Genomic DNA, 72,089 nt, shown 5'->3' with positions numbered 1-72,089 from the left:
AAAGGGGGATCTTTCCACCAATGAAGAGGAAATTAGAGAAATAATAAGGAGTTACTTTGCCCAACTTTATGCCAATAAATTTGATAACTTAAGTGAAATGGATGACTTCCTCCAAAAATATAGGCTCCCTAGATTAACAGAGGAGGAGATAAATTGCTTAAATAGTCCCATTTCAGAAAAAGAAATAGAACAAGCTATTAATCAACTCCCCAGGAAAAAATCCCCAGGGCCAGATGGATTCACATGTGAATTCTACCAAACATTTAAAGAACAATTAGCCCCAATGTTATATAAATTATTTGAAAAAATAGGGGATGAAGGAGTCCTACCAAACTCCTTTTATGACACAGACATGGTACTGATACCTAAACCTGGTAGATCGAAAACTGAGAAAGAAAATTATAGACCAATCTCCTTAATGAATATTGATGCTAAAATCTTAAATAAGATATTAGCAAAAAGACTTCAGAAAATCATCTCCAAGATAATACACTATGATCAAGTAGGATTTATTCCAGGAATGCAGGGCTGGTTTCATATTAGGAAAACTATTAATATAATTGACCATATTAATAATCAAATTAATAAGAACCATATGATCATCTCAATAGATGCAGAAAAAGCATTTGACAAAATCCAACATCCATTCCTACTAAAAACTCTTGAGAGTATAGGAATAAATGGACTATTCCTTAGAATAATCAAGAGCATATATTTAAGACCTTCAGTAAGCATAATATGCAATAGAAATAAACTGCAACCTTTCCCAGTAAGATCAGGAGTGAAACAAGGTTGCCCACTATCACCATTACTATTCAATATAGTACTAGAAACGCTAGCCTCGGCAATAAGAGCCGAGAAAGAGATTCAAGGAATTAGAGTAGGAAATGAGGAAATTAAACTATCACTTTTTGCAGATGACATGATGGTATACTTAGAGAACCCCAAAGACTCTGCTAAAAAGCTACTAGAAATAATTCAAAATTTCAGCAAAGTGGCAGGATACAAAATAAATCCACATAAATCCTTGGCATTTTTATATATCACTAACAAAATGCAACAGCAAGAGATACAAAGAGAAATTCCATTCCAAACAAATGTTGAGAGTATAAAATATTTGGGAATCCATCTACCAAAGAAAAGTCAGGAATTATATGAGAAAAATTACAAAACACTTGCCACAAAAATAAAATCAAATTTAAATAATTGGAAAGACATTCAGTGCTCTTGGATAGGCCGAGCGAATATAATAAAGATGACAATACTCCCCAAACTAATCTATTTATTTAGTGCTATACCAATCAGACTCCCAAGAAACTATTTCAATGACCTAGAAAAAATAACAACAAAATTCATATGGAAGAATAAAAGGTCGAGAATTGCAAGGGAACTAATGAAAAAAAACTCAGAGGAAGGTGGTCTAAGTGTACCTGATCTAAAGCTATATTATATAGCAGCAGTCACCAAAACCATTTGGTATTGGCTAAGAAATAGACCGGTAGATCAGTGGAACAGATTAGATACAAAGGACAAAAAAGGGTACATCTATAGCAATCTAATCTTTGACAAACCCAAAGATTCCAACATTAGGGATAAAAATTCATTATTCGGAAAAAACTGTTGGGAAAACTGGAAATTAGTATGGCAGAAATTAGATATGGATCCACACTTAACACCATATACCAAGATAAGATCAAAATGGATCCATGATTTAGGCATAAAGAGGGAGATAATAAATAGATTAGAGGAACAGAGGATAATCTACCTCTCAGACTTGTGGAGGAGGAAGGCATTTATGACCAGAGGAGAACTAGAGATCATTATTGATCACAAAATTGAAGATTTTGATTACATCAAACTAAAAAGTTTCTGTACAAATAATACTAATGCAAACAAGATTAGAAGGGAAGTAACAAATTGGGAAAATATTTTTAAAAACAAAGGTTCTGACAAAGGTCTCATTTCCAAAATATATAGAGAACTGACCCTAATTTATAAGAAACCGAACCATTCTCCAATTGATAAATGGTCAAAGGATATGAACAGACAATTCTCAGAGGAAGAAATTGAAACTATATCCACTCACATGAAAGAGTGTTCCAAATCACTACTGATCAGAGAAATGCAAATTAAGACCACTCTGAGATACCACTACACACCTGTCAGATTGGCTAAGATGACAGGAACAAATAATGACAAATGTTGGAGGTGATGTGGGGAAATTGGGACACTAATACATTGCTGGTGGAGTTGTGAAAGAATCCAGCCATTCTGGAGAGCAATTTGGAATTATGCCCCAAAAGTTATCAAACTGTGCATACCCTTTGACCCAGCAGCGCTACTACTGGGATTATATCCCAAAGAAATACTAAAGAGCGGAAAGAGACATATATGTGCCAAAATGTTTGTGGCAGCTCTTTTTGTTGTAGCTAGAAACTGGAAGATGAATGGATGTCCATCAGTTGGAGAATGGTTGGGTAAATTGTGGTATATGAAGGTTATGGAATATTATTGCTCGGTAAGAAATGACCAGCAGGAGGAATATAGAGAGGCCTGGAGAGACTTAAATCAACTGATGCTGAGTGAAATGAGCAGAACCAGAAGATCACTGTACACTTCAACAACAATACTGTATGAGGATGTATTCTGATGGAAGTGGAAATCTTCAACATAAAGAAGATCCAACTCACTTCCAGTTGATCAATGATGGACAGAGGTAGCTACACCCAGAGAAGAAACACTGGGAGGGGAATGAAAATTGTTAGCACTAATATCTGTCTGCCCAGGTTGCATGTACCTTCGGATTCTAATGTTTATTGTGCAACAAGAAAATGATATTCGCACACATGTATTGTACCTAGACTATATTGTAACACATGTAAAATGTATGGTATTGCCTGTCGTCGGGGGGAGGGAATAGAGGGAGGGGGGTTAATTTGGAAAAATGAATACAAGGGATAATATTATAAAATATATATATATATATATAAAATAAAAAAAAATTAAAAAAAAATTTTTGATAGAATTCACATGTAAATTCATCTGGCCCTGGGGATTTTTTCTTAGGGAGTTGATTAATAGTTTGTTCTGTTTCTTTTTTTTTTGAAATGGGACTATTTAATCAATTTACTTCCTCCTCTGTTAATCTGGGAAGCCTATATTTTTGGAGGTAGTCTTCCATTTCACTTAGGTTATCAAATTTATTGGCATAAAGTTGGGCAAAATAACTCCTTATTATTGCTCTAATTTCCTCTTCATTGGTGGAAAGTTCCCCCTTTTTATTTTTAAAACTAACAATTTGGTTTTCCTCTTTCGTTTTTCTCATCAGATTTACTAAAGGTTTATCTATTTATTGGTTTTTTCATAGAACCAACTCTTAGTTTTATTTATTAATTATGCCATTATAGTTTTGCTGTCTATGTCTTCTTGCAACTCTCTTAACTTTTCTTTTAGGAAGTTAGATGCTATACCACTTGGTGCATATATGTTTAGTATTGATATGGCTTCATTGTCTATGCTACCCTTTAGCAGGATATAGTTTCCTTCCTTATCTCTTTTAATTAGATCAATTTTTTGCTTTTGCTTGATCTGAGATAAGGATGGCTACCCTTGGTTTTATGACTTCACCTGAAGCATAATAGATTCTGCTTCAACCTTTTACCTTTACTGTGGTATGTATCTCCCTGTTTTAAATGTGTTTCCTGTAAACAACATATTGTAGGGTTCTGACTTTTGATCCCGTCTGCTATCTGTCTCTACTTACTGGGAGAGTTCATCCCACTCACATTTACAGTTAAAATTACTAATTTTATATTTCCTGTCATCATAATATCCTTGGATTATGCTTTTTTTCCTCCTTGCTCTCCCTGAACCCCTTCCCAAGTACTAAACTTATGGGCCCCACACGCTCTCCCTCTTTAATATCCCTCCCTACTTCCTTTAGATCCCTTCCCCTTTTTTGTACCTTTCCATTATTACTCTTTTCCTTTCCCCTTTTCTCTCCCACTTTTTAATGAGGTGAGAGAGAATTCTCTGTAAAACAAATATGTCAATCATTTTCTCTTTGAGCCAACTCTGATGAGAGTAAGATTCACATAATGTTCCTCCCCCTCTCTAATTTCTCTCACATGTGATAGGTTTTCTTTGCCTCTTAATAGGATGTAGTTTCCCTCTTTTTATCTCCCCTTTTTTCTTTCCTTTTTCTGATACTATCCACTTTCCATTTCTGTTTCCCTTTTTTATGTTATATCAGTAAAATGAAAGTATGCATGTGGACTTTATGTATATCCACAACAGAAATATAGTTCTCATGAGTTCCTTTTGCCATTTTCTGCTTCTCTTGATTGGAGATCAAACTTTTTGTTTAGATCTGTTTTTTTTTTCCTTAGAAACAAATGAAATTCATCTGTTTCATTAAATGTCCATTTTCTTCCATGGAAGAAAATGCTGAGCTTAGCTGGGTAGTTTATTCTTGGTTGTGTTCCAAGTTCTTTTGCCTTTTGGAATATCAGATTCCAGGCCCTTTGATCCTTTAGTATGGATGCAGCCAGATCTTGAGTGACTTTTATTGTGGCACCTTGATATTTAAATTGTTTTTTCCTGGCTGCTTGTAATATTTTTTCCTTAGTCTGATAGTTCTGAAATTTGTCCACTATATTCCATGTAGTATTTTTTTATGGTCTTTTTCAGTAAGTGTTAGATGAATTCTTTCAATGCCTATTTTCCCTTATGGTTCTGTTACCTCTGGGCAGTTTTCTTTGATGATTTCCTGTAAAATAGTATCTAGGCTCTATTTTTCATCATAATTTTCGGGAAGTCCAATAATCCTCAAACTATCTCTCCTAGATCTATTTTCCAGGTCTGTAGTTTTTCCAAGTAGATATGTAATATTTCTTTCCATTTTTTCATTTTTTTTGGTTTTGCTTGACTGATTTTTGATGTCTTAGGGAATCATTCATTTCTATTTGTTCAGTTCTGATTTTTAATGATTTATTTTCTTCATTTGCTTTTTTTTACTTCTTTTTGTATATGTCCAATTGAGTTTTTAAAGGAGTTATTTTGCTCTATGGTATTTTTTTCCATTTCACTAATTTTTTTTTAGTGAGTTATTTTCTTTTTCTAATTCACAAATTTTACTTTCCTGGGAGTTTTTTTACCTTTTCCAATTCACCTTTCAGGAAGTTGTTACTCTCTTGCATAGCTTCTCTTTCCTTTCCCCAATTTTCTTCTAGCTCTCTTTTAAGATTTTTAATAGTCTCTTCTAGGAGAGCCTTTTGTGTTGGGGATCAATGATTGTCTGGTGACTGTCTGATATTAGTCTCCTCAGGGTTGAAAACCAGCTCTCTTTCTGTATAGAAGCTATCAATCATCATTTTAATTTTTTACTCATTTTTTAAAGCTTGTAGGGTCTGCCTTCAGGGCCAGGGGGTTCCACTGAAGAACAGGGATAGGTGTATGGACGGACTGGAACTGTCCCTGCCTGGGGGAGCACAGTCGGGCTGGGGAAATTGCACTATCCCAGGTGAGCCCCTCACTATACAAATGAGAGGCTGCCCTGGGTTGTGCCCCTGCTGTGTGTGACTGCCCCCCACCACGAGCCCCTCGTTGCCGAATGCTAAGAAGAGCTGTGTTATGGTCTGAGCTAGGTCACTTCAGGTCCTGGGTGGGTGCAGCCAGAGCCTCTAGGGCTTTGGCATCCCTCAGTGTACCCACTCCCCCAGGCTCTAACTTCTCTGCTGGATCACAAATACCAGCGTTTGTGGGGGGGGGGCAGTGATACCTTTGCTCCTTTAATACTAGCCCCAAGGCGGTCACTAATCCTCACAGTGGGGATCCTAGCAGGGCACTTACACAGCCCAGCCAGTGATACCCAAGTCTAGTCACTTCCCAGTGGAGCTCTTCCCAGAGCCTTGCAACAACTCAGCCGTTCCTTGCAGCCCATTGAGAGGGCAAATACTGCCCATAAACCCATCCTCACTCTGCAGAGGAAGCTGGTAATCTCCTTGCCTGAGGACAGACCCTGAAGGATTTTTAAAAAAAAATGAGCAAAAAAATGAAGAAAATGATTGAAAGCTTCTATGCAGAAAAAGAGCTGGTTTCCAAACCTGAGGAGGCTAATAGCAGACAGCCTCCAGACAATTCCCCAAATAACGCTCTCCTAGAAGAAACTATTAAAAATCTGAAGAAAGAATCAGAAGAAAAACGGAGAAAGGAAAGAGAAGCTATGCTAGAGAATAACAATGTCCTGAAATGTGAATTAGAAAAGGTAAACAACTTCCTGAAATGTGAATTGGAAAAGGTAAAGAATTCACAGGAAGTTCAGGGAAACAGAATTAAGGAGTTGGAAAAGGTAAATAAATCACAGTAGGATCTGTGAATTGGAAAAGATAAAAAATTCCCAAGAAAGTAAGATTTTTGAATTGGAAAAAGAAAATAACTCACTAAAAAATAAATTTAGTGAAATGGAAAAAAACTCCATGGAGCAAAACAACTCATTTAAAAACTCAATTGGACACATACAAAAAGAAGTTAAAGGGGGCTGAAGCCAAGATGGCGGAGAAGATACACACGAATTTGTAAGCTCCCTTCTTCCCTCATTACCAATTAGTTAAATCAGCCTCAAAAATAACACTGGACTGATAAAAACCACAAGGATTGGAAGCACAACGTACCAGCTGAAAAAAATCTGGAGTTTCAACAGAAAAGGTAAGTTCCAAGGGGAGGAAGAAAAAGGCCAGCACAGATGGTTAAGGTGCTAGCACACTGTGCCGATCAGGCTGGGGAGAACTCTGGGATCAGAGAAGCCACTGAGATAGAGAAATCTAGCACAGACTGTTAGCTCTTCTCTGCTTATAAAACAGCAGTTCAGAAGAGAAATCAAGCCACTTTAAAATATAAAGCCAGATACTAGAACCACCCCAATCCATAAGGGACGTAACAGATCTCGGCACGGCTGTGCAGCCACTTTCTGCTGTCCAGGCTTCACCTTGGGGTAGTTAAGAGCCTGAACAGTGAGGACGGCCTGAGGCAACATCTAATCCACATAGTGTCGGGCTTGGCCTGAGGCTGTGGAACTTTGTGGCAGAAATCCCAGAGAAGCAGAATCTTTGAAATAGGGACCTAGGTTTCTGGGCAGACATTTCCAGTTTGAGCACAGGGGCTTTTCACATAATCTACTGATATCCACACCCACAGGACACATTGGCTGGGCTTTGTGTCGCCTTTATTGTTCAGTCTTAAACCTCAGGGAAGTCTCTAGGACACACAGCGGGGTCCCTCACTGGGCAATGCTCACACCGCAGTCGTACTAATTACCTCTGAGGCACTTCCAGGGAGGGGGAGGGGAACTCTCTCCTAGAGCTATCTCTTAGCTCAGACACAGGAGCCACTGCATCCATCTGGTCTGGGAGGAAGCTGGCAAAGAAATAAATAAATAAACTTCTTACCCCAAGGGCAGACCCCAAAAAGTAAAAAGTTGAAGAGAACCATTAATTCCTTCTACACAGAGAAAGAGCGGGTATTCAACCCCGAGGAAGTTAATAGCAGAGTCAGCATATAACAGCCTAAAGGGGAACGCTATCTGCCTCCCATCACATAACTCTCTCCTAGAAGAAACTATTAAAAAGTTAAGAGAGTTTGAAGAAAAATGGGAAAAGGAAAGAGAAGCTATGATAGAGAATAACAATGTTCTGAAATTTGAGTTGGAAAAAATAAAGAATTCACAGGCCATGCAGGGAAACAAAATTTGTGAATTAGAAAAGGTTAAAAAATCACAGGAAAGTAGGATTTCTGAATTGGAAAAGAAAAAATTCTCAAGAAAGTAGGATTTCTGAATTGGAAAAGATAAAAAAGTCTCAAGAAAGTAGGATTTCTGAATTGGAAAAAGAAAATAACTCTCTAAAAAAATTAGGGAAATGGAAAAAAATTCAATAAAGCAAAATAATTCATTTAAAAACTCAATTGGGCATGTACAAAAAGAACTAAAAAAATGTGAAGGAAGAAAATAACTCATTAAAAATCAGGATGGAACAAATAGAAATGAAGGATTCATTGAGAACCCAAGAATCAGTCAAACAAAACAAAACAAAACAAACAAACAAACAAACAAAAAAAGCTGGAGAATAATGTCAAATACTTACTGGGAAAATCTATAGACCTGGAAAATAGATTTAGGAGAGATAATCTGAGGATCATTGGACTTCCCAAAAACTATGACCAAAAAAAGAGCCTAGATTCTATTTTACAGGAAATCATCAAAGAGAACTGTCCAGAGATAATAGAAACAGAAGGGAAAATAGGCATTGAAAGAATTCATCGAACACCTTCTGAAAAAAGCCCTAAAAAAAGAACTCCACAGAATATTGTGGCAAAGCTGAAGAACTACCAAACAAAGGAAAAAATATTGCAAGCAGCTGGAAAAAAGCAAGTCAAATATCAAGGTGCCACAATAAGGGTCACTCAAGATCTGGCTGCCTCCACATTAAAAAATCGAAAGGGCCTGGAACCTGAAAGGCAAAAGATCAAGGATTACAACCAATAATAAACTAAAAAGCTAAGTTTATTATAATAAACTAAAAAGCTAAGTTTAGCATTTTCTTCCATGGAAGAAGATGGTCATTTAATGAAACAGAGGAATTCCATTTGTTTCTAAGAAAAAAACCAGACTTAAACAAAAAATTTGATATACATACACAAGATTGAAGAGAAACAGAAAAAGGTAAAAAGAACTCTTGAGAACTGTATCTCTGTTGTGGATATATAGAAAGTCCGCATGGATAATTTGATTTTACTGATATAAAAAAAGGGGGACTAGTAAAGGGAAGGGAGTAGTATCAAAAAAAGGGGAAGGAGTGATAAAAAGAGGGAAACTACATCCCAGGAAGAGGCATAGAAAAATATACCACATCTGAGGGAATTTAGAGAGGGGGTGAAACATTGTGTGAATCTTACTCTCATCAGAGTAGGCTCAAAGAGTAAATAATTGACATATTTGTTTTTCAGAGAATTCTCTCTCACCTCATTAAAAGGGGGGGAGAGGAAAAGGAAAAAGGAAAAGGGGAATAAGGGAAGGGTACAAGAAAAGGGAAAGGCTTTGGAAAGAGGGGGGAGGGATACTAAAAAGGAAGGGCAGCACATCACAAGTGGGGTCTATAAATTAAATATTAGAAAAGGGGTTCAGGGGGGTCAAGGGAAAAAAGCATAATCTGGGGATAATATGATGGCAGGAAATACAGAATTAGTAATTTTAACTGTAAATGTGAATGGGATGAACTTCCCATCAGATGGAGACGGATAGCAGACTGGATCAAAAGTCAGAACCCTACAATATGTTGTATATAGGAAACACACTTAAAGCAGGGAGATACATACAGAGTAAAGGTAAAAGGTTGGAGCAGAATCTATTATGCTTCAGGTAAAGCTGAAAAAGCAGGGGTAGCCATCCTTATCTCAGATCAAGCAAAAGCAGAAGTTGATCTAATTAAAAGAGATAAGGAAGGAAACTATATCCTTCTAAAAGGTAGCATAAACAATGAAGTTATATATCAATACTAAACATATATGCACCAAGTGGTATAGCATATAACTTTCTAAAGGAAAAGTTAAGAGAGTTGCAAGAGAAATAGACAGTAAAACTATAATAGTGGGAGATCTCAACCTTGCACTCTGAGATTTAGACAAATCAAACCACAAAACAAATAAGAAAGAAATTTAAAAAGTAAATAGAACATTAGAAAAACTAGGTATGATAGACCTTTGGAGAAAACTGAATGGTGATAGAAAGGAATATACTTTCTTCTCAGCAGTTCATGGAACCTATAAAAAAAACTGACCATATATTAAGACATAAAGATCTCAAAATTAAATGCAGGAAGGTACAAATAATAAATGCCTTCTTCTCAGATCACAATGCAATACAATAAAAAGTTAGGGTAAATAGACCAAAAAGTAATTGGAAACTGAATAATCTCATTTTAAAGAATGACTGGGTGAAACAGCAAATTATAGATACAATTAATAATTTCACCCAAGATAATGACAATGATGAGACATCATATCAAAATCTTTGGGATGCAGCTAAAGCAGTAATAAGGGGAAATTTTATATCTTTAGAGGCTTATTTGAACAAAATAGAGAAAGAAAAGATTAATGAATTTGGCCTGAAACTTAAAAAGCTAGAAAAAGCCCAAATTAAAAACCCCCAACTAAAAACCAAACTTGAAATACTAAAATTAAAAGGAGAAATCAATAATATTGAAAGTAAAAAAAAAACTATTGAATTAATAAATAAAACCAAGAGTTGGTTTTATGAAAAAGCCAATAAAATAGATAAACCTTTGGTAAATCTGATCAGAAAAAGGAAAGAGGAAAATCAAATTGTTAGTCTTACAAATGAAAAGCGGGATATTTGCACCAATGAAGAGGAAATTAGAGAAATAATAAGGAATTACTTTGCCCAACTTTATGCCAATAAATTTGATAGTTTAAGTGAAATGGATGACTTCCTCCAAAAAATATAGGCTTCCTAGATTAACAGAGGAGGAGATAAATTGCTTAAATAGTCCCATTTCAGAAAAAGAAATAGAACAAGCTATTAATCAACTCCCCAGGAAAAAATCCCCAGGACCAGATGGATTTATATGTGAATTCTACCAAACATTTAAAGAACAATTAGCCCCAATGTTATATAAACTATTTGAAAAAATAGGGAATGAAGGAGTCGTACCAAACTCCTTTTATGACACAGACATGGTACTGATACCTAAACCAGGTAGATCAAAAATGGAGAAAGAAAACAATAGATCAATTTCCTTAATGAATATTGATGCTAAAATCTTAAATAAGATATTAACAAAAAGAATTCAGAAAATCATCCCCAGTATAATACACTATGATCAAGTAGGATTTATACCAGGAAGGCAGGGCTGGTTTAATATTAGGAAAACTATTAGTATAATTGACCATATTAATAATCAAATTAATAAAAACCATATGATCATCTCAATAGGTGCAGAAAAAGCATTTGATAAAATCCAACATCCATTCCTACTAAAAATGCTTGAGAGTATAGGAATAAATGGACTATTCCTTAGAATAATCAGGAGCATATATTTAAGCCCATCAGTAAGCATAATATGCAGTGGAGATAAACTGTAACCATTCCCAGTAAGATCAGGAGTGAAACAAGGTTGCCAACTATCACCATTACTATTCAATATAGTACTAGAAACGCTAGCCTCGGCAATAAGAGCCGAGAAAGAGATTCAAGGATTTAGAGTAGGAAATGAGGTAATTAATCTATCACTCTTTGCAGATGACATGATGGTATACATGGAGAACCCCAAAGACTCTGCTAAAAAACTATTAGAATAATTCAGAATTTTAGCAAAGTGGCAGGATACAAAATAAATCCACATAAGTCCTCAGCATTTTTATATATCACCAACAAAATGCAACAGCAAGAGATACAAAGAGAAATCCCAATCCAAACAAATGTTGAGAGTATAAAATATTTGGGAATCCATCTACCAAAGAAAAGTCAGGAATTATATGAGCAAAATTATGAAACACTTGGGGAGTATGAAAATACTCCTTAAACTATTCTATTTATTTAGTGCTATACCAATCAGACTCCCAAGAAACTATTTTAATGACCTAGAAAAAATAACAACAAAATTCATGTGGAAGAATAAAAGGTCGAGAATTGCAAGGGAACTAATGAAAAAAAAGTCAGATGAGGGTGGTCTAGGTGTACCTGATCTAAAGCTATATTATATATATATAGCAGCAGTCACCAAAATCATTTGGTATTGGCTAAGAAATAGACCGTCAATCAGTGGAACGCATTAGGTACAAAGGACAAAAAAGTACATCTATAGCAATCTAGTCTTTGACAAACCCAAAGATACCAACATGAGAGACAAAAATTCATTATTCGGAAAAAACTGTTGGGAAAACTGGAAATTAGTATGGCAGAAATTAGATATGGATCCACACTTAACACCATATACCAAGATAAGATCAAAATGGGTCCATGATTTAGGCATAAAGAATGAGATCATAAATAGATTAGAGGAACAGAGAATAGTCTACTTCTCAGACCTGTGGAGGAGGAAGGAATTTATGACCAGAGGAGAACTAGAGATCTTTATTGATCACAAAATAGAAGACTTTGATTACAGTAAACTAAAATTTTCTGTACAAACAATACTAATGCAAATAAGATTAGAAGGAAAGTAACAAATTGGGAAAATATTTTTACAGTTAAAGGTTTTGATAAAGGCCTCATTTCCAAAATATATAGAGAACTGACCCTAACTTATAAGAAATCAAGCCATTCTCCAATTGATAAATGGTCAAAGGATATGAACAGACAATTTTCAAATGATGAAATTGAACCTATTTCCACTCATATGAAAGAGTGTTCCAAATCACTATTGATCAGAGAAATACAAATTAAGACAACTTTGAGATACCACTACACACCTGTCAGATTAGCTAAGATGACAGGAACAAAGAATGATGAATGTTGGAGGGGATGTGGGAAAACTGGGACACTAAAACATTGTTGGTGGAGTTGTGAAAGAATCCAAACATTCTGGAGAGCAATTTGGAACTATGCCAAAAAAATTGTCAAACTGTGCATACCCTTTGATCCAGCATTGCTGCTATTGGGCTTATATCCCAAAGAAATACTGAGGAGGGGAAAGGGACCTGTATGTGCCAAAATGTCTGTGGCAGTTCTTTTCGTAGTGGCTAGAAACTGGAAGGTGAATGGATATCCATCAATTGGAGAATGGTTGGATAAATTATGGTATATGAAGGTTTTGTAATATTATTGTTCTGTAACAAAGACCAACAGGAGGAATACAGAGAGATTTGGAAAGACTTACATCAACTGATGCTGAGTGAAATGAATAGAACCAGAAGATCGCTGTATAATTCAATGCTTTATGAAGATGTATTCTGATGGAAGTGGATATCTTCAACATAAAGATCCAATCACTTCCAGTTGATCAATGATTGACAGAAATAACTACACCCAGAGAAGGAACACTGGGAAGTGAATGTAAATTGTTTGCACTACTGTCTATCTACCCAAGTTACTTATACCTTCAGAATCTAATACTTAAAGCGCAACAAGAAAATTGGATTTACACACATATATTGTATCTAGGTTATAATGTAACACATGTAAAATGTATGGGATTGCCTTTCATCTAGGGGAGAGAGTAGAGGGAGGGAGGAGATAATTTGGAAAAATGAATACAAGGAATAATGTTATAAAAAAAATTTACTCTCGCATATATACTGTCAAAAAATTTATAATTATAAAATTAAAAAAAGAAGTTAAAATAGCTAATGAAGTAAATAACTCATTAAAAATCAGAACTGAACAAATAGAAATGAAGGATTCACTGAGACACCAAGAATCAGTCAAGCAAAGCCAAAAAAATGAAAATCTGCAGAAAAATGTCAGCTATCTACTTGACAAAATGACAGACCTGGGAAATAGATGTAGGAGAGACAATCTGACAATTTGGACTTCCAGAAAAGTATGATGAAAAAAAGATCCTAGATACTATTTTACAGGAAATCATCAAAGAGAACTGCCCAGAGATAATAGAATCAGAAGGTAAAATAGACATTGAAAGAATTCATCAAACACCTTCTGAATAAGACCCTAAAAAAAAAAAACTCCATGGAACATTGTGGCCAAATTTCAGAACTATCAGACTAAGGAAAAAAATATTACAAGCAGCCAGGAAAAAATAATTCAAATACCAAGGTGCCACAATAAGGGCCACTCAAGGTCTGGCTGCCTCTACATTAAAGGATCGAATGGCCTGGAATCTGATATTCCGAAAAGCAAAAGAAGTTGGAATGCAGCCAAGAATAAACTACCCAGATAAGCTGAGCATTTCCTTCCATGGAAGAAGATGGACATTTAATGAAACAGATGAATTCCATATGTTTCTAAGTAAAAAACCAGATCTAAAGAAAAAGTTTGATCTCCAATCGTAGGACTCAAGAGAAGCAGAAAAAAGTAAAAGGGACTCTTGAGAACTGTATGTCTATTGTGGATATACATTAAGACTACATGTATAATTTGATTTTAAGGATATAACAAAAAAAAAGGGAAGCAGAAATGGAATGGGGATAATGTAAGAAAAAGGGGAAAAGGGAGAGAAAAAGAGGGAAATCGCATTCCACAAAGAGGCAAAAAAAAAAAAAACAAAAACAACCTATCATATCTGAGGGAAGTTAGAGAGGGGGAGAAACATGGTGTGAAGTTTACTCCCATCAGAACTGGGTCAAAGAGAAAATAATTAACATATTAGTTTTACAGAAAATTCTTTCTCACCTCATTAAAAAGAGGGAAAGGAAAAGGGAAAAAGAAAAAAGCAATAAGGAATGGGAATAAGAAAGGGAAAGGGATTTAAAGGGAAGAGGGAGGGATATTAAAGAGGGAGGGCTGTGTGACACAAGTGGGGCTCATAAGTTTAATACTGGGAAGGGGTTCGAAGGGGGTAAGGGAAAATAACATAATCAAGGGGGATATTATGATGGCAAGAAATAAAGAATTAGTAATTTTAACTGTAAATGTGAATGGGATGAACTCTCCCATTAAGCAGAGACAGATAGCAGACTGGATCAAAAGTCAGAAGCCTACAATATGTTGTTAAAGGAAACACATTTAAAGCAGGGAGATACTTACAGAGTAAAGGTAAAAGGCTGGAGCAAAATCTATTATGCTTCAAGTGAAGTTAAAAAAGCAGGGGTAGCCATCCTTATCTCAGATCAAGCAATAGCAAAAATTGACCTAATCAAAAGAGATAAGGAAGTTAACTATATCTTGCTAAAGGGTAGCATAGACAATGAAGCCATATCAATACTAAAAATATATTCACCAAGTGATACAGCATCTAATTTCCTAAAGGAGAAGTAAAAGTTGCAAGAAGAAATAGACAGCAAAACTATAATGGTGGGACATCTCAACCTTGCACTCTCAGAAATAGATAAATCAAACCACAAAACAAATAAGAAAGAAATTAAAGAGGTAAATCAAATATTAGGAAAATTAGGTATGATAGCTCTTTGGAGAAAACTGAATGGTGACAAAAGGGAGTATACTTTCCTCTCAGCAGTTCATGGAACCTATACAAAAATTGACCATTTATTAGGACATAAAAATCTCAAAATTAAATGTAGGAAAGCAGAAATAGTGAACGCTTTCTTTTCAGATCACAATGCAATAAAAACTACATTCACCAAAATGTTAGGGGCAAATAAATCAAAAAGTAATTGGAAACTAAATAATCTCATCTTAAAGAATGATTGGGTGTAACAGCAAATTATAGATACAATTAATAATTTTACTCAAGATAATAACAATGATGAGACATCATACCAAAATTTATGGAATGCAGCTAAAGCCATAATAAGGGGAAATTTTATATCTTTGGACACTTACTTGAAAAAAATAGAGAAAGAGAAGATCAATGAATTAATTGGGCTTGCAACTTAAAAAGCCAGAAAAAGACCAAATTAAAACCCCCCAATCAAATACTAAACTTTAAATTCTAAAATTAAAAGGAGAAATTAATAATATTGAAATTAAAACTACTATTGAACTAATAAACAAAACTAAGAGTTGGTTTTATGAAAAAACCAATAAAATAGATAAACCTTTGGTAAATCTGATTAGAAAAAGGAGAAAGCATCAACTGATGTTGAGTGAAACGAACAGAACTAGGGGATCATTATACACTTCAACAATGATACTGTATGAGGATGTATTCTGATGGAAGTGGATATCTTCAACATAGAGAAGAGCTAATCCAATTCCAATTGATCAATGATGGACAGAATCAGCTACAATCCAGAAAAGGAACACTGGGAAATGAGTGTAAACTGTGAGCATTGTTTGTTTTGTTTGTTTGTTTTGCTTTGTTTTGTTTCTCTTCCCAGATTATTTTTACCTTATGAATACAATCCTTCCTTTGCAACAACAACAACAACAAAATTCAGTTCTGCACATATATATATATATATGTATATATATATATATATATATTGTACCTAGGATATACTATAAGATATTTAATATGTATGGGAATGCCTGCCATCTAGGGGAGGGGTTGGAGGGAAGGAGGGGAAAAACTTGGAACAGAAGGGAGTACAAGGGATAATGTTGTAAAAAAAAAATTGCCTATGCATATGTACTGTCAAAGAAAATGTTATAATTATAAAAATTAATAAAAAAATTAAAAAAAAAGGAATTCATGGGAAAAAAAAGGAGAAAGGAAAATCAAATTGTTAGTCTTAAAAATGAAAAGGGAGAACTGTCCACCAATGAGGAGGAAATTAGAGAAATAATAAGGAGTTACTTTGCCCAAATTTATGCTAATAAATTTGATAACCTAAGTGAAATGTATGACTACCTGCAAAAATATAGGTTTTCCAGATTAACAGACGAGGAAGTAAATTGCTTAAGTAGTCCCACATCAGAAAAAGAAATAGAACAAGCTATTAATCAACTCCCTAAGAAAAAATCTCCAGGACCAGATCGATTTACAAGTGAATTCTACCAAACATTCAAAGAACAATTAGCTCCAATGTTATATAAACTATTTGAAAAAATAGGGAATGAAGGAGTCCTACCAAACTCCTTTTATGACACAGACACTGGGTACTGATACTCAAACCAGGTAGGTTGAAAACAGAGAAAGAAAACTATAGACCAATCTCCCTAATGAATATTGATGCTAAAATCTTAAATAAGATATTAACAAAAAGAATTCAGAAAATCATGCCCAGGATAATACATCATGATCAAGTAGGATTTATACCAGGAATGCAGGGCTGGTTCAATATTAGGAAAACTATCAGTATAATTGGCCATAATAATAACCAAATTAACAAAAATTAGATGATCATCTCAATAGATGCAGAAAAAGCATTTGATAAAATACAACATCCATTCTTACTAAAAGCACTTGAAAGTATAGGAATAAATGGACTTTTCCTTAAGATAATCAGTAGCATCTATTTAAAACCATCAATAAGCATCATATGTAATGGAGAAAGATTGCATCCATTCCCATTAAGATCGGGGGTGAAACAAGGTTGTCCACTATCACCATTACTATTCAATATTGTATTAGAAATGCTAGCTTTGGCAATAGGAGTGGAGAAAGAGATTAAAGGAATTAGAGTAGGTAATGAGGAAACCAAATTATCATTCTTTGCGGATGATATGATGGTATACATAGAGAACCCTAAAGATTCAACTAAAAAGCTATTAGAAATAATCCACACCTTTAGCAAAGTTTCAGGATACAAAATAAATCCACATAAATCATCAGCATTCTTATATTATATTATATTAATTAATATAATATTATATTATATTAATTTAATTAATATAATATTAATAATAATATTTTATTATTATATCATTGTATAATATATAATTATATTAATAATAATATTAATATAATATAATATTAATTAATTATTAATTAATTAATATTATATTATATTAATAAAGTCCAACAGTTAGAATTATAGAGAGAAATTCCATTAAAAGTAACTACTGATAGTATAAAATATTTAGGAATCTATCTGCCAAGGAAAAATCAGAAACTATATGAGCAAAACCACAAAACACTTTCCACACAAATTAAGTCCAATTTAACCAATTGGAAAAATATTAAATGCTCTTGGATAGGGTGAGCAAATATAATAAAGATGGCAATACTACCTAAACTAATCTATTTATTTAGTGCTATACCAATCAGAATCCCAAAAAGCTATTTTAATGACCTAGAAAAAATAACAATAAAGTTCATATGTGTAACGTGCTCTCCTGGCAGTTACAATTACTAGTCTGTCCTAGACCCACCAGAGTACCTTTGACCACTGTCCTTTGCAGTGTGAACTCTACCCGGCTCGCCTCCTCTGAGGCCTTCAAAGGTCTCTGGTCACAATCTCTTGAATCTATAGCTTAATAACCGGTAGCGTGCTCAAGAACAGCCATGTGTAATCTTTTTTTTTTTTTTTTTAATTTTATAATTATAACATTTTTTTGACAGTATATATGCATGGGTAATTTTTTACAACATTATCCCTTGCACTTACTTCTATTCAGATTTTTTCCCTTCCTCCCCCAACCCCATCCCCCAGATGGCAAGCAGTCTTATATATGTTAAATATATTACAGTATATTCTAGATACAATATATGTGTGTAGAACTGAATTTTTTGTTGCACAGGAAGAATTGGATTCAGAAGGTAAAAATAACAGTTTACATTCATTTCCCAGTGTTCCTTTTCTGGATGTAGCTGGTTCTGTCCATCATTAATCAATTGGAATTGGATTAGCTCTTCTCTATGTTGAAGAAATCCACTTCCATCAGCATACATCCTCGTACAGTATCATTGTTGAAGTGTATAATGATCTTATCGTTCTGCTCGTTTCACTCAGCGTCAGTTGATGTAAGTCTCTCCAAGCCTCTCTGTATTTCTCCTGTTGGTCATTTCTTATAGAACAATAATATTCCATAACATTCATATACCATAGTTTACCCAACCATTCTCCAATTGATGGACATCCATTCATCTTCCAGCTTCTAGCCACTATGAAAAGGGCTGCCACAAACATTTTGGCACATACAGGTCCCTTTCCCTTCTTTAGTAGTTCCTTGGGGTATAAGCCCAGTAGTAGTATGGCTGGATCAAAGGGTATGCATATTTTGATAACTTTTTGGGCATAATTCCAGATTGCTTTCCAGAATGGTTGGATTCTTTCACAACTCCACCAACAATGCATCAGTGTCCCAGTGTTCCTACAGCTCCTCCAACATTCATCGTTATTTGTTCCTGTCATCTTAGCCAATCTGACAGGTGTGTAATGATACCTCAGAGTTGTCTTAATTTGCATTTCTCTGATCAATAGTGATTTGGAACACTCTTTCATATGAGTGGAAATAGTTTTAATTTCATCATCTGAAAATTGTCTGTTCATATCCTTTGACCATTTATCAATTGGAGAATGGCTTGATTTCTCATAAATTAAAGTCAATTCTCTGCATATTTTGGAGATGAGGCCTTTATCAGAACCTTTAACTGTAAAAATGTTTTCCCAATTTGTTACTTCCCTTCTAATCTTGTTTGCATTAGTTTTGTTTGTGCAGAAACTTTTTAATTTGGTGTAATCAAAATGTTCTATTTTGTGATCAATAATGGTCTCTAGTTCTCCCTTGGACACAAACTCCTTCCTCCTCCACAAGTCTGAGAGGTAAACCATCCCATGTTCCTCCAATTTATTTATGATTTCGTTCTTTATGCCTAAATCTTGGACCCATTTTGATCTAATCTTAGTATGTGGTGTTAAATGTGGGTCCATGCCTAGTTTCTGCCATACTAATTTCCAGTTTTCCCAGCAGTTTTTGTCAAATAATGAATTCTTATCCCAAAATTTGGGATCTTTGGGTTTGTCAAAGATTAGATTGCTATTTTATTCACTATCTTGCCCTGTGAACCTAACCTATGCCACTGATCAACTAGTCTATTTCTTAGCCAATACCAAATGGTTTTGGTGACTGTTGCTTTATAATATAGCTTTAAATCAGGTACACTTAGACCACCTTCCTCTGACTTGTTTTTCATTAGTTCCCTTGCAATTCTCAACCATTTATTCTTCCATATGAATTTTGTTGTTATTTTTTCTAGGTCATTACAATAGTTTCTTGGGAGTCTGATTGGTATAGCACTAAACAAATAGATTAGTTTGGGGAGTATTGTCATCTTTATTATATTCGCTCGGCCTATCCAAGAACACTGACTGTCTTTCCAATTATTTAAATCTGACTTTATTTTTGTGGCAAGTGTTTTGTAATTAAGCTCATATAATTCCTGACTCTCCTTTGGTAGACATATTCCCAAATGTTGGGATTACTAGGTGAGAACTCGGGTTGTCTGGATAGTGACAAGGTGAGAATTCAGGTTGGACAATTACAAGGTGAGAACTCAGGTTGACTTGATGGAAGGAGCAGGCTCATTGGCTGAGGTGGTTCTTCCCAGAAGCCCTTGCATTATCCCACGCCCATTCTCTGGGAGAATAAAAGAGAGGACTCCCAGAGATAGAAGAAAAGACTCTGCATTGCATCAGGCTTGACGGGGCTCCCTGCAGGAAGGGAAGTCACTTCTCTGGACAAGAGTTAACAGCAACTGCCTGGAGACAACGGTTCGTTACAGGAAGAAGAATCTGTCGGAGAGATTTGAGTAGAAGACACAGCAGATCTCTTCCCAGAGAGTGATCCGGCAGCTTCTAGAGACGACAGCTCGCTACAATTGGCGCCCAACGTGGGGCAAGGACTTTTGCTTATCCTGACAAGAGGAGCTAGACCAGACCTTTGCAATTTGGCGCCCGAACAGGGACAGACACAGTCCTGATTCCAGTGGAAAAGCTTCCGATCTAGATCTCAGTCTCTCTGACCCAAAACTGTGAGTAACGAGGAAACTTTGTTAAAGATTAAGTGAGCATGCTAATAGATAAAGAAGGAACTTAACTTGTTAAGGGCTAAACCAGGAATCTCTTATAGCTGAAATGGGGCAGATGTTACCTATATTCAATCCCTGGACCTCAGCCGACTCAACCCCAGCCCCAGAAGCAACCTCAGCTCCACCCCCAATCAGGAGTGGTACTATAGAGAGTATAATCAAGATAATTGAGGAGCAGAGTTTACTTGTAACCTGGGTACAGATTGCTAAACTATTGGCTGCATTGACGCACATCCCCTTGGTTCTTAGAGGAAGAAAAGATAGATGTAGATAAATGGAAGCTAGTGGGATATGAAATGAAAGAATTTCAAGCAAAAAATGGGCCTCGTTCAATTTCTGCAGAAGTATTTTATATCTACAACATAGTTCAATTAGCCTTAAACTATCAAGCAAGTTGTAGGAGAAGGAAAAGTTCTAAAAATGAACAGAGGAGGAAGTGTGAGGAAAAAAGGAAAGATCAAGATCTTTCCCTAGAGCAAGAGGATTTAAATGAGGAATTATGGTATGATTCTCTTGAAGAAGCTTCAACCCTGCCTAGAGAGCAGATTATTGACAGGCCCACATCAACCCCACCTTCAGAGATGGAGGAAGAAAGAGGGGAAGAGGCAGAAACACAAACAGAATTGCCTGTGAAGAAGCCTAAGCCTATGACAAGATTAGAAAAAGCATTGGTTAAAGCTAAGAGAGAAGGACAGGATATAAGTGATTTTATACATGCATATCCTGTGATTGAAGAGATTGACTCTGTAGGTAAAAAAAAGGAGAAGATATGCACCTTTAGATTTGAATAAAATTAAGGATTTGAAAAAAGGTTGTACCCTTTATGGGGCTACATCAGCTTATGTCAAAATGTTACTAGATGGTTTGTCTTATGAAGTCCTAACCCCGAATGATTGGAAATCCATAGCAAGGACATGTCTGGAACCTGGAGAAAATTTATTATGGCTTGCGGAATTTCATTAATTATGTAAAATTCAAGTCAGATGCAATTTGGAAATAGGAGTTAATACACAATTCACTTTTGAGCACTTAGCTGGTGAAGGTCAGTATGGAGAGAATTCGGAACAGATTAATTATACCATGACAATATATGAACAAATTTCTAAGGCTGCAATAAAAGCTTGGGGTGTCCTTCCTGGACAGAAAGATCGAGGAGAGGCTTTCACTAAAATACAGCAAGGTCCCAATGAACCTTTTGCAGATTTTGTGGGACGTTTGCAAACTGCTGTCAAAAGAACTATTGGAGAAAATTCAGCTACAGAAATAATGACCAGACATCTGGCTAAGGAAAATGCCAATGAGATTTGCAAAAGAATTATATGGGGATTAGACAAAGATGCTCCTTTAGAGGAGATCATAAGACGCTGTGCTACAGTGGGAACAAATGCTTTTTACACCCGGACAATGATGAATGTGGAAAGACAGGGTCCCTCCTGGCAAGGGCCTTCTAGAGAAACTCGGCGATGTTTTCAATGTGGAAAAATTGGGCATCTAAGAGCTCAGTGTAGATATGGAGATACAGTGAGAAGACAGGGTGAGAGAAGACCTAAAACTCCATGTCCAAAATGTCACAAGGGCCTCCACTGGGCCTCCGAATGTAGATTGACCCAGGGAAATAACAGGTGGGGCCCAGCTTCAGCCCCCCAAGTGGGGCATGATGGCAGCCGAGGTTACATCCAGAGAATTTTAAGACATGATCAATCAGCCAAAAGGCAATCAGATGGAAGAAAGGGATTGAAATTAGGAAAAATAGAGTTGTGTGCAGTAGAGACTACCGAGATACTCCCTGGAGAAGTGAAATCTGTTCCTGTTGAGCCTATGGATCCTTTGCCTCCAGGCACAGTAGGCTTGACCATTTCACCTTCTGAGAGTGCCTACAATACAGTGTCCATCCATACACTGATGTGGGAGACTGGAGAATGTGTATCTAATATCACAGTCACTAACACAGGCAGACAACGTGTGATTTATCAACCAGGAGAAGTAGTAGCATCAGGCTTATTGTTATGGACCCCTAATAAGCAACCTAGTGATAGTCGCCTAGATTTTGACTCCAATGAACAAAATCCAGGAATATATTGGACAGCAGCTGTGACAGCTGACCGACCTATGCTTACTATTTATATAAACGGAATACCATTTGAAGGATTGGTAGACACAGGTGCAGATCGTACAGTTATTAGAGGTGCCAATTGGCCCGGTCACTGGCCAAAGATTAAAGCAGACACCTATATGTCTGGGGTGGGAGGATCAATAGCAGCAGAAGTTAGTGCTAGGCCTTTGAGATGGGAATTTGAAGGAGAAACAGGAGCTTTTACTCCTTTTGTGGTTGAAAAAATCCCCATCAATCTGTGGGGAAGAGACATTTTACAGCAGATAGGATTACAAATAAGCACTTCGGCTTTTTAGGCAGGGCTGCTGTTGAAGGCCTACCTGCACTTTCACCAGTTCCTATTCAGTGGAAGACTGATTCACCAGTGTGGGTAGAACAGTGGCCCTTAAGAAGTGATAAAATTCAGGCCTTATTAGATATAGTGCAAGAACAACTTGACCAAGGACACTTGCGGCCTTCTCTAAGTCCTTGGAATTCCCCAGTATTTGTGGTGAAAAAGAAATCTGGAAAATGGAGGATGTTAATTGATCTAAGAAGAGTAAATGAACAGATGGAAACTATGGGAACTCTTCAGCCTGGACTTCCATCTCCTACTCAGTTGCCAAGAGAATGGCCTCTATAGGTTATAGACATTAAGGATTGTTTCTATTCTATTCCTCTAGATAAGGAGGATATGAAAAGATTTGCTTTTTCAGTGCCTAGTGTTAATTTGGCCGAGCCTTATAAAAGATATGAATGGACAGTTTTGCCACAGGGAATGAAAAACAGCCCTATTATGTGCCAAATGTATGTTGCAGCTGCTCTTGCTCCAGTAAGAAAAGCCTTTCCAAAAGTAATATTGTTACATTATATGGATGATATTTTGGGATGTGCACCTGAGGAACAAATGTTAGAGGCATGTCTACAAAGGACCATGGAAACATTAAAGTACTACAAACTGCATATAGCTACAGAAAAAATTCAAAGACATGCTCCTTTTCAATATTTAGGATATGAAGTATATCCTAAGACACTCACAGTACAAAAGCTTTCTTTAAGAACAGAGAAGTTGAACACCTTAAATGACTTTCAAAAATTAATAGGAGATATCCAATGGATGCGTCCAGTGTTAGGCTTAACTACCAATCAACTACAACCTCTATATGACATTTTAAGGGGAGACAGTGCTTTAAATTCACCACGCCAGCTTACAAAAGAAGCACAAAAGGCTTTGAGAGAAGTTGAACTGGCTTTATCCAATGTGGTTGAAAGAGTCACTCAAAAACCCTTGGAAATATCAGTTTTTGCTACAAAAGAGGCACCCACAGCAGTCCTTCATCAAGGAGACAGAGTGATTGAGTGGGTGAACCTCCCAGCACAACCAGAACAAAGCCTTACACCTTACCCAGTGCTTGTGGCTAGGATTTTATTAAAGGCTATTAAGAGAGTAACACAATTATCTGGAATAAGTCCTGAAAAAATATACACATTCTATACCAACGCACAAATTAATGTATGCTGTGAGACCATCCCAGAATGGCAAATTTTATTGGCCACCGCTCCAAATTTTGCACATGGATCTCCATTAAAGATTACCCGGCTACTACATAATTGGCGATGGATTTTTGAAGAAAAGGTTTCTAAAGTTCCTCTTAAAGGACCAACAATCTTTACAAATGCCTCCAAAGAAAATATTTGTGCCATATACTCTCATGATTTAACCATAAAGAGAGTAATCAGGACTCCTTTTCAATCCACTCAACAGAATGAATTATTTGCTATCATGCTAACTCTTACTTATTACCCAGGAGACGTAAATATAATTACTGATTCAGCCTATTCAGTAGGTGTAGTACAAAGAATTGCCACAGCCCAAATAAAATTTGCAGCCTCCAATATTTATCAGCTCTTTAAGGAACTTCAAGAGCAAGTGAGAAAACATCCAGGCAAGATTTATATCTTGCATGTCCACTCACATAGTGGACTTCCAGGTCCCATTTTTGATGGAAATTCAAAGGCAGATAGCCTTCTAACTATGTTAGCCAGTAGTCCTTTATTTCAGGAAGCACAAGAATCTCATTCTAAATATCATCAGGCTGCTCGAGCTTTACGTTTACAATTTGGAATCACAAGAGAGGAAGCTAGGAGCATAGTAAAAAGCTGTACAGCTTGTCTTCCTTTCCATGCTCCTACATTCCCTCCAGGGAAGAATCCTCGTGGTTTGAGACCCAATGAAATCTGGCAAATGGATGTGACCCATTATAAATCTTTTGGTCATCTATCTTTTATTCATGTCGTGGTAGACACCTTTTCAGGATTCACATTTGCAATGCCAGCAGCAAAAGAGACAGCCCGAGTGGTCACTGAATTCCTTATACAAGCTTTTGCAATTATGGGTGTGCCACAAGCAATAAAAACAGACAATGGACCTGCATATACGTCCAAACATTTTACACACTTTTGTGCACAGTATAAGATTTTACATACCACAGGCATACCCTTTAATCCTCAAGGGCAGGCAATAGTAGAGAGAAGAAACAGAGATATTAAGACACTCCTCCAAAAACAAAAGAAAGGGGGAGCCACAGGTAGCCCTAGGGAACTTCTAAATTTAGTTCTCTATACCATTAATTTTCTAATTTTTGACAAAGATGCACTGGCTCCGGCAGACAGGTTTTATAACCCACCAGAAGGGCAGTGTCCAGTGCGAGCATCTCCACTGTTCTTAGATAATTGCCAGGTGATGTGGAGAGATCCAGAAAGTGGTGAATGGAAGGGACCAGATAGATTAACTGCCTGGGGGAGAGGGTTTGCTTGTATTTCTTCAGCAGGAAAAGGAATCAGATGGGTGCCAACGAGTCATATTCGCCTTGTTCATATTCGCCTTGCCCATCAGAGAGAGACAGAAAAAGAGAAAGACCTCAAAATAAAGGAGAAGATCTAAGAAACATCTGACACTGAAAGAGCATGGATAATAAGAAGACTGTTAAAGAACTTTAAAAACCAGCAGGAATCATTGGACTTCCTCACACAAGATGAGACTAATGGACAATGGACTTATGGACATTTATAAATTTTCAATTTATGATTATTTGATTATGTTATTTGTCATATACTTCTAGCATGTATTATGTTACTATGTTACTATGTGCTTATGTAATTTATGTAATTATGTGTAATACTTCCCATATTGATGGATTTATGTTTCAAGATCATGACTGTCCTATTTTCTAAATCAAAAGAAAGGGGGAGATGTTGGGATTACTAGGTGAGAACTCGGGTTGTCTGGATAGTGACAAGGTGAGAATTCAGGTTGGACAATTACAAGGTGAGAACTCAGGTTGACTTGATGGAAGGAGCAGGCTCATTGGCTGAGGTGGTTCTTCCCAGAAGCCCTTGCATTATCCCACGCCCATTCTCTGGGAGAATAAAAGAGAGGACTCCCAGAGAAGACTCTGCATTGCATCAGGCTTGACGGGGCTCCCTGCAGGAAGGGAAGTCACTTCTCTGGACAAGAGTTAACAGCAACTGCCTGGAGACAACGGTTCGTTACAGGAAGAAGAATCTGTCAGAGAGATTTGAGTAGAAGACACAGCAGATCTCTTCCCAGAGAGTGATCCGGCAGCTTCTAGAGACGACAGCTCGCTACAATTGGCGTCCACACGTGGGGCAAGGACTTTTGCTTATCCTGACAAGAGGAGCTAGACCAGGCCTTCGCAATTTGGCGCCCGAACAGGGACAGACACGGTCCTGATTCCAGTGGAAAAGCCTCCCATCCAGATCTCGGTCTCTCTGACCCAGAACCGTGAGTAACGAGGAAACTTTGTTAAAGATTAAGTGAGTGTGCTAATAGATAAATAAGGAAGTTAACTTGTTAAGGGCTAAACCAGGAATCTCTTATAGTGAAATGGGGCAAACACCTTCTGTTCAAGGAAAATGTTTGGAGAGCATTATCAAGGTTATGAAAAGCCAAGGATTGATTAAAATTTTGGAGGAGATTACTGAACTTTTAAGAACTGTGAAGGTCATATATCCTTGTTTTTCTCTGGAAAAAAATTGGATCCAGATGAGTGGAAATTAGTAGGAGAGCAATTAGGTGAACACTACAATTGCCTTTGTGACATTTTACCCTTTGGTTCCAGACCAAACTCAGTTTCCAAAGATACAATTCATACCTACAATTTAATCCAAATGGCTTTAAAAATGTTATTCTAAAGGAAGAGATGAAGGAGCAAAATGGGGAGGTGTCAACTAAACTAGGTGAAAAGGATGAATCAGATAACAATGAAGTTAAGTACAATTCTGAGCAACAGCAACAGGAGCACCTCCCATCTCCTCCCTCAATTAACCTTTCATGGGTGGAGCAAGAAGGAGGAGAGGAAGAGGCAGAAACACAAACAGAATTGCCTGTGAAGCAGCCTAAGCCTATGACAAGATTAGAAAAAGCATTGGTTAAAGCTAAGAGAGAAGGACAGGATATAAGTGATTTTATACATGCATATCCTGTGATTGAAGAGATTGACTCTGTAGGTAAAAAAAGGAGAAGATATGCACCTTTAGATTTGAATAAAATTAAGGATTTGAAAAAAGGTTGTACCCTTTATGGGGCTACATCAGCTTATGTCAAAATGTTACTAGATGGTTTGTCTTAGGAAGTCCTAACCCCAAATGATTGGAAATCCATAGCAAGGACATGTCTGGAACCTGGAGAAAATTTATTATGGCTTGCGGAATTTCATGAATTATGTAAAATTCAAGTCAGATGCAATTTGGAAATAGGAGTCAACACACAATTCACTTTTGAGCACTTAGCTGGTGAAGGTCAGTATGGAGAGAATTCGGAACAGATTAATTATACCATGACAATATATGAGCAAATTGCTAAGGCTGCAATAAAAGCTTGGGGTTTCCTCCCTGGGCAGAAAGATCGGGGAGAGGCTTTCACTAAAATACAGCAAGGTCCCAATGAACCTTTTGCAGATTTTGTGGGACGTTTGCAAACTGCTGTCAAAAGAACTATTGGAGAAAATGCAACTACAGAAATAATGACCAGACATCTGGCTAAAGAAAATGCCAATGAGATTTGCAAAAGAATTATATGGGGATTAGACAAAGATGCTCCTTTAGAGGAGATCATAAGACGTTGTGCTACAGTGGGAACAAATGCTTTTTACACCCGGACAATGATGAATGTGGAAAGACAGGGTCCCTCCTGGCAAGGGACTTCTAGAGAAACTCGGCGATGTTTTCAATGTGGAAAAATTGGACATCTAAGAGCTCAGTGTAGGTATGGAGATACAGTGAGAAGACAGGGTGAAAGAAGACCTAAAACCCCATGTCCAAAATGCAACAGAGGACTCCATTGGGCGTCAGAGTGTAGAATAATTCAGGGAAATGGGATGAGGGGCCCAGGTCCAGGGCCCCAGGCAAAAAAGACTTGGGGCATGATGGCAGCTGATGTTACACCCAAAGAACCTTTAGAAGGTTAAGACTCTGATGTGATCAACCAGCAGAAAAGCAATCACATGGCAGAAAGGGATTACCTGATAAGTCAACCAAAAGGCAATCAGATTGCAAAAATGGATTACACTTGGGGAGAATACAGGCCTTTTAAACCAACAGGGCTGTGTCCAGTGCAAACAACTCCAATGTAATTGCCAGATGATGTGAAGAGATTTAGAAAGTGGTAAATAGAAGGAAATTAGATAGGTTGGCTGCCTGGGAGAGAGGGTTTGCTTGTATTTCTTCAGCAGGAGAAGGAATCAGATGGGTGCCAATGAGTCATATTCGCCTTGTCCATCAGAGAGAGACAGAAAAAGAGAAAGACCTCAAAATAAAGGAGAAGATCTAAGAAACATCTTACACCGAAAGAGCATGGCTAATAAAAAGACTGTTAAAGAACTTTAAAACCAGCAGGAATCATTGGACTTCCTCACACAAGATGAGACTAATGGACAATGGATTTATGGACATTTATAAATTTTCAATTTATGATTATGTTATATACTTCTAGCATGTGTTATGTTACTATGTTACTATGTGCTTATGTAATTTATGTAATTATCTGTAATACTTCCCATATTGATGGATTTATGTTTCAAGGTCATTTATGTAATTATCTGTAATACTTCCCATATTGATGGATTTATGTTTCAAGGTCATGACTGTCCTATGTTCTAAATCAAAAGAAAGGGGGAGATGTTAGGATTGCTAAGTGAGAACTCAGGTTTTCTGGACAATTACAAGGTGAGAACTCAGGTTGACTTGATAGAAGGAGCAAGCTCATTGGCTGAAGTGGTTCTTCCCAGAAGCCCTTGCATTATCCCACGCCCATTCTCTGGGAGGATAAAAAGCAACAGTGGGCCTGGAAAGTGAGTCTGCCTGGAGAAGGATAAGAGCTGGAGGAGATTCAAGAAGAAGACTCTGCATTGCATCAGGCTTGACGGGGCTCCCTGCAGGAAGGGAAGTCACTTCTCTGGACAAGAGTTAACAGCAACTGCCTGGAGACAACGGTTCGTTACAGGAAGAAGAATCTGTCGGAGAGATTTGAGTAGAAGACACAGCAGATCTCTTCCCAGAGAGTGATCCGGCAGCTTCTAGAGACGACAGCATGCTACACTTCAGCAACAATACTATATGAAGATCAATTCTAATGGACATGGCCATCTTCAACAATAAAATGAACCAAATCAGTTCCAATAGAGCAGTAATGAATTGAACTAGCTACACCCATCAAAATAACTCTGGGAGATGACTATGAACCACTACATAGAATTCCCAATCCCCCTCTTTTTGTCTGCCTGCAATTTTGATTTCCTTCACAGGCTAGTTGTACACTATTTCAAAGTAAGATTCTTTTTGTGCAGCAAAATAACTGTTTGAACATGTATACATATATAGTATTTAACTTATACTTTAACATATTTAACATGCATTGGTCAACCTGCCATCTGGGGAAATGGGTGGGAGGAAGGACTAGAAAAGTTGGAACAAAAGGTTTTGCAATTGTCAATGCTGAAAAATTACCCATGTATATATCTTGTAAATAAAAAGTTACAATAAAAAAGAGAAAAAATACTATATTGTGATCCACACTTAGCTCAATAGTTCTCTCTCTGGGTGCAGCTAAATCTCTTCATCACAAATCCATTGGAACTTGCCTAAATCACCACCGCTGTTCAAAAGACCCATATCTGTTAGAACTGATCATTGTTCTTGCTGTTGCCTTTATAAATGTAACTTTCGGGATTTCTCCAATAATCCCTTCCCAAACTTGATGTCACTTGGGTTGAATTTTTATAGCAGAAAGTAAATTGGAAAATAGAAATTATTTACTGTTTGAGAGAAATCAGATATGAAAATCAACTTTTTCATTTGAATAAATCTTTTTAAATCTTGAAATTGTCTTTTCTTTTAAAAAAAAATCTGTGTTAGTAGAGAACTGCAAATAACTCCTATTTATACTTGTGTTATGCAGAACCTGGAGGCAATAAAGAAGCCCTAGGCCTTGATGAAAATCAATGAAAGCTGTGTGGAGAATGGATTAGTGTGGGGGGACATTGGAGGAATGGGAACCATTAGCAGGCTATTGCAATAGTGCAAAGAGCCCCTGCTCTTTAATTCAGTGCCTGAATTAAGGTAGTTGCTGTGTGAATTGAGAGAAGAGAGCTGACACAAGAGATGTTGGAGAAAGCAGACATGGAAACATTTGACAATCAATTAAACAAATAGGACAAAGGAAAGAGGGAAATTAAGAATCATGCTGAGATTATGATCTTGAGAGACAAAAAAATTGGTTGTGCTCTTGGTAGAAATAGGAAAATTCAGGGGGATGGAGAGTTTTGAGTCAAAGAAAGTGGTTTCTCTTTTGAATATATTAAGCTTAAGATGCCTATGAGAAATACTCAGTTTGAAATATTAATCAGTTATTTATTTAGGATTGGAGTAAAGGGAATTAACTGAGTATGTGATTGGCATAGATATGATTTTTTAAACTATGATAACTATTAACAGCACCAAAAGATTGTAAAGGGAGAAAAAATAGAGAAACCAAAATATGTTTCTGGGATATAACAATAAGCATGGGCAAATAAGGATGATAACCCAGCAAAGGAGCCTGAGAAGGAGATGTCAGCACGTAAGAGAATAAAGAAGGGGAGCATTATGAAAATCAGACTGTGAATGACATCCAGGAGGAGATGGATGTCAAGAGTGTCAAGTGCAGAAGAGTATGCACTTGTATGTTTAGTATGAGAATGGAAAGAACATCACAATGGACATAACACCAAACCTTTCCATTTGTCTTCACACTTTCCATATGTTCTCACATTTTCCAAAACTTCCCCTCTTCCAGTAGCATCCTCCTGTATCTCCACTCCCTTTTCTTGCCTGAACTCTTGGGAAGGTCATTTACAATAAATGCCTCAGCTTTCTTTTCTCTCTTTCTTATTATATCACTTTCTACAGTCTGGTTTATGAAACTGATCCATTAAAATTGATCAGCTCTGTCTTAATTGTTAAACTTAATGGTCTTTTCTCAATTCTCATTATTCTTGAGCTCTCTTTGACATTGTCCTTTACTATTTTCTTCATAATTTCTTTCCTATATCCCCTCCAACATTCATCATTATTTGTTCCTGTCATCTTAGCCAATCTGACAGGTGTGTAATGGTATCTCAGAGTTATCTTAATTTGCATTTCTCTCATCAATAGTGATTTGGAACACTCTTTCCTATGAGTGGAAATAGTTTCAATTTCATCATCTGAAAATTGTCTGTTCATATCCTTTGACCATTTATCAATTACAGAATGGCTTGATTTCTTATAAATTAGAGTCAATTCTCTATATATTTTGGAAATGAGGTCTTTATCAGAACCTTTCACTGTAAAAATGTTTTCCCAGTTTATTGTTTGCCTTCTAATCTTATCTGCATTAATTTTGTTTGTACAAAAACTTTTCAATTTGATATAATCAAAGTTTTCTACTTTGTGATCAATAATAATTTCTAGTTCTTCTTTGGACATAAATTCATTCCTCTTCTACAGGTCTGAGAGGTAAACTATCCTATGTTCCTATAATTTATTTATAATCTCATTCTTTATGCCTAGGTCATGAACCCATTTTGACCTGACCTTAGTGTACGGTGTTAAGTGTGGGGCAATGTCTAGTTTCTGCCATATTAATTTCCAATTTTCCCAACAATGTTTTTCAAACATTGAGTTCTTATCCCAAAAGCTGGGGTCCTTGGGTTTGTCAAACACTAGATTATTAAAATTATTGATTATTTTGTCCTTTGGACAACTAGTCTATTTCTTAGCCAATATCAAATGGTTTTGGTAACTGCTGCTTTGTAATATAATTTTAGATCTGGCTCAGCTAGGCCACCTTTATTTGATTTTTTTTCCCTTGAAATTCTTGACCTTTTGTTTTTCCATATGAACTTTGTTGTTATTTTTTTCTAGGTTATTAAAATAGTTTTTTGGGAGTCTGATTGGTATAGCACTAAATAAATAGATTACTTTAGGTAGTATTATCATCTTTATTATATTTGCTCACCCTATCCAAGAGCATTTAATATTTTTTCCAATTGGTTAGATAAGACATTATTTGTGGAAATATGTGGAAAGTGTTTTCTAGTTTTGCTCATACAGTTTCTGATTTTCCCTTGACAGATAGATTCCTAAATATTTTATAATATCAGTAGTTACTTTGAATGGAATTTCTCTCTGTAATTCTAACTGTTGGACTTTATTAGTGACATTTAAGAACGCTGATGATTTATGTGGGTCTATTTTATATCCTGCAAATTTGCTAAAGGTGTGGACTATTTCTAATAGCTTTCTAGTAGAATCTTTGGGGTTCTCTAAGTATACCATCATATCATCTGCAAAGAGTGATAGTTTGGTTTCCTCATTACCTACTCAAATTCCTTTAATCTCTTTCTTGGCTCTTATTGCCGAGGCTAAAGTTTCTAGTACAATATTGAATAGTAATGGTGACAGGGGGCAACCTTGTTTCACTCCTGATCTTAATGGGAATGGTTGCAGTTTATCCCCAATACATATGATGTTTACTGATGGTTTTAAATAGATGCTGCTGATTATTTTAAGGAAAAGTCCATTTATTCCTATACTCTCCAGTGTTTTTAATAGGAATGGATGTTGTGTTTTATCAAATGCTTTTTCTGCATCTATTGAGATGATCATCTAATTTTTGTTAATTTGGTTATTAATATGGCCAATTATACTGATAGTTTTCTTAATATTGAATCAGCCCTGCATTCCTGGTATAAATCCTACTTGATCATGATGTATTATCCTGGGGATGATTTTCTGAAGTCTTTTTGCTAATATCTTATTTAAGATTTTAGCATTAATATTCATTAGGGAGACTGGTCTATAATTTTCTTTCTCCATTTTCAACCTACCTGGTTTGGGTATCAGTACTATGTCTGTGTCACAAAAGGAATTTCGTAGGAGTCCTTCATTCCCTATTTTTTCAAGTATTTAATATAGCACTGGGGCTAATTGTTCTTTGAATGTTTGGTAGAATTCACTTGTAAATTGACCTGGTCCTGGGGATTTTTTCCTGGGGAGTTGATTAATAGCTTCTTCTATTTCTTTTTCTGAAATGGGACTATTTAAGCAATTTACTTCTTCCTCTGTTAATCTAGGAAGCCTATATTTTTGCAGGTAGTCATACAATTCACTCAGGTTATCAAATTTATTAGCACAAAGTTGGGCAAAGTAACTCATTATTTTTGCTCTAATTTCCTCTTCATTGGTGGAAAGTTCCCCCTTTTCATTTTTAAGACTAATTATTTGATTTTCCTCTCTCCTTTTTCTAATCAGATTTACCAAAGGTTTATCTATTTTATTGTTTTTTTCATAAAACCAACTCTTAGTTTTATTTATTAGTTCAATAGGATTTTTTACTTTCAATATTATTAATTTCTCTTTTTAATTTTAGAATTTCAAGTTTAATATTTGATTGGGGAAGTTTAATTTCGTCTCTTTCTAGCTTTTTAAGTTGTAAACCCAATTCATTGATCTTCTCTTTATTTTCTTCAAGTAAGCCTCTAAATATATAAAATTTCCCTTTATTACCACTTTAGCTACATCCCACAAATTTTGGTATATGATGTCTCATCATTCTCATTATCTTTAGTGAAATTATTAATTGTTTCTATAATTTTCTGTTTCACCCAATCATTCTTTAAGATGAGATTATTTAGTTTCCAATTATGTTTTGATCTATTTACCCCTAACTTTTTGGTGAATGCAGTTTTTATTGCATCGTGATCTGAAAAGAAAGCCTTTACTATTTCTGCCTTCTTGCATTTAATTTTGAGATCTTTATGTCTTAGTATATGGTCAATTTTTGTATAGGTTCCAGAAACTGTTGAGAAGAAAGTATACTACTTTCTGTCACCATTCAGTTTTCTCCAAAGATCTATCATATCTAATTTTTCTAATGTTCTATTCACCTCTTTAATTTCTTTCTTATTTGTTTTGTGGTTTGATTTATCTAATTCTGAGAGTGCAAGGTTGAGATCTCCTACTATTATAGTTTTGTTGTCTATTTCTTCTTGTAACTCTCTTCCTTCTCCTTTACGAAGTTATATGCTATACCACTTGGTGCATATATATTTAGTATTGATATTGCTTCATTGTCTATGCTACCATTTAGCAAGATATAGTTTCCTTCCTTATCTCTTTTGATTAGATCAATTTTTGCTTTTGCTTGATCTGAGATAAGGATGGCTACCCCTGCTTTTTTAACTTCACTTGAAGCATAATAGATTCTGCTCCAGATTTTTACCTTTACTCTGTAAGTATCTCCCTGCTTTAAATGTGTTCCCTTTAACAACATATTGTAGGGTTCTGACTTTTGATCCAGTCTGCTATCTGTCTCTGCTTAATGGGAGAGTTCATCCCATTCACATTTACAGTTAAAATTACTAATTCTTTATTTCTTGCCATCATAATATCCTCCCTGATTATGTTTTTTCCCTTACCCCCTTCGAACCCCTTCCCCAGTATTAAAGTTATGAGCCCCATTGCGTCACACAACCCTCCCTCTTTAGTATCCCTCCCTCCTTCCTTGAAATTTCTTTCCCTTTCTTGTATCCTTCTCTTATTACTCTTTTCCTTTTCCCTTTTCCTCTCTGCCTTTTTAATGAGGTGAGAGAGAATTTTCTGTAAAACCAATATGTCAATTAATTTTCTCTTTGAGCCAATTCTGATGAGAGTAAGATTCACACAATGTTCCTCCCCCTCTCTAACTTCCCTCAGATGTGATAGGTTTTCTTTGCCTCTTCGTGGGATGTAGTTTCCCTCTTTTTCCCTTTTCCTTTTTTCTGACACTATCTCATTTTTCATTTCTACTTCTCTTTTTTTTTTGTTATATCAGTAAAATGAAATTATACATGTAGACTTTATGTATATCCACAACAGAAATACAGTTCTCAAGAGTTCTTTTTACCTCTTTCTGCTTCTCTTGAGTCCTATGACTTTTTGTTTAGATCTGGTTTTTTCCTTAGTAACAAATGGAATTCATTTGTTTCATTAAACCTCCATCTTCTTCTATGGAAGAAAATGCTGAACTTACCTGGGTAGTTTCTTCTTGCCTTCATTCCAAGTTCTTTTGCCTTTTGGAATATCAGATTGCATGCCCTTTGATCCTTTAATGTGAGGCAGCAAGATCTTGAGTGACTCTTATTGTGGCTCCTTGGTATTTGAATTGTTTTTTTCCTGGCTGATTGTAAAATTTTTTACTTAGTCTGATACTTCTGAAATTTGGCCCCAATATTCTTTGGAGTTTTTATTTTAGGGTCTTTTTCAGAAGGTGTTAGATGAATTCATTCAATGCCTATTTTACCTTCTGCTTCTATTACCTCTGGGCAGTTCTCTTTGATGATTTCCTGTAAAATAGTATCTAGACTCTTTTTTTCATCATAATTTTCGGGAAGTCCAATAATCTTCAAATTATCTCTCCTAGATCTATTTTCCAGGTCTGTGGTTTTGCCAAGTAGATATTTAACATTTTTCTCCAGATTTTTTTTTTTTTTTTTTGGTTTTGCTTGACTGAATCTTGGTGTCTCAATGAATTATCCATTTCTATTTGTTCAGTTCTGGTTTTTAATCTATTATTTTCTTCATTAGCTTTTTTTTTAACTTCTTTTTTTATATGTCCAATTGAGTTTTTAAATGAGTTGTATGGAATTTTTGTATGGAATTTTTTTCCATTTCACCAAATTTGTTTTTTAGTGAGTTATTTTCTCTTTCCAATTCACAAATCCTACTTTCTTGGGAATTCTTTATCTTTTCCAATTCACAGATCCTACTTTCCTGTAATTTCTTCATCTTTTCCAATTCCCCAATTCTGTTTCCCTGTACTTCCTGTGAATTCTTTACCTTTTCCAATTCACATTTCAGGATTTTGTTACTCTCTTGTATAGCTTCTCTTTCTTTTCCCCATTTTTCTTCTAACTCTCTTTTGAGATTTTTAATAGTGTCTTCTCGGAGAGTGTTATTTGGGGTATTGTCTGGAGTCTGTTTACTATTAGTCTCCTCGGGGTTTAGAACCCTGCTCTCTTTCTGTATAGAAGCTATCAATTGTTTTCTTCATTTCAGGGTCTGCCTTCAGGGCAAGGAGGTTACCAGCTTCCTCTATAGAGCAAGAATGGGTATATGGACAGAAATTGTCCTCTCAATGGGTTGCAAAGAATGGCTGAGTTGTGGGAGGTCTCTGGGAAAAGCTCCACAGGAAAGTGAGTAGGCTTGGGTAACAAGGGCTGGGCTGTGTAAGTGCCCTGCCAGGAGCCCCACTGTGAGCATTAGTGACTGCCTTGGGGCTAGAGGTTAAGCAGCAAAAGTATCACTGCCCCCTCACAAAGGCCCACTTTGAGTATTAGCAGTTGCCCTATCCCTCACCACACTGGAAGTATCTCTTCCTGGGGAGCGCAGTGGAGCTGGGGAGATTCCACTTTCCCAGGCCGAGCCCCTGACTGTGCAGATGAGAGGCTGCCCTGGGCTGTGCTCCTGCAGTGCAGGTTTGTGAGTGACCCCCAACAAAATCCCCTAGCTGTAGAATGCTGCAAAGAGCTGTATTATGGTCTGCACTGAATCACTTCCGATTGTGGGTGGGCGCAGTCAGATCCTCTCAGTCTCTGGCGTCCCTCAGTGTACCATCTACCCTAGGCTCTGATTTCTCTGCTGGTCCACTATTCTGCGACCAAAGCAAAGCAGTCAGGCCATGGCAGAGAGCTCTATGTAAACCTAACCGCAGAGGCCGTCCTACTCCCTATTCTATCCCTGCCCTGTGCTGGTCTGCTCCCACCACTCAGGTCAAACTTTTTCTGGCGATATTCCAGATTATCTTTGGCTGGTAAGTTGTTGTACTTCCAATCTTTGTGAACCTTACCAGTCTGGCACTATTGTTGAGGCTGATTTTAAAAATTGGTAATGAGGGTATGAGAGGAGCTCAGAATGTTGCGTGTGCCTTCTCTGCCATCTTGGTTCTGCCCCCCAACAGATGCTATTTTTAAAAGAAATACTCATGAAGGAAGTTAATAATACCCAGAAGTCAAGATGGAAATTTTAGCTTGTATTTGGAGTGGACCCTGATAGCACCTAGTCCAGTTTTAATTGTTCTTTCTGGGTATATTTTGAGTGATTTGCCTACTAGAAAATTTGTGTTTATTCATTAGAAACATTCTTGGTGGTGCAAAGGAACTTTAATCATATCTATAAAAATAAAATATGATATTGAATGAAAAAAATGATTTTTGGAGGGTAAATCATTTTTCAATGAACCCAGATTTTCAGGACTTTGTCTCAACCAAACCAAACTCAATAGAAAATTTCACATATAAGACCCAACTTTCCAAAAAGTTTATATAGTATTGGACTTGTTACAAAAATTCACTTTATAAATTGATTTTCCCGTAAGATTTTTTTCCCTAAAAGAGTTCAATTATGACTTGTTCAAATTATTTTTCTAAAATAGAGTAGTTTATGGATTTTATTTCTTCTTCTTTTAATCTGAGCAGTTTATTATATATTTTAAGTATTCATCCATTACTCTAACAGTCATTTATGGGCAAATTTAGGGGAATATTTTCAGCCTTGTTCAAATGAACACTCAATTTACAGAGGCAGTAACAATCTTCCAGATTTTTGACTTTTGTATACATTCATAAAAAAGGAACTGGGGGAAAGAAGCTTCAATTGGTTCTACAATAAACTTCATTTTGCCACCTCTGAGTTTCTCAATTTAGAGAAAATCAAAAACTATTGCAAGCTTCATATGTGGTATCTAAATAGACATTTCATATTACATTACAAATGTTATAAGCTTGTGTGAAATTTAGTCTTTTCACTGTTGATAAATATATTATATTAAGATTTTGAGTAATTCTATGGAGTGTTTTAAATAAAGCATCTGTGGGATTATTGTTAAAAAAAATCACCAACCATTGTGATAGTAGCATAAGCACATAAGTCAGAAATTTTTTCTTCAGATCAATTGAAAGGAACTTGAAGATCAGGGCACAAGTCATCTTTCATTTAATCCAATTCTTCAATCTTAGCTGTATTTTCTCCTTTTGCAGTCATGCTTCTATTTAAGACAACCTTCCATTGGTGTATAGCCAGAAGATTTTCACCCACATCTGGCAGTAAACTGTCTTAGTAACCATTTTTGTGATTATGTTGGCAATCCTGCCGCTGGCCCAAAGTTCAAGGACAGTTCAGCTTTTGAACAGGTCACCTACTCTTGACAAAGATGTAGTTAGCTAAAAAGAAAACTTCTTGCCATACCTGTTTGCCAACATCTTCTGTAGAGATAGCTGTTTTTCATTGGACTTTTCTGTTCCCTAGGTTAGAATGTTAGGATGCATCTCATTTCCTGAGATTTCCTTTTGATTTTTTCTCAGAGAAAACCTGTTGCTCTTTTTTTAACCACTTCTATGTCACCATCATTAATGAACAACTTTATTCTCATACAAGGGTCAGTTTCAATTTTATTCATGTTCAGAAAATCTGCAACATTATTATTCCATAGGATTCCTGAATATATCTGTCATCAAGTTCAGTATTTTCTATTTGAAGTCTTTTTGTCTTTTATGCTTATATATCCATCCAAGAATTTTTGTTCCACAGAAGTCTGAAATATGACAGAAAAACAGGTTGGCCAATAGCATTTAGGCCCACAAAGAGGTACCTTTTGTTTGGGGTATTTAGATGCATACCGGAAAGCACAGTTCTATTTTTAAATTTAATTTGTTCTATATGTTGCTGTTAATTTATTTGAGATGATCTGAGGTCTACCTAAATCTTTACCTCCAGACCTCCCTAATAGTCTGTGTTCCCAAGAGAATGTGTCATTCCTTATGTCTCAACTGCAGAGGGCTTACTTTGCTGCTGGGGTGTGATCGAGTCTAAGTGAATCTCCCAACTCTCATTTCCACCAGTCAGGGGAAACCTAAGCCATCTGTTCCCCTGTCTCCATATTAGATATGTACAGCAATGGATGTCATAAGATATATAAAAAGTTATTTTCAAAGGGATATTGTTGTTTATAATATATTGAAAGCCACAGAGGAAAATCTCCAACATGAGAGGTAGATCTTAGGATTTAAGGTAAATAAATGCAATAAAGGTAAATTGAGGCGATATTCTGAACAAGATCAGTTTATTAACACTAATGTGTATAACTGTTAATAAAATAGTTTAGACTACCCTCCTCATTAAGGCCAGTGACCCCAGTAAGAAAGGGGAAAGAGGTGGTCTGGATAGTTGGGAAACATTAGAATTGACTACATTGAGAAAAATTGGGATAATTTTCAGTTAAAGAATATCATTTGTTTTATAAGGCTTATTTGCCTCTTGGCAAATCTTGGTTAAAAAACCAAAAGTATCAGGTTAGTTGTCCACTTTGGGGAGGGGGTGTCAAATTTCTCCTAATTGTATAAGGACAAGTATGGACAGATGACTTATATTTTAAGGACATGACACCAGGTTAAGCTATTTAGGGCTTACAGAGCAAATGTCCCAGGGGCTAACTACCTGAGTGATAATAATATTACCTTTCAACCACATTTTTAAATTAGCTTGGAGGAAAAACTGAAACTGGCAAGGTGAGTTCAGGCAGACACTAACTTAATTATAAAAATCAATTTAATTATAAAATCTATATTGTAGAAATCAGGTGATAGTAATTTTTATCTTTTCACAAATTTATGAGAGGAAAGAGATAAGAACTGTGTAGAACAATGTAGAAGAGATATAAATAAAACATGTGCACTGCCAGAAAGAATACTCATAGTGAGTATTCACAGATTTAACGAAGAATTCTGCACAGAAAATATATACTAAACTGGAGAAAAAAGGAATATGAAAAAGTGAGACCAATTAAATGGACATTACAATAATATAATTACAAATGTTATTTTGTAATATTTGTTACATTGTTCACCAATGTAAAAATGATATGACTGGAGATGTTCACAGTGGGAATAGAAAGGGAGTAAATATTGTAGAGGGAAAAATGGCTGGATTTAGTGACTAGATTTGAGGCAAAATGTGCTTCTAAAATAATAATTCACTTTTTTTTTTAATCCTGAAGGATTAGATGAACAACAGGTGTTATTTTCAAAGGAAATATTCATGAAAAGAAGCTAATGGTCACCAGAAGTCAACATGTAAATTTCATATTGTATTTGGTACAATATTGTAATGTTTTAATTGGTCCAACTGGGTATGCTTTGGTTGATTTGATGATTGCCTACAATGCCTGCTAGAAAATTTTGTCTTTATTCATTAGGGGCTTTGTTAATAGTCTAGAGGGACTTTAAATAGTGTTTCCACAAACAGATTTAGAAATGTATAGAAATAAATATCATTTCCCAATTAGGGCTGAAAATTCATGGAGAAAGTATCATTGCTTCGTGGCATTTTAATTCCTGCATCTTCACCATTTCCCTTTGTAAAGATGACCTTTATTCTAAGGCTTTGAAATATCTTAAGGAACATTGGTAAGAATATAATCATTTTTAAAATAATTCCTTGTTATTTATATAGGAGCTATTTACATATCTGCAAATTATTGTACCCAATTATATCAACATAACAATTAAACATCTTGATAAAAACTGGGAAAGCTTTGTCAGCCATCCAGATGTTTTGCCTGCATGATTCCCAAATCTAAATTGAAAGATGATCCAGACAATAGATGTGAATTCTTGCTTTTCAGCCTTTACAAACAACACATTCTCTTAGGTTAAAGTGTCATAGTAGAAAGTGAAATGGCAAATATTGATTATTCGGTAATTTGAGATATAATAGACATCTGCAGCAGTTCCTTCATTAAAATCACTTTGAAGATTTTAAAATATATTCTGAATGTTTTTAAACATTTTTTTAGTTGAGAATTTTCAGTAAATGACCTAACTATATTCCCCTTCTATTGATTTTTTTGGTTTTATTTTGTTTTGCTTTATTTTAGGAATAAAACTGTTTAGGCAGGACATTAATAATCTGAAGAACACACAGAGAAGGCTAACCATAATGTCAATGAACCCTGAATCATGTCACATACTTTAGAAAAAAGTAGGGATGTTTAACCCTGAGAATAAAAGATAGACATGATGCTGCTGTCCAATTATGTTTAAGGCTTGTATATAATTGTCCTGTTGTTTTCAGTCATGCTTTACTCTTTCTGACTTCATTTGGACTTCGTTTTGGAAAAGATAGGGGAGTGGTTTATAATTTCCTTTTCATTTTATTCATTTTACAGATAAGGAAACTGAGACAAACAGGGTTAAATGATTTGCTCAGGGTCACACTGCAGTAAATGTCTGAATCCAGATTTGAACACAGGAAGATGAGTTTTCCTGACTCCAGATCCAGCATTTTATCCACTGTACTAAGTAGTTGCCCCTGTTATTTCGAAAAAGTATTAAATTGGTTCTTTTTTACCTCAGAGATCACAACCTGAAGCAGTGAGTTGAAGTGGAAAGATATTGATTTAAGTTGAAAATCAACAAATTATTAATAATTAGAGTTCTTTGAAAGTGAAATGAAATATTTGGGGGGTTGGTATGTTTCTTTTGCTTGGACGTCTTCAAAAGAAAGCTGGATGACTACTTGTAAGGAGTATTATAGTGAAGAAATCTTTTGGATATGAGTTTGAGTAGAAATACTGGAATACCTTTCACCTCTAAATTTCTGTGATTCTTTTATCTCTCAAAGTAATTTCCTTAATTCAATTGCAAAATATGCAAAATAAGTCCTGATCACTTCTGTTAGGCTTATGTTTTATTTCTAGTAGTATACTTCTCAGCCATCTTCATAGGAAAACTCATTCCATTTAATTCATTAAACGTTTGTTGAATGGATAATAAGTTTATGGCACCAGGTTAGCTAATTGGGATACAAAGACAAATATTTAAACCTTCCCCAAGGTTTCTCCTAATTGATAATAATTCTTTAAATAGGTTATTTTTTACATTTAAAAAAAGTATTACTATTCTTTGACATGTCTCTGTGTCATGAAAGTTTTCTACATTTTTATTTATTGGGGATATTCCAAAGTAAACACAGTAAGCAAGGAAATGAAAAATGTTTGTGAGGTTCTGGACACAATAGAACATAATGCAAATGCAGGCAATATTTTCATAAGTAATCAAGAGTAGAATTATAACATGTGGCTAGGATTCCAATTGACCTGGTTGGTACTAGCCAACAGTGAACTGGGATGCCAATTTTTATGCCTGCCTTATATGGGTAGATAAGATATAGATATAGATAAGCTGTAGCTTAATATATAGATAAGCTATAGCCAATGAAATGGATCCAATTTTAGAATCAATTAAAATTCCTCTAATGCAAGCACTATATAGACAGAAATATTTTGTTCAGTGTTCTGCCTAGATAATAAGAAAAGACTTATTTTTTATTATTTTTGTGGTTGCTCTCTCTTGGTATTTCCATCCATGCATCCCAGGAATGAATCACATTATTGATTCTTTGCCACTTTATGATTCGCTATGACCTCTATGTTATTTAATACTCCAGGGGATGCTTTTTTTTTTCCTTCTCCGATGCTCTATGTCACTTATAGACATGACATATACATAGAGAGATAATATATAATACAAAAATTAAAAATGCCTTGGAAATATATAAACAAAGAGCAAAATGAGATTTGAGGGATATTCTAATTTTTGATATTTAACCTGGATAATCAAAAGGATTGATAGGAAATTAATGGGAAAAAATGAGGTGCAATCCCAATATAAGAATAGACTGAGCAGAAGCATGGCAGTAGAGAAGGAAGAAAAGAAAGAAGAAAGCAAATTAGGAAGGAAAGAAAGAAGGGAAAGAAAGGAAATAAATAAAAAAGGGAAAAAAGAAAGTATGAAAGAAACAAGGAAAGAAGGACATAAAGCAGAGATGAAGGAAAGAAAGGAGGAAGAAAATAATAGGTAGGAAAGAAGAACATAAGACAAGTGAGAAGAGAAGAAATAAGATAGGAAGGAAACAAAAATTTAATGATTGCCTATATTATGTGTAATACATGCTAAGTAATTTACAAAAATTCTTTTTCTTTTCATCCTCACAATATCCCTGGGAAATAAATGCTATCACTATTTCCATTTTATAGTTAAAGAAACCAAGCCAAACAGAGGTTAATGATTTGCCTGGGATCACCCAGCTAGTGAGTGTTTGAGGCTATATTCTAACTCAGGATTTCCTTACTCTAGGCCCAGAACTCTATGTACTAAAACCACCTAAAAGGGCATGTGCAGAGAATGCTGAGTTAAGTTTTGGAAGAAGCACAGATTTCATGGCTGTAGAATATTATTATATGAATGTAGGTAGATGCAGATTGTAAAGAACTAGACTGATGAATTTGTACATTTTTTAGTAAGCAGTAAGAAGTTATTGAAGGATTTTGAAGAGAAAAAGGTGACCAATAATTTGACCAATTACAGGATTTATCATTGTGGAAATAATAAGGATAACAACTGACATGTTTCACATTTTAAAATGTGCACATTTGCACATTTAAAAATGTGGAGTGAGCACAAAGTGGCAAGGAGTCTAGAGACACAAAGCTAGACATAAGACACAGATACACTCACAGGCTTACACAAAACATACAGTTGTGGAAATGGACTAGGCATGGACATAAATTATACATGGACAGCATGAACAAGGGCATGAAGATAGGAAAAAGTCATATGAAATGCAGAAAAGACATATTATAATTATTTAAATAGTTACTCTATACAAATGCTAACATATCTACATATGGCAGTGGATGGCAAATGGGTATATTTTAATCAAAATTGAACTCTTTTGAAATATTCTCATGAAAACATTCCTAGGTTTTTTACAACCTGCACAAATATTAATGAAGTCTGATTTTGCTGAGCTAATGTGACTAATTTTTCATGCATGAGTGCTACTTTTCATGGCTTTTGGTGAATGTATTTTTTATTTAATATTTCTTCTAGCAACAGGTACAGTGCAACCATGGCAGAGGAAAATAAGACTTTGGTGACAGAGTTTGTTCTTACTGGACTTACAGATCTCCCTGAACTTCAAATTCCTCTCTTCTTGGTATTTTTAATGATCTACCTCACAACCATGATTGGGAATGTTGGACTGATTGTACTTGTTTGCATGAACTCTCATCTTCACATCCCCATGTATATATTCCTCAGTAACTTAGCTTTTTCAGATGCAATGACTTCTTCTTCAGTAACCCCTAAGATGATGGTGAATTTCTTAAGTAAGAATAAAATTATAACCCTTTTAGAATGCATGACCCAATTTTATTTTTTTGGTAGCAGTGCAAGCACAGAATGTTTCTTGTTAGCAGCAATGGCATATGACCGATATGCTGCCATATGCCACCCTCTCCTTTATCCAGTGAAGATGTCCAATAGACTGTGCAGACAGCTGGTCATTGCTTCCTATACACTTGGCTTTCTTAATCTCATGATTCATGTGGTTTTATTAGTTAGATTAACTTTCTGTAAGTCAAATATAATACATCATTTCTTTTGTGAAATTTCACCATTGTTTAGGATTTCCTGTACTGATCCATCTCTTAACTCACTTGTGGCTTTCATTTGCTCTGTCATTTTACAATCTTTCACTCTTATGACAATCTTAGTCTCATACACATATGTCCTCCTTGCCATCCTGGGAATTAAATCTGAACAGGGCAGAAGCAAAGCCTTCTCCACTTGTAGTGCACATCTCTTCTCTGTGTCTTTATTTTATGGCACACTTTTAATAATGTATGTGCTTCCAGGATTTGATGTTGCCAACAATCAAAACATGATGTACTCCTTGTTTTATACAGTGATAATTCCTCTATTAAATCCATTTATCTACAGTTTGAGAAATAAAGAAGTTCTTGGGATATTGAGAAAAATAATAATTAAAAAAAATAAAGATATCAATGAATAAATGAATGAATCAAAATTCCTCAAGTACAATTAGAAATTGTTCTTACTTAATGAAATCACCAAATTTCACAGAGGAAACTTGCTTGTGCTAGTTAGATATAATTCTTAATGTTCAAAGGAACATTAGTATTAAATGCCTGACGCTGTGTATAATAAATACTGTTTCATCAATAGGATCTTTGAATATCATCTACAATATATATATCACAAATAATACATTCTGTAGATAAAGCACCAGCGTCGAAGTCAGGAGGACCTGAGTTCAAATTTGATCTTAAACACTTAACACTTCCTAGCTGGGTGACCCTGGGCAAGTCACTTAACCCCAATTGCCTCAGCAAAAAAAAAAAAAAAAAAAAAAAAAAATCTAAAAAATAAAATAATACATTCCATTAGTCACCCATGGCCTTTGAAGAGGATAGGCTCTAGGGAAATTTGCATAATTTATTCTCTAACATGCCAGCCAATCAGTTATTACCACTAGATAATTGAATAAGACCAGAAATCTATATCAAAAACAGGATATTTTAAAAATTAATTTGACTATGATTTTCAAAAGGTTCACAAAGGTATAATGAAATATCTTAATTGTATAGATTATCATCAAATTAAGATTTCTATATCATAAATAATTATGTTCTTTAAAAATTTCATTAATATATTTTTATTTGATTTACCTCTGTGACTTCCAAAGTAAAACCAAAATATTTAGGAATTCAAATACAGAAATTATGATGGACAACATATGTAAGTGTGTTGGTCCATAACTTCTTTACTGAGAAAAATATATCAAATATAGCAAATCAGTTCCCTTAACCAAAATTATATATTTTTATAATATGTTTCTTATGTTTCTATTATTTTCATTTATATTATTTTAGTCATTATTTATGTTGTTCTCCTGCCTCTGATTTCTTGGCTCTGCATAATAGGATTATTGGATGAGTCAGAGATCTAAAGTTGGAAGAGGTAAGAATTTAAATTAATCTCCTTATTTAGAGATAAAGATTTCTTCAGTTACTAAAGACCTTTGGAAATAGAGTGGAATACTTAAGGTCACACAGTTTATGGTTCAGTTGATTCTGACTCTTCATAAGCCATTTAAAGTTTTCTGCCATTTCCTTCTCCAATTCATGTTAGTGATAAGGAAACAGAAGCAAACAGGGTTAAACACTAGAGTGACATAACTAGTCTGAGGCCAGACTTAAACTCATGAGAATGGTCAGCACTCTATCCCTGAGCCATCGAATACAGATCACACATGTATGGAATTTGGACCCAGGTCATCTGATTCTAGTTAGTGATCTTTTTACTATTGCCTCTCAAATTATATGAATTCCTCTAACTAATTTTTTTATGGTATAATAATGTAGAGGGCTGAAACTCCAAAAAAGTATGCTTGAATCAGACAACTGAGCACTTAAAGCTAATTATCTATTTGATGTGAAATAATGAGTCTATTAGCATATATTTGGATAATGGCTCTTCTCACCATGGATGCTAGCTGAATGTTTGCTGTTAAGATAATAGTAGACAAAGATTGGAGGGGGTGGGGAGAGAGGCCAGAGTGACTTGGCTGCTGAACTAGGAGAGAGGTTGGTAATTCTGAATTCCAGAATCCAGAATTCTGCTTACCTATCCCCTTCACTTCTCCTCCTAAAGACCAAGGACTTTAATTTATCCTGACACTGGCTGACCCCAAAGCCCTCCAGGGAGTTAGCCCATACTTTACATAATAATATTCCATTTTATTTATATATCATTTTTAAATTCTTTCCTCAATTTATGGATATCCACTTTGTTTCTAATTTTTTGTTAATACAAAGAGTACTTTTATGAATAGTTGGATGTGGCAGAAGTATATGTAGAAGACTGGAAACACTGGACAAAACACTATTTTAGTCACTTATCTCCCATATTTCTAAACTTATTTCAAGAACCACTGAAACAATTGGCAGTTCTATCAATAGAGTATTAGTATGCTTGCCTTCCCATAATCCTTTTAGCAAGATACTCCTTCAGTTATATTTTTTAAATCATTTTTTTCCAAATTAATGAGAGTGCGGCCAAAACTCAGAATTAAATTTTTCCTTATTATTAGTAATATGGAGCATTTTTTCATATGTACAATGATTGTTGAATGGATTCTTTTGATAATTTTTATTTACCACATATATGTTGATGAAAAACTATATAATATATTTGTGTCAATATATATTAATATATATATATAATACATAATTATATATATAATTATGGGTATATATATTATATATAATATATGTTATATATAATATATATATTATATATAATATATATATATATATTATATATATATATAATTTGTAACGTGCTCTCCTGGCAGTTACAATTATTAGTCTGTTCTAGGCCCAACAGAGTACCTTTGACCACTGACCTTTGCAGTGTGAACTCTACCTGGCTTGCCTCCTCTGAGGCCTTCAAAGGTCTCTGACCACTATTTCTTAGTTTAATAACTGGTAGCACGCTCAAGAACAGCCACGTGTAATCTTAAAAGCCTTTATTATACCTACTCACATAATGCCCTGACTTGTTGGTTCCCAAGTCAACACCTGGTCAGAAGACCCATGTGTTCACTACCAAAATCCTTACCTCTTTTGGCTATCATCTCGGCTTGGCCACCCAATTATATATATAATATAATATAATATATATAATATATATATATATATTTTTTTTTTATATATATATAATATATATATATATAATATACCTCAACATCAAACTTAAAGAGATATTTGATAGACAAATTCTACTCATCCATTAATTCTTCAGTTTCCCTCTTGTTCTATCTACATTGGTGTTTATTTCTGTGAAGAATTTTACAATTTATATAAGCAATTTTGAGAAGCAATGTGGCATAGTGGATATGGAGCTGTCTTAAGAGCCAGGAAGTCCTGGATTCAAGTCTACATCTCTCCCACATATGTGGTTATTTCTCATTTTTCTAGGAAACTCTTTAAGGCTATAGTTTGCAAAGATAGTGAGAATCTACTGTAATATTCTCTTCTCTTAAATATAATGTTCTCTGGAAGTAGGTTTCTTGGGGGAATTCTGGGAGCAGCCTTCCTTTCAGTTCAGTTTCAATAATCACCTCAAATGCAGCCAGGAGTTAAAGTTCAGATCCTTTATTGCCTCCTGTCAAAAAATAGCCTGGTTAGCTTTCTTAGAGGCCTAGCTCTCTCCTTGGTTCCGAGAGCTCTTGCTAATCCTTTGTCTTTGCCAGCTTTAGCCTCTTGTCCTTCCAATGTCTCCAGCCAGCACAAAGGTGGAAGTTGGAATGAATCTGACTCCGCCTCTAAGAGAGTAGACTTGTGGGCTTCTGACTTGTGAATCTCCCGAAGTCAATCCTAGTTGAGCCTCCCAGCTTATATATGCTCTCTAAAGGCATGAACTCTAATGTGTGAACTCTCTTAAAGGTGTGAACTAAGTACATAAGCATTGTCTCTTATCAATTCCAGTGACTCAGCACCTTGTTTCAAGTTCTGGCCCTTAACAATCTACATCTGTAGACAGAGTTTTCTCCTTTGTGATTTTCACATACCAATGCAATCACAGACTTGGAAACTACGCCTAATAATTAAAGTGGTCTATTTTGTCTTTGTTATTTCACATCTTTATTTGGTTTTGAATTCTCTATGTAACGAATGTACTATTTTTTTTTTAATTAAAAGTGATGTGATCTATCGATATGGAGTTTATTTTGGTAAGATGTTGGTCTAAATTTATTTTCTTCCAAATTGCTTTTCTTGTTTTTCTGATAATTTTTGGAACAATATAGTTTTTCCAAAAAGTTTATTATCAAACTTTGAACAATTGTGTTAAGTTGCTTTTAGATTCTGCTTCTTCAATCTGTTTTATTGAATTACTTTTTTATTCTGTAGGCAGTGACAAAGAATTTTGATGGTTTTTGTTCTATAATATAATTGATGATCTGGTCATACAGAGATTCCTTAATTTATAATTTTACTTTATTTCCCTTGACATTCTTGACTTTGTGTTTCTATAACTGAACTATCCCTTCCCCTCCTGATTGTACAAAATAATTCTTTGGATATTTAAATGAACTATGGCTCTGAATGTATAATTTCAATTTAATAGTATTGCTATTTGTCTTACATCAGCTTCTTCAAGTCATGAATAATGAATAACTTTGTAATTACTCAAATTTTGAATGTGAGTTATATTTCTTTTTCTTATCTAAATGGAGCATTACACTTCAAAAATGAAGTGATGGGAAGCAGAATGTAAGCATGAAAAAGATCATATATTTATCCTCCTAAAGACTTCTTTTCAACTCCAGCCCTGCTGCTTATCATACAATCACTTTTCCTCAGATTTCTCATTTGTAAACTAAAATTAGGGAGTTTCTTGAAGAACTTAGAAATTAAATGATGTTCAAATTTATATAGCTAGTAAGTATCAGAAGCAGGATTTATTTTTAGTCTCTTCTTGACTCTGAATTTAGCACTCCAAACTTAAATTAATCAACTTCCTTATGGTTTTGAAGTTACCATCTTTTTTTTTTCTTTAAGTTCCATATTTACTTTTGTAGGGAAGCTTATTTTCAGATCTTTTAATCCTGATCTCTTAATTTGGGAAAATAGTATATGCCACCTTCCATGGTTTTTAGGAAAATCTTACAAAACTAAAAGGATATTTTTTTATGTGAGATGCCTTTGTTCACTATTGCATGAATGATAATCTCCTTGTTGTTATACTCCTTGAAATTTATAAATTATGTCAGAGACTTAAATTTAGGTGTTACGTTTCTTAGTGTTTTGTTCAATATTTTAGTATGATTTCTTGTAAGAAAGACCTGATGCAATCACTTCCCCTTTATGGCTTCATATTTTTCATTTGTAAGATAATACTAAAGAAATAAGACTTCTTGGAGGAGATCTTAGAAATATATTGAAAACGGAATCTAGATTAGTGATATTATTGGCTTAAACAATAAAGTGGTCAAAGAAAGAAGAAAAAGACTCAAATACATAAAAATATTTATAGTATTTTATTTTTAGTACTGGGAAATACCAAGAAAATAAGGAGGCATATATCATTTGCAGAATAGTTGAATCATTGTTTATGAAGGTAATGGCACATTATTTTTATCTTTTTTTTAATTTAATTTTTATTTTATTTTATAATTATAACTTTTTTTGACAGTACATATGCATGGGTAATTTTTTACAACATTATCCCTTGCACTTACTTCTGTTCAGATTTTTTCCCTTCTTCCCCCAACCCCCTCCCCCAGATGGCAGGCAGTCTTATACATGTTAAATATATTACAATATATTCTAGATACAATATATGTGTGTATAACCGAATTTCTTGTTGCACAGGAAGAATTGGATTCAGAAGGTAAAAATAACAGTTTACACTCATTTCCCAGTGTTCCCAGTGTAGCTGATTCTGTCCATCATTAATCAATTGGAATTGGATTAGCTCTTCTCTATGTTGAAGATATCCACTTCCATCAGAATACATCCTCGTACAATATCATTGTTGAAGTGTATAATGATCTTCTGGTTCTGCTCGTTTCACTTAGCATCAGTTGATATAAGTCTCTCCAAGCCTCTCTGTATTTCTCCTGTTGGTCATTTCTTACAGAACAATAATATTCCATAATATTCATATACCATAATTTACCCAACCATTCTCCAATTGATGGACATCCATTCATCTTCCAGCTTCTAGCCACTATGAAAAGGGCTGCCACAAACATTTTGGCACATACAGGTCCCTTTCCCTTCTTTATTATTTCCTTGGGATATAAGCCCAGTAGTAGTATGGCTGGGTCAAAGGATATGCACATTTTGATAACTTTTTGGGCATAATTCCAGATTGCTCTCCAGAATGGTTGGATTCTTTCACAACTCCACCAACAATGCATCAGTGTCCCAGTTTTCCCACAGCTCCTCCAACATTCATCGTTATTTGTTCCTGTCATCTTAGCCAATCTGACAGCTGTGTAATGATACCTCAGAGTCGTCTTAATTTGCATTTCTCTGATCAATAGTGATTTGGAACACTCTTTCATATGAGTGGAAATAGTTTTAATTTCATCATCTGAAAATTGTCTGTTCATATCCTTTGACCATTTATCAATTGGAGAATGGCTTGATTTCTCATAAATTAAAGTCAATTCTCTGCATATTTTGGAGATGAGGCCTTTATCAGAACCTTTAACTGTAAAAATGTTTTCCCAATTTGTTACTTCCCTTCTAATCTTGTTTGCATTAGTTTTGTTTGTGTAGAAACTTTTTAATTTGGTGTAATCAAAATTTTCTATTTTGTGATCAATATTGGTCTCTAGTTCTCCCTTGGACACAAACTCCTTCCTCCTCCACAAGTCTGAGAGGTAAACCATCCCATGTTCCTCCAATTTATTTATGATTTCATTCTTTATGCCTAAATCTTGGATCCATTTTGATCTAATCTTAGTATGTGGTGTTAAATGTGGTCCCATGCCTAGTTTCTGCTATACTAATTTCCAGTTTTCCCAGCAGTTTTTGTCAAATAATGAATTCTTATCCCAAAATTTGTGATCTTTGGGTTTGTCAAACACTAGATTGCTATTTTTATTCACTATCTTGCCCTGTGAACCTAACCTATTCCACTGATCAACTAGTCTATTTCCTAGCCAATACCAAATGGTTTTGGTGACTGTTGCTTTATAATACAGTTCTAGATCAGGTACAGCTAGACCACCTTCACTTAATTTTTTTTTCATTACTTCCCTTGAAATTCTCGACCTTTTGTTGTTCCATATGAATTCTGTTGTTATTTTTTCTAGGTTATTAAAATAGTTTCTTGGAAGTCTGATTGGTATAGCACTAAATAAATAGATTAGTTTAGGGAGTATTGTCATCTTAATTATATTCGCTCAGCCTATCCAAGAGTACTGAATGTCTTTCCAATTATTTAAATCTGACTTTATTTTTGTGGCAAATGTTTTGTACATTATTTTATTATAAGAAATGATGAAAGACTGTTTTGGAGAAAAGCAGGAATACTTATATCAACAAATGCAGAGTAAGGTGTTTGGCACATGGAAGATACTTAACAAATGTTTATCATCTAAATTTAGCAGAAGCAGGAATGCACTACATGGAATAACATCATAAAAATAATTTTGAAAGAATTAATTCAGAACTTAGAAATGCAGCGGCCGAGAAGGATTCCAGAAGATTGGTTGAATAAAAATTGGTGAAGGACGGTGATAAAAAAATTTGCTTTCTACATGATAGACAGGTAATGGACTCAAGATACAGAATGAGACAAAAGTCTTAGACATGATTAATGTGGGAATTTGCTTTCCTTTATATATTTGCTATGCGGGTTTTTATTTTTTATTTGGGAGTGGGAGAAAAAAACTAATTGTTGTTAGTTGAAAAAAATTAAAAAACAAAAGAAAGAAATATGTCAGATAATTTTCTTCATCATAATTTTCAAAAAACTCAATAGTGAAAAAAATCCTTTCTTTTTTTCCATCTACCTAATCTGTCAATTTTGTCTGTATTTCAACAGAAAATTATTTATATATGAAGTCAGCTCTTATGTAGTCTTCTAAACAACTGTGTTTCAATATGTTGTCATGAAATTTGTTAGTCAGTCGTTTACTTTATTGAATTCACTTCACTTCCCAATAATTTCCATGCAGTAACTTTGTTGCCTTAATTTTTTCCATATTGTTGTTTTTTTTAATTTATTATACATATCTTTTGTAAATAGTATTTTTCATTTGCATGTAAAGATTTTCAACATTATTTTTTATAAGATTTTGAGACCCAAATTTTTCCCCCTGCTTCCTTTCCATCATCCCTCCTCAAGATGACAATCAACAAGTTTTACATGTGCAATCATGGAAACATATTTCCATAGTAGTCATGTTGTGAAAGAAGAAATGAAATAAAACTGACAAGCCACAAAAAACAATGAACAAAAAAAAATGAAAATAATAGGCTTCAATCTTTATTCAGTCTCCATAGTTATATCTTTAGATCTGGATAGCATTTTCTGTCATGAATCTTTTGGAATTGTCTTGGATCACTGTATTGCTGAAAAACATTAAGACAGTTATAACTGATCATCACACAATGTTGCTGTTATTATATACAATGTTCCCCTGTGAGGTGGAGCCAAGATGGCGGAGAAGATACACGTAAATTTCTAAGCTCCCTACTAGCCTCAATACCAATTATCTAACTCAGCCTCAAAAATAATGCTGGACTGATAAAAATCACAAGGATTAGAAGCACAACTTACCAGTCAGAGAATCTGGAATTTCGTCAGAAAACGTTGGTCTGGAGGGGAGTTAAAAAAAAAAAAAAAAGACTGGCACAGACAGGGTTGGACTAAAGGCTAGCACATTGTGCCAAATGGTCTGGGAAGACTTCTGGGATTAGAACAGATACTAAGACAGAGGTCTCTGGCCTAGGCTCTACTCTGCTTGTAAAACAGTAGATCAGAAGAGAAATCAAAGCCACTTTAAAAACAAAAAACAAAAAACAAAAAAATGCCAGAACCCCAAACCGGAAATGACACAACATGGATCCCGGCATGGCTGTGCAGCTGCCTGTTGCTGTCCAGAGCTTCTCCTTGAGGCACTTGAGAACCTGCACAGCGGGGGACACAGCTAGAGGCAGCTTCTAATCCACATAGTGCTGGGCTCAGCCTGAGGCAGTGGAACTTCCACAGCAGTGAAAACTCCTGCAGTAGCAACTGTGCTTCCCCAGCAGAAACTTCCAGTCTGTGTGCAGGGGTTTTTTGATGGTCAGCTGCTAATATTCACATGCCCACAGAGGGGGATTTTGGCCTGGGGTTGTGATGCTTTCACTGTTCAGCTTCTAGCATCAGGGCAGTCGCTAGGCCACACAGGGGGGTTCCTCACTGGGCACTCCTTGCAGCACAGCCAAGCTAACCGCTTCTGAAGCCTTTCTGGAAAGGGACAGGGGAGGAAAAATCTCTCCCAGAGCTCTCTCTTAACCCGTTCACAAGATTTCTGTAATCCACTTTATCTCTGTTCTGCAAGGAAGCTGGTAAATTTCCTACCCAAAGGGCAGACCCCACAGAGTTTTAATAATGAGTAGGAAATTGAAGAGAATGATTGACACCTTCTATACAGAGAAAGAGTGGGGATCCAATCCCAAAGAGGCTAACAGCAGATAGTATCCAGATAATACCCTAAAGGGGAATGATACCTGCCCTCCATCACATAACTCTCTTCTAGAAGAGACTATTAAAAAGTTAAGAGAGTTAGAAGAACAATGGGGAAAGGAAAGAGAAGCTATGATAGAGAGCAACAACGTCCTGAAATTTGAGTTGCAAAAGATAGAGAATTCACAGGAAGTGCAGGGGACCAAATTTTGTAAATTGTAAAAGGTTTAAAAAATCACAGGAAAGTAGGATTTTTGAATTGAAAAAGATAAAAAATTCCCAAGAAAGTAAGATTTGTGAATTGGAAAAAGAAAATAACTCATTAAAAAAAATTAGTGAAATGGAAAAAAAGTCAACAGAGTAAAATAATTCATTTAAAAATTCAATTGGACATATACAAAAAGAACTAAAAAATGTGAATGAAGAAAATAACTCATTAAAAATCAGGACTGAACAAATGGAAATGAATGATTCATTGAGAAACCAAGAATCAGTCAAGCAAAATTTAAAAAATGAAAAGCTGGAGAATAATGTCAAATATTTACTGGGAAAATCTATAGACCTAGAAAATAGATCTCAGAGAGATAATCTGAGGGTCATTGGACTTCCTGAAAATTATGATGAAAAAAAGAGCCTAGATTCTATTTTACAGGAAATCATCAAAGAGAACTGTCCAGAGATAATAGAAACAGAAGGGAAAATAGGCGTTGAAAGAATTCATCGAACACCTTCTGAAAAAGGCCCTAAAAAAAAAAAAAAAAAAAAAAAAAATCCATGGAATATTGTAGTCCAGCTGCAGAACTACCATAATAAGGAAAAAAATATTGCAAGAAGCCAGGAAAAAAACAATTTAAATACCGAGGAACCATAATAAGAGTCACTCAAGATCTGGCTGCCTCCACTTTAAAGGATCATAGGGCCAGGAATCTGATATTCCAAAAGGCAAAAGAACTTGGAATGTAACCAAGAATAAACTACCCAGCTAAATTGAGCATTGTCTTCCATGGATGAAGATGGACATTTAATGAAACAGAGGAATTCCATTTGTTTCTAAGAAAAAAACCAGACTTAAACAAAAAATTTGATCTCCATTCACAAGACTCAAGAGAAGCAGAAAAACGTGAAATGAAATTTTGAGAACTGTATTTCTGTTGTGGATAAACAGAAAGTCCACATCTATAACTTGATTTTACTGATATAACATAAAAAAGGGAAGTAGCAAAGGAAAAAAATGGGAAAGGGGAGATAAAAAGAGGAAAACTACATCCCAGGAAGAGGCAAAGAAAATTTACCATATCTGAGGGAATTTAGAGAGGGGGAGGAACAATGTGTGAATCTTACTCTCATCAGAGTAGGCTAAAAGAGTAAATAATTGACACATTTGTTTTTCAGAGAATTCTATTTCACCCCATTAAAAGGAGGGAGAGGAAAAAGGAAAAGAGGAATAAGGGAAGAGTACAAGAAAGGGGAAGGGACTTAAAAGGAGGGGGGAGGAATACTAAAAAGGGAGGGCTGCATGACACAAGTGGGGTCCATAAGTCTAATACTGGGGAAGGGGATAAAGGGGGACAAGGGGGAAAAAAGCATAATCTAGGGATAATATGATGGCAGGAAATACAGAATTAGTAATTTTAACTGTAAATGTGAATGTTATGAACCCTCCCATTAAGCGGAGGTGAATAGCAGACTGGATCAAAAGTCAGACCCTGCAATATGTTGTTTACAGGAAACACATTTAAAGCAGGGAGATACATACAGAGTAAAGGTAAAAGGCTGGAGCAGAATCTATTATGCTTCAGGAGAAGTCAAAAAAGCAGGGATATCTATCCTTATCTCAGATCAAGCAAAAACAGAAAATGATCTAATCAAAAGAGATAAGGAAGCAAACTATATCCTGCTAAAGGGTAGCATAGACAATGAAGCAATATCAATACTAAACATATATGCACCTAAGTGGTATAACATCTAACTTCCTAAAGGAGAAATAAAGAGAGTTGCAAGAAGATATAGACAGCAAAACTATAATAGTGGGAGATCTCAACCTTACACTCTCCTAATTGGATAAATCAAACCACAAAACAAATAAGAAAGAAATTAAAGAGGTAAATAGAATATTAGAAAAATTAGGTACGATAGATCTTTGGAGAAAACTGAATGGTGATAGAAAAGAGTATACTTTCTTCTCAGCAGTTCATGGAACCTATAAAAAATTGACCATATATTAGGACATAAAAATCTTAAAGTTAAATGAAGGAAGACAGAAATAGTAAGTGCTATTTTCTTAGATCACAATGCAATAAAAACTACATTCAACAAGAAGTTAGGGGTAAACAGACCAAAAAGTAATTGAAAACTAAATAATCTCATCTTAAAGAATGATTGGGCGAAACAGCAAATTATAGAAACAATTAATAATTTCACCCAAGATAATGACAATGATGAGACATAATACCAAAATTTGTGGGATGCAGCTAAAGCGGTAATAAGGGGAAATTTTATATCTTTAGAGGCTTACTTGAATAAAATAGAGAAAGAGAAAGAGAAGATCAATGAATTGGGCTTGTAACTTAAAAATCTAGAAAAATACCAAATTAAAACCCCGCAATCACATACTAAACTTGAAATTCTAAAATTAAAAAGAGAAATCAATAATATTGAAAGTAAAAAATTGAATTAATAAATAAAACTAGGAGTTGGTTTTGTGAAAAAGGCAATAAAATAGATACGTCTTTGGTAAAGGAAAGAAGAAAATCAAATTGTTAGTCTTAAAAATGAAAAAGGAGATCGTTCCACCAATGAAGAGGAAATTATAACAATAATGAGTTACTTTACTCAACTTTATGCCAATAAATTTGATACCTTAAGTAAAATGGAGGACTACCTCCAAAAATGTAGGCTTCCTAGATTAGCAGAGGAGGAAGTAAATTGCTTAAATAGTCCCATTTCAGAAAAAGAAATAGAACAAGCTATTAATCAACTCCCCAGGAAAAAATCCCCAGGACCAGATGGATTTACATGTGAATTCTACCAAACATTTAAAGAACAATTAGCCCCAATGTTATATAAATTATTTGAAAAAATAGGGGATGAAGGAGTCTTACCAAACTCCTTTTATGACACAGACATGGTATTGATAACTAAACCAGGTAGGCTGAAAACTGAGAAAGAAAACTATAGACCAATCTCCTTAATGAATATAGATGCTAAAATCTTAAATAAAATATTAGCAAAAAGAATTCAGAAAATAATCCCCAGGATAATACACTATGATCAAGTAGGATTTATACCAGGAATGCAGGGCTGGTTTAATAGTAGGAAAACTATTAGTATAATTGACTATATTAATAATCAAATTAATAAAAACCATATGATCATCTCAATCGATGCAGAAAAAGCATTTGATAAAATACAACATCCATTCCTACTAAAAACACTTGAGAGTATAGGAATAAATGGACTATTCCTTAAAATAGTCAGGAGCATATAATTAAGACCATCAGTAAGCATAATATGCAGTGGAGATAAACTGGAACCTTTCCCAGTAAGATCAGGGAGTGGAACAAGGTTGTCCACTATCACCATTACTATTTAATATTGTATTAGAAATGCTAGCCTCGGCAATAAGAGTCGAGAAAGAGATTGAAAGAAATGTGGAAATCAAACTATCACTCTTTGCAGATGATATGATGGTATACTTAGAGAACCCCAGAGATTCTAATAAAAAGTTATTAGAAATAATTGAAAACTTTAGCAAAGTTGCTAGGTACAAAATAAATCCACATAAACCCTCAGCATTTTTATACATCACCAACAAAATGCAACAGCAAGAGATACAAAGAGAAATTCCATTCAAAACAACTGCTGAGAGCATAAAATATTTGGGAATCCATCTACCAGAGAAAAGTCAGGAATTATATGAGCAAAACTACAAAACACTTGCCACAAAAATAAAGTCAGATTTAAATAATTGGAAAGACATTAAGTTCTCTTGGATAGGCCGAGCGAATATAATAAAGATGACAATACTCCCTAAACTATTTTATTTATTTAGTGCTATACCAATCAGACTCCCAAGAAAGTATTTTAATGACCTAGAAATAATAACAACAAAAGTCATATGGAAGAACAAAAGGTCGAGAATTTCAAGGGAATTAATGAAAATAAAATAAAATGAAGGTGGTCTAGCTGTACCTGATTTAAAGCAGCAGTCACCAAAACCATTTGGTATTGGCGAAGAAATAGACTAGTTGATCAGTGGAACAGGATAGGTATACAGGACAAAATAGGGTACAACTATAGCAATCTAGTGTTTGACAAACTCAAAGATACCAACTTTTGGGATAAAAATTCATTATTTGAAAAAAACTGTTGGGAAAATTGGAAATTAGTATGGCAGAAATTAGATATGGATCCACACTTAAGACCATATACCAAGATAATATCTAGATGGGTCCATGATTTAGGCATAAAGAATGAGATCATAAATAGATTAGAGGAACAGAGAATAGTCTACCTCTCAGACCTGTGGAGGAGGAAGGAATTTATGACCAGAGGAGAACTAGAGATCTTTATTGATCACAAAATAGAAGATTTTAATTACATCAAACTAAAAAGTTTCTGTACAAACAAAACTAATGCAAACAAGATTAGAAGGGAAGTAACAAATTGGGGAAAAAATTTTAGTTAAAGGTTCTGATAAAGGCCTCATTTCCAAAATATATAGAGAACTGACCCTAATTTATAAGAAATCAAACCATTTTCCAATCGATAATGGTCAAAGGATATGAACAGACAGTTCCCGGATGATGAAATTGAAACTATATTCATTCATATGAAAGAGTGTTCCAAATCACTACTGATCAGAAAAATGCAAATTAAGACTACTCTGAGATACCACTACATACCTGTCAGATTGGCTAAGATGACAGGAACAAATAATGATGAATGTTGGAGGGGATTGTGGGAAAACTGAGACACTAATGCACTATTGGTGGAGTTGTGAAAAAATCCAGCCATTCTGGAGAGCAATTTGGAAATATGCACAAAAAGTTATCAAACTGTGCCCCAAAAGTTGATCCAGCAGTGCTACTACTGGGTTTACATCCCAAAGAAATACTAAAGAAGGGAAAGGGATCTGTATGTGCCAAAATGTGGCAGCTCTTTTTGTAGGGCTAGAAACTGGAAAATGAATGGATATCCATCAATTGGAGAATGGTTGGGTAAATTATGGTATATGAATGTTACGGAATATTATTGTTCTGTAAGAAATGACCAGCAGAATGAATACAGAGAGGCTTGGAGAGACTTACATGAACTGATGCTGAGTGAAAGGAGCAGAATCAGGAGATCACTATACACCTCAACAACAATACTGTATGAAGACATATTCTGATTGAAGTGGATATCTTCGACATAAAGAAGATCTAATTCGGTTACAGTTGATCAATGAGGAAAGAAACAGCTACACCCAGAGAAGGAATACTGGGAATTGAATGTAAAATGTTTGCACTATTGTCTTTCTACCCAGGTTACTTATACCTTCAGAATCCAATTCTTACCAGGCAACAAGAAATTTGGTTTTACACACATATATTGTATTAAGGATATACTGTAATACATTTAATATGTATGGGATAGCCTGTCATCTAGGAGAGGGAGTAGAGAGAGGGAGGGGAAAATTTGGAAAAGTGAATACAAAGGATATTCTTGTAAAATAAAATTAATTACCCGTGCATATGTACTGTCAAAAATTAATTATAATTATAAAATTAATAAAAAAATAAAATAAAAATAATTTGAGATGAAAAAACAAACAAAAAACCCCCAATGTTCTCCTGTTCTGCTCACTTTAATCAAAAGTAGTTCATGCAGGTCTTTCCAGATTTTTCTGAAATCTGCCTATTCTTCCTTCAATTCCCTCAATTTCCATTTCTTTGCCAAAAAAATTAGTTATTGTACATATTTTGAATGAAAATCCCTTTCTGGTTTTTTGTGATCCCTTTGGGATACAGATCTAATAATGATAATGCTGAATCAAAGGTTTGGTTGACCTTTGGGAATAATTTCTAATCCATTCTGACTGGATCAGCTCAAAGTTCCCCAAATATGCATCTGTGTCCCAATTTTCCCACATCTTCTCCAACATTTATCATTTTCTTTTTCTGTCATATTTGCCAATCTTTGCCTTTCTCTAATCATCAGTGATTTAGAGCATTTATTTGTATGAAAATATGAATACATATAGAGAGCATTAATTTCTTTGTTTGAAAAGTGCCTTCTTATACTTTTTGAGCATTTGTCTATTGGGAAATCATTTGTATCCTTAAAAATTTAAATCAATTCTGTATATATTTGAAAAATAAGGCCTTCATCAGAAATACAGAAAAAATTGTTCCCCAACTTTATTTTTTCCTTCTAATCTTGCATTGATTTTGTTTGTGCAAAATCTTTTTTAATTTATTGTGATCATAATTATCTTTTTTCCCTCCTTAATTAATTTTTATTATTCCATCAAAGTTGCCTTATACCTGAAGTTTCTTAGTATATTCCTTCTAACTATTTTTATAGAGATAGTTATTTCATTTTTGGTCATCATGGCATTATTTTTAAACTTATTTCTACTTCAGTCATGTTGGGAAAGAAAAAGCAGAACAAAAAAGGAAAACTATGAGAAAAGAAACAAAACAAAACAAAAATAAGAAAATATTGTGGTTCCAACTGTATACAGTCTCCATAGTTCTCTCTCTGAATGCAGACAGCATTTTTCAAACCAATCTCTTGGAATTGTCTTGAATCACTGTACTGCTGAGAAGAGCTAAGTTTATCATAGCTGATCATTACACAAATAACATAAAGTATTATGACTCTATACTGATTCCTGATTCTGTTTACTTTACTCAGCATCAGTTCATTCCAGACTTTTAAAAAATTTTGTTGTTCATCATTATTTATAGAACACTAGTTTTCCATTATATTCTTATGCCATAATTTGATCGGCCATTCCCCAATTTGGGGGTATCCACTGAATTTCCAATTCTTTTCCACCAAAAAAAAGAGCTACTATAAACATTTTGCACATGCGAAATTTTTCCCCTCCTTTATAATTTTTTTTGGGATACAGATATGTACTGGATATAAAAGGGAATACACAGATAGATATAGTTCTTAAATGTTACAAGTTATCACCTACCTATATGGTGATGTAACAATTTAACCTTATTGAATATCATAAGATTTTTTTTTCTTTCCTGTTTATCTTTTTAGTGTGGATTCTTTCATCAACAATTTATCCTCTGGTACTAGGGAATGAGTTTAGCTGACAACTTGAAAAATGCTGTCCAGGATTTTTTATTGATCATGACTTTCAGGTAGTACAATAATTTTTTATTTTTCCAATTAAGTATATTACATTTTCTTCTGTTTTTTCCATTCTTTTGATTTGGTTTGACTGATATTTGATGTCTCATAAATTTATTAGCTTCCACTTACCTAATTCTAATTTAGGGGAAATTAGTAACTTTTCCTTTTGAGCAATTCTACTTTTAAAGTAGTTGTTTTTTTCAGTGGATTTTTTTCTTCATTTGACCAAATTGATTTTTAAGGAGTTGTTTTCTTCAGTTAATTTGTATGCATCCCTCCTCCATCCCACTATCTTATTGTTTTTGAAGAGATAGGGGTTAAGTAAAGTTCTTTCCAACTTTTCATTCAATCTTGCTTTCAAACCTCTGAAAATCTATTCATCATAAAAATACTTAATCTTATCCTTTTCACAGATACATATTTGTTACACCCCTAAGGACTACTCTAACCTGGTAGCTCCCCTTAGAGCTACTCTTAATGCCCGTCTGTCGATGGCACGGCTAGGCCACGGCTAGGCCATGGCTAGGCCACACTTACCTGTCTTCGGGCACTAACCCGGATCCCATAGAGACAGACCACCAGGAGGTAGGGGTGAAGCGAAAGAGAACTTTATTCTTAGATAGCATATATTTATACCCCCCTGAGGATCTAGGGGAAGGGGGAGGTCCTCTAGGAACCTGGCATAATGGGATTGGCCTGAGAAGAAGAAGGGAGTGCTTTGAGAGCAATAAGGAGGGAGGCGTGGTACCTGCAGTCAGACACCACCTCTTGGGGCTATGCCCCACCTCCATATAGGACTCGCCTGCATCTCTGAACCTCTCATCCCTCAGGTCCTCCCACATGCCTTGAACTGCAGTCCTTGCTTCTAGAGGCTTTTTAACCCTTACACATATTCATGTGTATATATATGCATATATGTGAACACGTGTTTATCTGTATATCTATACATGCATACATACATGTGCATATATACCATTCCTCTTCTGTCCATGTTAGTACTGAAGACATCATAATTTTAAGCACATGTTCACCTATTTTCAGAATTGCCATTAATTTCTTTAGAGAATCCAGTGTAATTTATCCAATGTAATAAAATTGATGCATATATTTATTTCGTTTTCATACTGGTCCCCATGAGGTCATAGTGACAGGCAAATTGATTCAATTTCTTTTGAGGTAAATATAATTAGCCTCTATGTCCATGGTGAAGTCACTTGCTTTATTCACTCTGAATCATAATCACTTTGAACCACACATTAGTTTAACTACACCTTCTTTATATTATCTAGTTTTACTAACAAAAGATTATTAAGTATTTTCAGTTTCTCTAAGAATACATCAGCATGTTCAGTAATGAAGAGAGATTCACAAATAAATTATAAAGATCTAAATTAACATTTATATGTGATCTATAATCCATGGTTCCTCTGCTCCCTTTTCTACCACCCATTAGAGTGGAAATGGAAGTTACCTGAAAGAAATTTTTCTGTAACTGAGAGAGAGCAGGGTGGCACAGGGGAAGCCACTAAGATCTGTTCAAACTGGAGGAGTAAGATGACAAGAAGATATTTTGGACCAGAAGGATTTAGAGTTAGAGAAGCCTGGTCTTTAGAGAAGGAGATGGTTGTTTGAAGTTTTTGAAGCAAGTCTCTACCAAGAAGGGGATATGGGCAATCTGTTATAACTAGGAAGGAACGGGTGACTGTGCCATGCCCTCGATGAACTGTAGCCCAGGGATAAGAAACAATTTTACTAGTAGCACCTTGTATAGAGGTAGATTTTGGAGATACTGGATCCAGAGGCTTTATTAGAGCAGAGTAAGTGGCTCCAGTACCAACTAGAAATGCTGCAGGCTGATCCCCAATTTGTAAACACACCCTAGGTTCTCCAGAGTCTGGAGAAAGAGAAAGAGAACCAGGGCTGATCCCTCAAGAGAGAGGATATTCTTGGGATGATTCCGGATCAGACATTTGTTTTTCCAGTGGCCTGTCTCCTTACAATAGACACACTGATCTGAACCTAATGACTGCTGTTCATGGGGGCTCTGGGGAGGACCCTTAGAGGAGTTGTTTGATTCTCTGATGGCTGCCATGACAGTTTTGGCACACTGTTTACCTGCTTCCTTAGCAAGTGTCTCTCAGTAATTAAAGACCTTCAAGCTATCTCAACTAGTTGAGATATATGCATACTCTCAAATGCCTCCTGTTTCTGTAGCTTTCTGCTTATGTCTGGAGCAGATTGACTGACTAATGTAATATTCACAGATTTATAATTCTCAGGAGCTTCAGGGTCTATAGTGCTATAGGTTCAGTAAGCCTCAGGAATGCACCAGGAGATTCAGAAACCTGAATAATTCAGAAATCTTTGTCATGTTAACAGGCTTCCTGGCTGCAGCTTTAAGACCCTGGGGAAGATATCTGTAATAAGCAGAAAGCACAGTACGACCATGATGGGATTTGGGGTCCCAGTCAGGTCTTTCAGAGAAAAAAACTAGCTCCTACCTGATTACAATGTTCTATGGATCCCTCGCCAGGTCCAAGTATGGCTTTCCTAGCCTCTTGCTTAATTTTATCCCTCTCCTCAGTAGTGAAAAAGGGTGGTGAGAAGTTTTTGGCAGTCATCCCACATGGGTTGGTGGGTATGAAAAAGATTCAAGAAGGCTAATCAAAGCTTGTGGTTTCTAAGAAAAGGGGGGGATTCTGGCCTTTCCAATTATAAATGTCATTTGTAGAAAAGGGGACATAAAAGGGGACCCCTTCTGAACTCATCATTTCCCTTAGAGGCAGAACAGGTTTGGGGGAAATGGGGGAGGCTGAACAAATCTCAAACCACTATATGAGACTCCACCTTGGATACCAGAAGGAGAGACAAAGGAGACGAAAGGGAAGGTGGGATGGGAAACAGGAGAGGCAGGAAGCAATGGGGCAGGGAGCCAGTACTTCTGTGCTAGCTTTACCAAGCCCCTCTGTGCTGGGAAGAGGAGAAGAGGAGATTGGGGAAGCTGGAGGAAGAGGAAGAAAAACTGACAAAGGGCCTGGTGCTGAAAAGCAAGGCTCAGGAGCTTTCAGTCCCTCAGGTGATAATTCAAGTGGGGATGGGGAGTTTCCAGGCAAGAGTGGATACAGGAGCAAACCCAGATATGGTGGGGGATTATCTAAGAAATCTTCAGAACTACTCAGGTTAATTATACCTTCGGAATCTAATACTTAATGTGCAACAAGAAAATGGTATTTACAAACATATATTGTATCTAGGTTATATTGTAACACATGTAAAATGTATGGGATTACCTGTCATGGGGGGAGGGAGTGGAGGGAGGAGGGGGATAATTTGGAAAAATGAATACAAGGGATAATATTGTAAAAAAAGGATAATTGTATAAATATGTTTACATATATTGAATATTGTATAGCATATATTGGATTGCTTACTATCTAAGAGAGAGGGTGGGGGGAGGAGGGGAAAATTTGGAACACAAGGCTATGCAACTGTCAATGTTAAGAAATAATGCATGCATATTTTTTGAAAATAAAAAGTTAAAAAAAAAAGAAATCTTTAGAAGCATCCTATAGGACTTTCTTCTCAATTTACAACCTTCCTTTTCTGTCCTAGTGGACTGGATAACCAGAATGTGACCATTTTTCATGGTCATAGTGCTCAGCCAGGAAGGGGAATAGGAGACAATTTGGAGCCAAACATAATATAGGGATACTGATCTGGATGGCCACGCTCACCAGTAACTATCTGGTAGACCGCTTGTTCTATGTCCCTATCATATGTGCCTTCTGGTGGCCATCCCACCCCAAAGTAAGTTCAGTCCTTTTGGCAAAGCAGTTTTAGATTATCCTTTTGCCATGATATTCCGTAATCATGATATTTAAATGTTTCAGAAAAATGATTAAGAAGGCAATCAAGTGGAGTTCCTGCCTTTGAAGCAGAATTCCCCATGAGGAGGTGGCTGAGTTGACAGATAGCCTTATACTACTAGGGAAGAATTCCTAATATCTTTGATTATTGCTTTTCTGATAGAATACCCAAGCCTTTTCTGTCCCTTTATGATCAGTTGCCAAATTTCTCAATCACAGTTCCTAAATGCTGGAACTCTGTCTTCCCAGAAATCATCTGGAGTCAGGATCACTAAAGGTCTTTATTCTTGATCTTTTATGGTCAAGGTCAGGGGGTTAGGCCTAGCAACCTTACACACACCTTCCTCCCTCAAACACCTGAAGAAACTGAGTCAGCTTCTGTATCTCAATTCCTCTTCCTCCTCCTCCTCCTCCCACACATGTCACTTCCCCCTCTTTGTCTCACCAATCAAGTTAGCACAGAACAGCTGGGGAGGGTCAACCTTCAAACAAGTTAATAAGGAACTGTCCAATTGGCAATTAGTCTCACATGCTTCATTATCCAAGTGCATTGCTCAGTTCTAGCCCTTTACATCTCTCGCTTTCTTTTGTTTTAGACTACAGGTGGTCGCACCATCCCTGACTTTTCAGGGAGGTGAGAACCCCAAAAAGGAGGTGATCATGCCCTCCCTGACTTCTCAGGAGGGGAGATGAAAGCACTAAAAAAGGAGATAATCACACCCTCCCTGACATCTCAGGAAGGGAGATGAAAAGCACCAAGGAGAAGTGGATATTTGCTAGCAGGTTTCTGGGTTGAAGGGCCTTATTAGAGACAAGTATGTACAAACACATCATCATGGGAGTTACTACACAAGCACACAGCAATAACACAGAGGCTATTAGTGATGACTCTCCCCACAGTCAGTGCAGACTCGGTGTGGTGTAACAAACAGGAATTGTACATGCAAGTAGTGATATAACAAAAAATATAAATCAACACGGTTTTGTAAAAGATTTCCAGAAGTCCTAGAAGGAGGGTATGTAAACATCAGTCACACATACGCCTTCTTCAGCAACCAAGAGATAATCCAAAACCAATCTATTGTCCATTGCTTCATGTGTTAGGGAATCCAATGATCCTCACAAGTTTTTGAAGTCCCACATCAGTCTTTTTATATATTAGGGAATCCAATGATCGCTATAGGTTTTGAAGTCCTGCAACAGTTTTATGATGCCTCAAAGAATCCAATGATTCCTGAGGACTTTCAGTCCTACAATAGTCTTATGATGCCTCAGAGAATCCAATGATTCCTGAAGGCTTTCAAGTCCTACAATAGTCTTATCATGTCTTAGAGAATCCAATGATTTCTGAGGATTTTCAAGTCCAACAGTTTTTGATGTCCATGAGTCAAACGCCATAACTGCCAGGTTCTTTCAGTGGTGGGCACAGTCAGCAACAAAACCACCCGATGTTTCTTGGGTCTTTTCCTTAATTTCAAGGGTCTGCTCCGTCTCTCTCTGAGGGATAAGGTGAATACGGCTCATTGGCACCCATCTGATTCCTTCTCCATCTGTGGAGATACAAGCAAACCCTCTCCCCCAAGCAGTTAATCTATCTGGTCCCTTCCATTCACCACTTTCTGGGTCTCTCCACATCACCTGGCGATTATCTAAAGACAGTGGAGCTGTTTATACTGGACACTGCCCTTCTGGTGGGTTATAAAACCTGTCTGCCAGAGCCAGTGCATCTTTGTCAAAAACTAAAAAATTAATGGTATAGAGAACTGAATTTAGAAGTTCTCTAGGATTACCCATGGCTCCCCCTTTCTTTTGTTTTTGGAGCAGTGTCTTAATATCTCTGTTTCTTCTCTCTACTATTGCCTGCCCTTGAGGAATAAAGGGTATGCCCGTGGTATGTAAAATCTTATACTGTGCACAAAAGTGTATAAAATGTTTAGACGTATATGCAGGTCCATTGTCTGTTTTTATTGCTTGTGGCACACCCATAATTGCAAATGCTTATATAAGGAATTCAGTGACCACTCAGACTGTCTCTTTTGCTGCTAGCATTGCAAATGTGAATCTTGAAAAGGTAGGTCTACCACAACGTGGATAAAAGATAGACGACCAAAAGATTTATAATGGGTCACATCCATTTGCCAAATTTCATTAGGTCTCAAACCACCAGGGTTCTTCCCTAGAGGGAGTGTAGGAGCATGGAAAGGAAGGCAAGATGTACAGGCTTTTATTATGCTCCTAGCTTCTTCTCTTGTTATTCCAAATTGTAAATGTAAAGCTCAGGCAGCCTGATGATATTTAGAATGAGATTCTTGTGCTTCCTGAAATAAAGGAGTACTGGCCAACATGGCTAGAAGGCTATTTGCCTTTGAATTGCCATCAAAAATAGGACCTGGAAGTCCACTATGGGAGTGGACATGCAAAATAGAAATCTTACTTGGATGCTTTCTCACTCGCTCTTGAAGTTCCTTAAAGAGCTGATATATATGGGAGGCTACAAATTTTATTTGGGCTGTGGCAATTCTTTGTACCACACTTACTGAATAGGCCAAATCAGATATTATATTTATGTCTCCCGAATAATAAGCTAGAATGATTGCATACATTTCATTCTGCTGAGTGGACTGAAAAGGAGTTCTAATTATCCTCTTTATAGTTAAGTCATGAGAATAAAAAGTGCAAATATTATGTTTGAATGCATCTGTAAAGATAGTTGGTCCTTTAAGAGGAACTTTAGAAACTTTTTCTTCAAGAATCCATCGCCAATTATGTAACAATCTGGTTATCTTTAATGGAGACCCGTGTGTAAAATTTGGGGCCATGGCTAATACAATTTGCCACTCTGGGATGGTTTCACAGCACACATTAACTTGTGCATTAGTATAAAAGGTGTATATCTTGTCAGGTCTTATCCCAGATAATTGTACTGATCCCTTAATGGCCTTTAATAAAATTCTAGCCACAAGCACTGGGTAAGGAATAAGGCTTTGTTCTGCTTGTTCTGGGAGGTTCCCCCACTCTATCACACTGGTGTCCTTGATGAAGGACTGCTGTGTGTGCCTTTTTTGTAGCAAAAAATGATATTTCCAAGGATATTTGAGTGACTTTTTCAACCATATTGGATAAAGCCAATTCAACTTCTCTCAAAGCCTCTTGAGCTTCTTTTGTAAGCTGACATGGTGAGTTTAAAGCACTGTTTCCCCTTAAAATGTCATATAATGGTTGCAATTGATAGGTAGTGAAGCCTGACACTGGACACATACATTAGATATCTCCTATCAATTTGAGAAAGTCATTTAAGGTGTTTAGCTTCTCTGTTCTTAAGGAAAGTTTTTGTACTGTAAGCACCTTAGGGTACACTTCATATCCTAAATATTGAAAAGGAACATGTCTTTGAATTTTTTCTGGAGCTATATGCAATTTGTAGTTCCTTAGTGATTCTATGGTGTTTTGTAGACATGCTTCTAACATTTGTTCCTTAGGTGCACATCCCAATATATAATCCATGTAATGTAATAACATTACTTTTGGAAATGCTTTTCTTACTGGAGTAAGAACAGCAGCAGCACACATTTGACACATAGTAGGGCTGTTTTTCATTCCCTGTGGCAAAACTGTCCATTCATATCTTTTATAAGGCTCAGCTAAGTTAACGCTGAGCACTGAGAAGGCAAATCTTTTCATATCCTCCTTATTTCAAGAGATAGAATAAAAACAATCCTTAATGTTTATAACCCACAAGAGGCCATTCTCTAGGCAACTGAGTAGGAGATGGAAGTCCAGATTAAAGAGTTCCCATAGTTTCCATCTGTTCATTTACCTTTCTTAAATCAGTCAACATCCTCCATTTTCCAGATTTCTTTTTTACAACAAATACTGGGAAATTCCAAGGACTTAGAGAAGGTTGTAAGTGTCCTTGGTCAAGTTGTTCCTGTACTATGTCTAATATCGCTACCTAAGGGCCACTATTCTATCCACACTGGTGTATCAGTTTTCCATTGGATAGGAACAGGTGAAATTATTGGCAGGCCTTCAACAGCAGCCCTGCCTAAAAAAAACGAAGTACTCATTTTTAACCCTAATTGTTGTAAAATGTCTCTTCCCCATAGATTGATGGGAATTTTTTCAACTATAAAAAGAGTAAAAACTCCTGTTTCACCTTCAAATATCCATCTTAAAGGGGTAGCACTAACTTCAGTTGCTATTGATCCTCCTACCCCAGATATGTAAGTGTCTGCCTTAGTCTTTGGCCAGTGACTGGGCCAGTTGGCACCTCTAATGACTGTGCAATCTGTACCTGTGTCCACCAGTCCTTCTATGCTATGCCATTTATATAGATGGTGAGCATAGGTCACAGCTGTCACAGCTGCTGTCCTGCTTGGAGTCAGAACATGGGTGACTGTCACCAGGTTGCTTATTAGTGGTCTGTATCAATAAACCCGATGCTACTAGTTCCCCTGATTGATAAGTCACACATTGTCTACCTGTGTTAGTGACTGGGATATTATCTACACATTCCCCAGTTTCCCACAACAGTGTATGAATGAACACTGTCTTATAAGTACTCTCAGGAGGTGAAATGGCAAGCCTACTGTCCCTGGAGGCAAGGCATCCATAGGCTGGAGAGGAACAGATTTCACCTCTCCAGGGGGTATCTAAGTTGTCCCAGATGCATACAACTCGATCCTCCCTAATTGTAGTCCCTTTCTCCTATCATGTTGCTTCCTGGCTGACTGATTGTGTAATCCCTTTCTCCCATCAGATAGCTTCCTGGCTGATTGGTCATGTCTGGGTATTGGACTTGGAGGCACTCTCTGGGTGTGGCATCAGCTGCCATCATGCCCTAAGTGTTTTTTGCCTGCAGCCCTGGAGCTGGACCCCTCATCCCGTTTCCCTGAATTACTGTACACTCTGAGGCCCAATGGAGTCCTCTGTTGCATTTTGGCCATGGGGTTTTGGGTCTTGTTCTCCCAGCCTGTTTTCTCACTCTGTCTCTATGCCAACATTGAGCTTTCAGATGCCCCACTTTAACACATTGAAAGCATTGACAAGTCTCTCTGGAAGTCCCTTGCCAAAAGGGACCCTGTCTTCCTATGTTGGAATCTTGGGAAGTCTGCACCATAGCCTGGCTATAAAAGGTATTTGTGCCCACTGTGGCACAGCGTCTTATGATTTCCTCTAAAGGAGCATCCCTATGTAGTCCTAGTATAATCCTTATATAAACCTAATTGGCATTGTCTCTAGCAAGTTGCCTTACCAAAGTGTCTGTTACTTCATTTTCACCATTAGTCCGTGTGACACCTGTCTGCAAATTTGCCACATTAAAGGATTGGAAGATCCTGGAATATGATATTCTGAAGACAAAAGGGCTTGGACAACAACCAAGAATCAAGTTCCAACAAAAGTAATCATTATCATTCAGGAGAAAAGATGGACAATTAATAAAATAGTGGATTTAAAATCATTTTTAGTGAAAAGATGTCAGTTGACCAGAAAATTTGACATTCAAATGCAAGACTAAATAGAAATATATAACTACGATTTTTAGAACTTAGAATGTTTATGTCTCTACATGAGAATATAATTCATGTAACTTTTGAGAACTGTATCTTTATCAAAACAGTTAGAAAGGTTATACTTAGAAGGTGAAGGAATAAGTTTACTTTAATGTGATGAAAAAAATTAGAGATGGAAAAGGGATCTGGCAGAAGAAGAAAAGAAAGTGAAATGGGATAAATTATGTCACATGAAGAAAAGACCTATTACGGTTAAGGGGAAAAGGGAGGGTAATGAGCATTATTTGAACCTGAATACCATCAGATTTGGCTCAAAGAGGGAATATCATACATACTTAGTTTTATTTAGAAATTTGTCTAACTCTATATGGAAATAAGAAGGAACAGGGGAAAGGAAAGGGGGAGTCTAATAGAAAAAAGGGCAAAAGTAGAAGGAGAAAAGAATAAGAAAGAGGAGTGCTGAAAAAGGGAAGGCATATTGAAACTAGTGGTGATCAGAAACAAAAACTGATTTCAGATAAAAAACAGACCTAATTAAAAGAGAGAAGGAAGGAAACCACATCTTGATAAAGGGTTAATTAATAATGAAGATTATTAAATTAAAATTAATAATGAAGAAATATCAATACTAAACATATATGCACAGAATAGTATAGCATTCAAACTCTTTGAATAGAAGTTAAGTGAGTTGCAAAAAAAAATAGAAAGCAAAATTATACTAGTGGGGAACCTCAATCTCCCTTTATCAAAACCACAGAAATCTAATGACAAAATAAGCAAGAAAAAAGTTAAGGAGGTAAATAGAATTTTAGAAAAGTTAGGTATGATAGACCTTTGGAAAAATTTGCATTGGTATAGAAAGGAATGTACCCTTTTTTCAGTGGTGCACAGTACCTACACAAAAATTGGCAATCCAAAATAATGACAATAATGAGACAACATATAAAAAAAAACAAACTTATGAGATGCAAAGCTGTTCTTAAGGGAAATTGCATATCTCTAGA

The 72,089-nt window shown here is 35.7% G+C and overlaps 1 protein-coding gene and 1 pseudogene across 1 annotated transcript; one reads left to right on the top strand and one right to left on the bottom strand.

Moving 5' to 3' along the window:
• Window positions 1-37,801: 37,801 nt before the first annotated feature.
• LOC141561981 (methyltransferase-like protein 22) lies at window positions 37,802-44,123 on the bottom strand (annotated as a pseudogene).
• Window positions 44,124-44,199: 76 nt separating this feature from the next.
• LOC141561980 (olfactory receptor 5AC1-like) lies at window positions 44,200-45,144 on the top strand. The gene has a single exon (XM_074302016.1). The coding sequence runs from the start codon at window positions 44,200-44,202 to the stop codon at window positions 45,142-45,144; it is 945 nt and encodes a 314-aa protein (XP_074158117.1).
• The last annotated feature ends 26,945 nt before the right edge of the window (window positions 45,145-72,089 follow it).

Source organism: Sminthopsis crassicaudata, chromosome 3, assembly GCF_048593235.1.
Source record: "Sminthopsis crassicaudata isolate SCR6 chromosome 3, ASM4859323v1, whole genome shotgun sequence".
Lineage (NCBI taxonomy): Eukaryota > Metazoa > Chordata > Mammalia > Dasyuromorphia > Dasyuridae > Sminthopsis > Sminthopsis crassicaudata.
This window is presented reverse-complemented; position numbering and strand designations above follow the sequence as displayed.

What these genes read in the sequence shown, in the direction of transcription:
- LOC141561980 (XM_074302016.1), top strand. Translation starts at nt 44,200, where the DNA reads ATGGCAGAGGAAAATAAGACTTTGGTGACAGAGTTTGTTCTTACTGGA.